A 72089-nucleotide genomic window follows, 5' to 3' on the forward strand; every position below is an offset into this window, starting at 1 on the left:
AAGGTAATGAAGAACTAATTAATCAACAAATAATTAATAATGTATTATTAATTCATTAATCGATTACAAATATGTAAATTGTGTAATATTTGTATTTTTTTATGTAATGCTTTAGGTGTGGGCTGCAGGGATTGTAGGGGTATAGGGTGGGAAGTTAACTGAGTAATAATTAATTAACAATGTATTATTAAATAACTAATTGATTATTAATTATGTATTTGTGTAATAATTGTATTTTTAAGTTAAATATTAGGTGCAGGCTGCTGGGTTTTTAGGGGTATGGGGTGGGAAGTTTATTATTTATTAACTATTAAATGATGAATTCATATTTAATTGCTTTTTAATTATGCAAATTGTGTTACATTTATTTATTGTAGTTATATTTTACGTGTGAGCTGTTAAGTTTGTGGGGGTATAGCATCGCAATATAATTAGGTAATATATGACACATGCTGTTACTGATAATTAATTATTAATGTAATTAATAATCATTTTAAATGTTTGATTCATATAAAACACAACAGTTTGGACAAAAAAAAAAAAATTATATATATATATTTTCTCCGGGGTACCGGAACCTACAGAGTCCACCACGCAGCAAAGAAAGAAGTACGACGGTGAGGATGACATGGTGCATCACGCCGGGCCAGTCGGATTTCCAGACTTGCCCCCGCCAGAAATGATTCCTGAGCTGCGGCGGTTAAAGCGGTATGGGGACTGGAGGAAGCGTAGCTGCACACATGTACTTTTGGACACACAGACTATGCAGAAATTGTTTTCCCTTCCACTTTACTCCTGCAATACCTACCCATGCATTGCTGAGGCATGCTGGACCTTGTAGGCGCCGAACATCAAGCGGACTACAAGAGGTGTATGCTATGTGAGGTCATCAAAGGGGGAGGAGCAGCGGTCTGTGGGTGAGAAGGCAGGACATATCATCTTTACTCACACTGATTCATTCAAGCACATGCACCTGGCGCTGAAGAGGCAAAGAACGCCGAAATGCATCCGCCATAGGATGAGATTGAACTCTCCGTTGTTTGTGCAGCACAATAAAGCGCTTCCCAATCCGTTCCTCAGCTGTGGCCTTACTCGTTCTTTGAAGGAGTGGAGTGGATATATATATATATATATATATATATATATATATATATATATATATATATCACCTCCTTATGGCTCTCTCCTTCCCCTGTTAAGGCGCTGCAATCGTGGTCGCGTCGCTCCCGCAGTTGAGCCCAACTGCTATTTATTTACACAATATCTCTCCCTCGTGGGGCGAGAAAACGGAGTCGCTTTGAAAAACAATTCCAGCACTTCACTGCGTTTAAAGTTCCATCTTGGTTTATTTATCCATGGGGTCAAAAAAACAACAAACACCAACGCGTTTCGACAACGTCCGTTGTCTTGCTCACCGACCGTGAGCAAGACAACGGACGTTGTCGAAACGCGTTGGTGTTTGTTGTTTTTTTGACCCCATGGATAAATAAACCAAGATGGAACTTTAAACGCAGTGAAGTGCTGGAATTGTTTTTCAAAGCGACTCCGTTTTCTCGCCCCACGAGGGAGAGATATTGTGTAAATATATATATATATATATATATATTCACCCCAACACCTTCCCAGGACAGGAAAGTAAGTAGCCGCACACCGTGATGGAGCCTGCATCAATTTTATTCCAAGGGCAGCCCCGTCTTACTAACATGTTTTGCTCGTTCTTCGTGAGCTTTATCAAAGTGTTCACGCCGCTGCCAATCAGAACCGGTATGGCGAGAAACTACATCACTTCTTTTTATTTGTTACATTGTCAATGGGCGTTATCCTTCCCTCGCTTGGTGTTGTGGTCAATGTAGTTTCTTATTTATTTTATTTTCATTCCCTCCAATGGGTATTGTGGCTCATACCTGACTGAATGCAAAGTCCATCGTGTCCCAAACGATTCATTTTCAAAATTGTCCGGGAACCAGTACCAGAGAAAGTCTCCGGCGGCACCCGCCTGACCTAGTTGCTCGCGCATTCCAAAAAACAAAGGTTCCATTTCGGTCAGGCCACGGCGCTCTTGTGGCGGTGCGTCGCATACGGCTGAACCACGCCGTTCCATATTCACCCCAACACCTTCCCAGGACAGGAAAGTAAGTAGCCGCACACCGTGATGGAGCCTGCATCAATTTTATTCCAAGGGCAGCCCCGTCTTACTAACATGTTTCGCTCGTTCTTCGTGAGCTTTATCAAAGTGTTCACGCCGCTGCCAATCAGAACCGGTATGGCGAGAAACTACATCACTTCTTTTTATTTGTTACATTGTTAATGGGCGTTATCCTTCCCTCGCTTGGTGTTGTGGTCAATGTAGTTTCTTATTTATTTTATTTTCATTCCCTCCAATGGGTATTGTGGCTCATACCTGACTGAATGCAAAGTCCATCGTGTCCCAAACGATTCATTTTCAAAATTGTCCGGGAACCAGTACCGGAGAAAGTCTCCGGCGGCACCCGCCTGACCTAGTTGCTCGCGCATTCCAAAAAACAAAGGTTCCATTTCGGTCAGGCCATGGCGCTCTTGTGGCGGTGCGTCGCATACGGCTGAACCACGCCGTTCCATATTCACCCCAACACCTTCCCAGGACAGGAAAGTAAGTAGCCGCACACCGTGATGGAGCCTGCATCAATTTTATTCCAAGGGCAGCCCCGTCTTACTAACATGTTTCGCTCGTTCTTCGTGAGCTTTATCAAAGTGTTCACGCCGCTGCCAATCAGAACCGGTATGGCGAGAAACTACATCACTTCTTTTTATTTGTTACATTGTCAATGGGCGTTATCCTTCCCTCGCTTGGTGTTGTGGTCAATGTAGTTTCTTATTTATTTTATTTTCATTCCCTCCAATGGGTATTGTGGCTCATACCTGACTGAATGCAAAGTCCATCGTGTCCCAAACGATTCATTTTCAAAATTGTCCGGGAACCAGTACCAGAGAAAGTCTCCGGCGGCACCCGCCTGACCTAGTTGCTCGCGCATTCCAAAAAACAAAGGTTCCATTTCGGTCAGGCCACGGCGCTCTTGTGGCGGTGCGTCGCATACGGCTGAACCACGCCGTTCCATATTCACCCCAACACCTTCCCAGGACAGGAAAGTAAGTAGCCGCACACCGTGATGGAGCCTGCATCAATTTTATTCCAAGGGCAGCCCCGTCTTACTAACATGTTTCGCTCGTTCTTCGTGAGCTTTATCAAAGTGTTCACGCCGCTGCCAATCAGAACCGGTATGGCGAGAAACTACATCACTTCTTTTTATTTGTTACATTGTCAATGGGCGTTATCCTTCCCTCGCTTGGTGTTGTGGTCAATGTAGTTTCTTATTTATTTTATTTTCATTCCCTCCAATGGGTATTGTGGCTCATACCTGACTGAATGCAAAGTCCATCGTGTCCCAAACGATTCATTTTCAAAATTGTCCGGGAACCAGTACCAGAGAAAGTCTCCGGCGGCACCCGCCTGACCTAGTTGCTCGCGCATTCCAAAAAACAAAGGTTCCATTTCGGTCAGGCCACGGCGCTCTTGTGGCGGTGCGTCGCATACGGCTGAACCACGCCGTTCTATATTCACCCCAACACCTTCCCAGGACAGGAAAGTAAGTAGCCGCACACCGTGATGGAGCCTGCATCAATTTTATTCCAAGGGCAGCCCCGTCTTACTAACATGTTTCGCTCGTTCTTCGTGAGCTTTATCAAAGTGTTCACGCCGCTGCCAATCAGAACCGGTATGGCGAGAAACTACATCACTTCTTTTTATTTGTTACATTGTCAATGGGCGTTATCCTTCCCTCGCTTGGTGTTGTGGTCAATGTAGTTTCTTATTTATTTTATTTTCATTCCCTCCAATGGGTATTGTGGCTCATACCTGACTGAATGCAAAGTCCATCGTGTCCCAAACGATTCATTTTCAAAATTGTCCGGGAACCAGTACCAGAGAAAGTCTCCGGCGGCACCCGCCTGACCTAGTTGCTCGCGCATTCCAAAAAACAAAGGTTCCATTTCGGTCAGGCCACGGCGCTCTTGTGGCGGTGCGTCGCATACGGCTGAACCACGCCGTTCCATATTCACCCCAACACCTTCCCAGGACAGGAAAGTAAGTAGCCGCACACCGTGATGGAGCCTGCATCAATTTTATTCCAAGGGCAGCCCCGTCTTACTAACATGTTTCGCTCGTTCTTCGTGAGCTTTATCAAAGTGTTCACGCCGCTGCCAATCAGAACCGGTACGGCGAGAAACTACATCACTTCTTTTTATTTGTTACATTGTCAATGGGCGTTATCCTTCCCTCGCTTGGTGTTGTGGTCAATGTAGTTTCTTATTTATTTTATTTTCATTCCCTCCAATGGGTATTGTGGCTCATACCTGACTGAATGCAAAGTCCATCGTGTCCCAAACGATTCATTTTCAAAATTGTCCGGGAACCAGTACCAGAGAAAGTCTCCGGCGGCACCCGCCTGACCTAGTTGCTCGCGCATTCCAAAAAACAAAGGTTCCATTTCGGTCAGGCCACGGCGCTCTTGTGGCGGTGCGTCGCATACGGCTGAACCACGCCGTTCCATATTCACCCCAACACCTTCCCAGGACAGGAAAGTAAGTAGCCGCACACCGTGATGGAGCCTGCATCAATTTTATTCCAAGGGCAGCCCCGTCTTACTAACATGTTTCGCTCGTTCTTCGTGAGCGTTATCAAAGTGTTCACGCCGCTGCCAATCAGAACCGGTATGGCGAGAAACTACATCACTTCTTTTTATTTGTTACATTGTCAATGGGCGTTATCCTTCCCTCGCTTGGTGTTGTGGTCAATGTAGTTTCTTATTTATTTTATTTTCATTCCCTCCAATGGGTATTGTGGCTCATACCTGACTGAATGCAAAGTCCATCGTGTCCCAAACGATTCATTTTCAAAATTGTCCGGGAACCAGTACCAGAGAAAGTCTCCGGCGGCACCCGCCTGACCTAGTTGCTCGCGCATTCTAAAAAACAAAGGTTCCATTTCGGTCAGGCCACGGCGCTCTTGTGGCGGTGCGTCGCATACGGCTGAACCACGCCGTTCCATATTCACCCCAACACCTTCCCAGGACAGGAAAGTAAGTAGCCACACACCGTGATGGAGCCTGCATCAATTTTATTCCAAGGGCAGCCCCGTCTTACTAACATGTTTCGCTCGTTCTTCGTGAGCTTTATCAAAGTGTTCACGCCGCTGCCAATCAGAACCGGTATGGCGAGAAACTACATCACTTCTTTTTATTTGTTACATTGTCAATGGGCGTTATCCTTCCCTCGCTTGGTGTTGTGGTCAATGTAGTTTCTTATTTATTTTATTTTCATTCCCTCCAATGGGTATTGTGGCTCATACCTGACTGAATGCAAAGTCCATCGTGTCCCAAACGATTCATTTTCAAAATTGTCCGTGAACCAGTACCAGAGAAAGTCTCCGGCGGCACCCGCCTGACCTAGTTGCTCGCGCATTCCAAAAAACAAAGGTTCCATTTCGGTCAGGCCACGGCGCTCTTGTGGCGGTGCGTCGCATACAGCTGAACCACGCCGTTCCATATTCACCCCAACACCTTCCCAGGACAGGAAAGTAAGTAGCCGCACACCGTGATGGAGCCTGCATCAATTTTATTCCAAGGGCAGCCCCGTCTTACTAACATGTTTCGCTCGTTCTTCGTGAGCTTTATCAAAGTGTTCACGCCGCTGCCAATCAGAACCGGTATGGCGAGAAACTACATCACTTCTTTTTATTTGTTACATTGTCAATGGGTGTTATCCTTCCCTCGCTTGGTGTTGTGGTCAATGTAGTTTCTTATTTATTTTATTTTCATTCCCTCCAATGGGTATTGCTTGCACTATCTGTGTTTCTGCTTGAACCATCTCACCCTTTCTCTGCACCATCTTTTCTGTGACTGCTCCATCTCTTCCTCTGCCTGTAGCCCTTCATCATCTATCCTCTGATTGTACCAGTTCACCAACCCTCTCCCACTGCCTGCACCCTTTCATGTGCATCTGCAGAGGCCTATTATGATATGGCTGCTGGTGTGTGTTAGACAGCGCTTACATGTTAAATCTTTTCCTTCTCTGCCTGTAGTCTCGCACCCTCTGTGTTTACCATTTTGTGTCTGTTTGTACTTTGTCTCCCTCTGTGTGTTAAATCACTTAAATCATGAACTGAGTCATGGTTTAGGTGATGTAGTTGTAGAAAGTCCTATGGAGTATGTGTTTCAGGCCTCTTAATTTTCAAATTGTGTTTAAGCTGTGCAATTTAGATGCTGGGTGTGCTGTTGAAATGCTAAAGCAACTGTGTCTGTAGCATGTAGTAATCATTTCAGTGAATTTGATGTGTACATTCTCAGTCCCACCTTAACTCACTACACTGGTTTAAGTTCACTTCATTGTCCTAAACCCTGAAACGCCATTCCTAGAAAAATATTCAAAACTCTTGCAACACAACTGCAGTGTTTTGATTAAATGCTGGTATAGAAATAGTGCTGTAAATTGGAAAAGATGGTGCAGAGAGAGGGTGAGATGGTTCAAGCACAGACACAGATAGTGCAAGCAGGCACAGATATGGTACACACAGAGGATAGATGGTGGAGGGCTGTAGGCAGATGGACAGATAGTGCAAGCAGACACAGACATGGTACATACAGAGGATAGATGGTGTCGGGCTGCAGGCAGAGGGACAGTTGGAGCAGTCACAGAAAAGATGGTGCAGAGAGAGGGTGAGATGGTTCAAGCAAAGATATAGATAGTGGAAGCAGACACAGACATGGTACACACAGAGGATAGATGGTGTAGGGCTGCAGGCAGAGGGACAGATGGTGCAGTCACAGAAAAGATGGTGCAGAGGGAGGGTGAGACGGTTCAAGCACAGACACAGACAGTGCAAGCAGACATAGATATGGTACACACAGAGGATAGATGGTGGAGGGCTGTAGGCAGAGGGACAGACAGTGCAAGCAGACATAGGCATGGTACATACAGAGGATAGATGGTGTAGGGCTGCAGGCAGAGGGACAGATGGTGCAGTCACAGAAAAGATGGTGCAGAGAGAGAGTGAGAGGGTTCAAGCAGAGACACAGATAGTGCAAACAGACACAGACATGGTACACACAGAGGATAGATGGTTTAGGGCTGCAGGCAGAGGGACAGATGGTGCAGTCACAGAAAAGATGGTGCAGAGAGAGGGTGAGATGGTTCAAGCAGAGACACAGATGATAGTGCAAGCAGACACAGACATGGTAGACACAGAGGATAGATGGTGGAGGGCTGTAGGCAGACACAGATAGTGCAAGCAGACACAGACATGGTACACACAGATGATAGATGGTGTAGGGCTGCAGGCAGAGGGACAGATGGTGCAGTCACAGAAAAGATGGTGCAGAGAGAGAGTGAGATGGTTCAAGCAGAGACACAGATAGTGCAAGCAGACACAGACATGGTACACACAGAGGATAGATGGTGTAGGGCTGCAGGCAGAGGGACAGATGGTGCAGTCACAGAAAAGATGGTGCAGAGAGAGGGTGAGATGGTTCAAGCACAGACACAGATAGTGCAAGCAGGCACAGATATGGTACACACAGAGGATAGATGGTGGAGGGCTGTAGGCAGATGGACAGATAGTGCAAGCAGACACAGACATGGTACATACAGAGGATAGATGGTGTCGGGCTGCAGGCAGAGGGACAGTTGGAGCAGTCACAGAAAAGATGGTGCAGAGAGAGGGTGAGATGGTTCAAGCAAAGATATAGATAGTGGAAGCAGACACAGACATGGTACACACAGAGGATAGATGGTGTAGGGCTGCCGGCAGAGGGACAGATGGTGCAGTCACAGAAAAGATGGTGCAGAGGGAGGGTGAGATGGTTCAAGCACAGACACAGACAGTGCAAGCAGACATAGATATGGTACACACAGAGGATAGATGGTGGAGGGCTGTAGGTAGAGGGACAGACAGTGCAAGCAGACATAGGCATGGTACATACAGAGGATAGATGGTGTAGGGCTGCAGGCAGAGGGACAGATGGTGCAGTCACAGAAAAGATGGCGCAGAGAGAGAGTGAGAGGGTTCAAGCAGAGACACAGATAGTGCAAACAGACACAGACATGGTACACACAGAGGATAGATGGTTTAGGGCTGCAGGCAGAGGGACAGATGGTGCAGTCACAGAAAAGATGGTGCAGAGAGAGGGTGAGATGGTTCAAGCAGAGACACAGATGATAGTGCAAGCTGACACAGACATGGTAGACACAGAGGATAGATGGTGGAGGGCTGTAGGCAGACACAGATAGTGCAAGCAGACACAGACATGGTACACACAGATGATAGATGGTGTAGGGCTGCAGGCAGAGGGACAGATGGTGCAGTCACAGAAAAGATGGTGCAGAGAGAGAGTGAGATGGTTCAAGCAGAGACACAGATAGTGCAAGCAGACACAGACATGGTACACACAGAGGATAGATGGTGTAGGGCTGCAGGCAGAGGGACAGATGGTGCAGTCACAGAAAAGATGGTGCAGAGACAGGGGGAGATGGTTCAAGCAGAGACACAGATAGTGGAAGCAGACACAGACATGGTAGACACAGAGGATAGATGGTGGAGGGTTGTAGGCAGAGGGACAGATAGTGCAAGCAGACCCTGACATGGTACACACAGAGGATAGATGGTGTAGTGCTGCAGGCAGAGGGACAGATGGTGCAGTCACAGAAAAGATGATGCAGAGAGAGGATGAGATGGTTCAAGCGGAGACACAGGTAGTGCAAGCAGACACAGATATGGTACACACAGAGGATAGATGGTGGAGGGCTGTAGGCAGAGGGACAATATACTGCTTTAAGTTGACTTCATTGTCCTAAACCCTGAAACTCCATTCCTAGAAAAATATTGAAAACTCTTGCAACACAACTGTAGTGTTGTAAAGCCTGAAAGAATATTCCCAGCAAGACTCCCTTTGATTATAGTAATCATTTTACTGAATTGGAAGGGATAGTGTTATGTGTGTAAGATCACAGTGTGAGTCTGTTTTCATTTAAGAGGAAGGTGGCAGAATAATTTGCGTAGTTAGTGTTTTTAAAAATATGGGAATATATGTACTTATAAAATTGATAAAGGTCGTTTTTTATTATCTATTAGAGAAAATGATATAATTAAGTGTTTATATTTTTTTGCAAGGTGCAACAACATTATCATATTGGTGCAATGGAAGAGCATCAGGAGAACTTTGCTTTACATTTTGACATGTCAGACAAACTAATAGAGGACCTAATAGATGGACCTTTTGCAGAGGAAATTAATAAAGAAAATGCAGATTTCTTTGATGAGACTTTGGACAGTGAATTACTGGAAGAGGTGGAAGATTTTGAATTTGAAGATCAAAATTTTGAATTTGAGGTAAATCAAAATGAAATACCGGACGAAGTGATGTTGGAGGTTTTATTGGAATACAAAATGTTTGATGAATACATTTATAATTTATAATAAAAAATTATTAGAGTGAGTCTTTTTGTAGTATTGTAATAATTTGGTTGGTTGATGTGTTTAAAAAATATGGGAATACATGTTCTGATGAAGTGTGTTAGGGTTTAGGCTATGTAGTACTAGTAACTGCTATGCAGTATGTTTGTCACGCCTCTTAATTTGGGAATAGTCTCCATGCTGTGTACTGAAGATCCTGGCTGTGCTGTAGAAATGCCATAGCAAGTCTCTCTGTAGCATGCAGTAATCATTTCTCTTCCTCGGTGTATGTGTTTTAAGACATGGGAATACATGTACTCATGGAGTGAGTTAGAGTTTAGGACATGCAGTGCTTTATACTCCTAGCCCTTGCATGATACTATACACTGTCCAAGCACAATTGTATTGCTCTGAAGTCAGAAATATGAATCTCACCATGACTTCCTACACAGTCTAAACACCACTGCACTTTTCAGAACCTTGAAACACCATTCTAAGGAAATTCCCCTATAATGGTGAAACACCACTGCACTGTCATAAACTGAGAAACAGCAGTGACTGTATGATTTCCTACTCTGCTCAGACACTGTTGCTGTACCTTCAACTTACTTATGAAGTGAATCAGTGTTTACATTATGTAGTTGTTGAAATTGCCATGTAGTATGTTAGTAGTGGTGTATAACATGTTTTTTTTCTTCACAATAGATTGTTATTATCTACAGAAAGAAAATCAAGATGCCTACTAAGGATTCTAAAAGAAGAAAATATAAACAGGCTTACTTTTCCAAAACAACACAATTACAAGATGTATCTAAACAACATTGTACAGAGAAAAAGAAGATTGCTTCTGGTAAGACAACAAAGGATTTTATAAGGAAATTAACTGAAAGAAAAAAAATATGGATAATGTGGAAAAGATCAAAAAATCATCTCTAAGAACAAAAAAAAGGTGTTAAAAAAAATCAAAAAGTGTGTGGCGATCAAATTATCTACAGTAATAGAAGAAAAAATATGTTTGTTGAAATTCGCAAGAGAATGATTTATAACAGAATTGTATTAAATTTGTTGAAAAGTGGAAAGACTTCTAAAAGGAAAACAGCTTTTTATAAGCAAAAAAATAAATTGAAGGTACTGTGGATGAAGCGTTTGAATTAAAAAAGAAATTATTTATTTTAGTAATCAATAGACTTCGTACACTAGACAAGGCAATTAATCTTTTGAAAGCGAAAAGTAAGTGGAAAATACTAATTAATAGAACTAATTTTTGTAATGTTTTTTCTGGAGAATGGAAACATTGTTCAAGTTCTGAGCCATTTATTAATGAAGAAACTTACTTTCAGACTAATGATTTGTTGCATGCAGTTGACACCAGTGGTCGAGCATATGAGGTGAAGGACGGTTGTGTGATTGAAAAAGAGAAAATTGTCCCAAGAAATGCAGAAGAGGTGTTATCTGATGAAGTTTTAGGGAGATGTTCTAAGACTCCAGTCTACACTTGGAATTGTAGTAGTATTTGTAGTGTACGGCAGGATTCAATTGATATTTTCCGTAATTTCTTACGTAAGTATTCTAAGAAAAGTATTAAACAGAAGATTAAGATGTTGCAAGAATTAGACCCCTGCCAAGTGAGAGAAAAAACTGGTTTGCAAGGTCAGTCTCTGGCTTGTCTTTCTAAAAAAGTATGCCAGAGTGTTTTTTACCATTTTAGGATGTTAGCAGTGCATCATACTGAAGTGAGGAAATTAGTGAGAAGGATGTAATATGCAAAAAGTCCAGCACTTAAGCTAAAACAGTTAAACAGTGCTCTTTTACATGGATCTGTATTAGATGTAAACAACATTTGTGAAGAAATTGAGGTTAGTTATTTTTGTGAAAAAGAGGGCAGTGCAGAAACTGATACAGTAATAGAAGGAAATGTGGAAGAAAATGTACAAAGTTTTAGTACAGAAAATTTTGACCAAGAAATTACAAGGTTTAAGGTCATTTCGGGAGAAAGGCCCACTTTTTGTTGTATTTGTTGTAGAAGAATTCATTATAAAAATCAGACCAGGTTAGTTGATCTATATTTAAAAAGTGAAAAGGAGAATAATAATGAGTGGAAGGAATTTGCAACTTATTTGTTGGTAGAGAATTGTTTTGATTTGGGTTCTGATCAACGTGTTTGTAAATATTGTTATAATAAATTAAATGAAAACAAAATGCCAGCTAGAGCTGTACATAATAATCTTGAGTTGTTAAATATTCCTTCTGAACTGATGGATTTAAATATTTATGAGTCTATTCTGATTCAATGTGTGCATTCATTTCAGGCTATTGTTCGTATGGAGCCTAAGACAGGAAAATTGCCTCCTTCTGATTTACAGAGAGGATTAAAGGGAAGAGTTGTATATTTGCCTCTAGATTTAAAGAAACATATTGAAACAATTGGTGTTGAAAATGTGGAAGAGGAACCTCTAGTTATTCTAGTTAATGGCGTACCTACGAAGAGCAAGAAAATCTGGCAAGAATTATGGATGTTAGGAAAGTGAGAAAGGCAACGTTGCATTTGGTAAAAAACAATCAATACTACAAAAATGTATATGTAGGAGAAGAGGAAACAACTGTAGAAGAGGACAGTGATTTGTCAGCTGGACAAATTGAAAAAGTGGATGTGTCCAGAAGTGAACAAATATATGAACATTACAGTGTTCATCCATTGCATTCCAAAGAAGTAACAGGGAATGCTATTGAGTTATTTCAAATGAAAGAAGCAAAATGAAGTCCCATTAGTGTATGGGAAGAAAGCTTGGAAGCTCGTTGTTTTCCTCAGTTATTTCCAACAGGTCAAGGTGGACGATATGATGAGCGACCTGTGCAGATACCAGCATCTGAATACCGGACATCAAGATTATATGCAGAAGATCCAAGGTTTTGTCAATGTATTCCATATTTGTTTCATCTTCTGTTTGAGAGTGACTTGTCTGGACTTTCTTATGCAGTGAACCACATACTAAAAAGTGGAGTACATCTGCAGAATGTTTCGGCAAGGGACTTGAATGAAACTGTTTTGGAATCTCAGCTAATTAATCTCATGGCATGTCAGCGTGGTACTAACGAGTATTGGTACTGTCGTCATGGGGAATTGAAATGTATGCTAAGAAACTTAGGAACTCCTACATGGTTCCTTCCTCTAAGCTGTGCTGAGTATGCGTGGGAAGATTTACTTCAATTTCTTTGAGAGTCAAATGCAAACATAGAAAATATAGAATACAAGACACCTGGAGAATTGTGCTCTTTGGATCCAGTTAATGTATGCAGGTATTTTAATCATAGATTTGAAGCTATGATGTCTTTTATCACAAACAAAAAAAATCCTCCTCTTGGAGAGGTTCTGGATTTCTTTTGGAGAAAGGAGTATCAAGCAAGAGGTGCTCCACACAAACATATGCTGCTATGGATCAAAGATGCCCCCAAATTTGGAACAGATTCGGATGACACAGTGATGAGTTTTATTGAACAGTATTTTACATGTGCTGTTCCTAAAAACACAGAACAAAAGAATTTAAAACATCAAGTCTTGCGGTTTCAAACCCATCGTTGTGGAAAATACTGTCGTCGAAAGTACAAATCAAAGGACAAGTTCTACACAAAATGTCATTTTGGATTTCCACGACCAATAACATCAAAAGGAAGAGTGAACAATTTTATGACGTCTTTGTGACATACTGTGACACGAAAATCACCGAAAAATACCTATAACTTAAGAAGAAATGAAGAGTCAAAATATATAAATTACTATAACCCAGTCATTTTGTCCTTGTGGAATGCAAACATGGATATTCAATATGTTGCAGACAACTCCATTGCTGTGGCTCGATATGTAACTTCTTACATTACGAAATCTGAAGAGACAGAACTAAAGGAAATGTGGAAAGAAATTTCTCATGAAAAGAGCCTAAGCAAGAAATTGTACAGCTACAGTTTGAAGATGTTTTGTCATCGAGAAATTGGAGCATATGAATGTTCAGATCGCTTATCATCTGCAAGCCTATATGCCAAATCTAGAACAATCATTTGGGTGAGTTTAGGTCTTGCAAGAACACGAAATCGAGTTTTGAAATCTGTACAAGAAATTGAGTATTTAGCAGAGAGAGAACGAAACAGTACAGATATTTTGAAGACAAATATGTTGGATACATACTATCCAAATAGAAGCAATCATCTTGAGAATGTTTGTCTCTATGAAGTACTGCAAAGCTATACTTTTAAGAAGAACATTACAGAAGATATCAATAAAGGAGTATATGCTGTGATTGGATCTGAAGGATGTCTGGTGAAACAAAGAAAAGGACATTTGATTAATCATGGAAAACTGAGTTGCGAAACTCCTGACAAAAGGGAATTTTACTATTTAGCTCTTTTGCAACTCTTTAAGCCATGGCGTACAGAAGAGGAACTACTTGGAGATTTTCTCAGTTATGAAGATTCATTCAATGCAATCAAAAATACTATAGAATGTCCTGTTTTTACTAATTATCTCCAAATGTTGAACGAGGAAATACAGCAAGAAGCTACAATTGCAGCAGAGATTGCTAGAGACAGTTCTCAAGACAGTCAAAGTTCTGCTTCGTTGAGTCAGGATCCACTAGGAGGACCAATTATCCAAAATGAAGCAGCCACTGCCATGGATGAGGTGGAAAGAGCAATGGAACAAGCTCAGGAGGATGTAATAAACTTAGAAGAATTAGAAAAACAACTAAATGTTGAGCAAAAACAAATATACGATGAAGTGACAGAGCAGATTGAGCATGGTTTATGTCATGATAAAAAATAGTGCTCATGTACGTTATTTAAACCTGTCCGACTGTACGTGAGTGGAGAAGCAGGAACTGGAAAAAGTTTTCTAATTAAAGTAATTACAACTTATCTACAGAAAAGAACTGAATCGTCACTGTCTTGTGTTGTTACCGCTCCAACTGGGTTGGCAGCACATAACATTAAAGGGATTACTTTACATCGTTTATTGATGCTGCCAGTAGAGCACAAAAATAAATTAGAATACCACAAGCTATCTGGAGAAGCTTGTTTTGAAGTTTCCAGAGTATTGAAAAAAATTAAACTTCTCATTATTGATGAGGTAAGCATGGTATCAAATTTAATTCTTGCCTTTGTGCATTTAAGAATGCAACAAATTCTTAAAACAGAGTATGATGTGTTATTTGGAGGCAAACATATCATCGTTTTTGGAGATCTACTACAGCTAACTCCTGTGAAAGGACAACCAGTGTTTAAAACCGTTACACATGAAGATACCAGAAAGTGCCTGGGAAGCATTGGAAAGGTTATATATGGTTATATTTCAAATATACAGAACTAACTCAAAATATGCGACAGGCAAAGGATGCTGATTATAAAAGTATTCTTGAAGATATAAGAATTGGAAAAGTGAGTGAACATGGCAAAGAAGCTTTACAGGCACGATTACTTTCAAATTTGTTTCCAAAGGAAAATGTTGGTGCAGAGAATATATATAGAAAAATTGCTGAAAATAAATCAGTGATATGCTTAATGCCAACTCTGCAAGAATGTGCAAACTTCAATGAAAAAATATTGAAGTTAGAAAATGAAGAAATTATAAAATTGGAAGCTATTGATAGAATAGAGCATGAAGGAGCTACTATTATTTTGTCAGAAAAGTTAAAGTCAAAATTGGATTCTTTAGACAAATCAATATTTAAAACAGCTGGTTTAGAAAAGAATCTATATGTATGTTTAAATTGTTGGATAATTTTACGACGTAATTTACAAGTGGAAAGAGGTTTAGTAAATGGAGCAATGGGACATGTTGTTGGTTTTGTGAATTACCCAAATAGAGATGATATTGAATTTTTGAAAATCAAGTTTGATGATATTGAAGAAGTACAACAATTGAGTCGTTGTTCGACTCGATTTTTGCTAGTAAAAGATTTATATGTCCGCCGAAAACAGTTTCCTGTTTGTTTGGCATATGAGGTGACTATTCATAAATCGCAAGGTTTGAGTGTAGATAGTGCTTTGGTGAATATTGGAAGCACTGTGTTCAAAGAGGGTATGGCATATGTTTCTTTATCTCGAGTCAGAACTTTATCTCTATTATACTTGATTGATTTTGATGAAACAAAGATTAGTGCAGATCAAAATTGTGTGAAAGAGTACAATAGGTTAAGAAGAGAATATGCTCCAAATTTACCTCAATATCCTTTATTTGAAAAGCCTGTGGTACGTCGAAAAAGAAGATATGAGAACATATGTTGTGAGGTTGTTGAGAAAAGAAGAAAACTAGATGAACCTGTAATTGTAAGCAAAAAGAAAATGGATACTATTGAAGAGGTTGTTGGATTTCAGTTTGAAAACAGTTCTGGTGTCAACTGCTATGCTAATGTAGTGGTTAATGTTGTTTTTTTTCTTGAAAGTTTACAAGAACAGATTGTTGAAAATCGGGACCAAAGATTTTGTTGTTTGTTGAATTCTGTATTTGAGAAATGTAGCAGTGATAAAAGTAAAATAGAAAGTGTCTCTGATATTCGAAATGTTTTAGACATTTGTTCTGGTGTAAATCAATTTTCACAGAATATTCAGCAAGATTGTCAGGAATTTTTAATGTATATACTTGTTATATTGCAAGATGAAGGTGTAGACATTGAAAATCTTTTTGGTCTTTCTTATAAATGGCAACATGACTGTGACAATTGTCCATTTTCAAGCAGTACAGAAATAGACACTGAAAGATTTATATATTTAACGTTACCAGACTGCAAATCAGTGTCTTTTAATAATTTAGTTAAAGAAGCAAATCAAAACATGGTCTGTACCCAATGTAACTCACAAATGTTATCAACATTATTTATACGAAGATATGGACAGTATGTAATTTTAATGCTCCAACGATGTAGACCTGATGGAACATAATTGACAACTATTATTAAAAATTTTGTGGCTTCTCAATTATCAATTTCAGGAAGAACTTTTGTAACTGTAGCTATTATTTTCCATGATGGTCCTTCTACAACATCAGGACATTAGATAGCTTATTTAAAATCTCCAAAAGGCTGGACACAATGTAATGATACTCAATTGACTTTTAAACAATGTTTGCCTTTTGACTTACCAAATTCTTACCTAGTGTTTTTAAAACCCAACTTTTAGAGGAAATAATTGATGTAGGCAGTTTAGTCCTGTTAAGAAAGGTTAATCTGCTGTTGAGAATAACTTTGTGAGTGAGGGTGATCAAGTTGAAAAAAAAACAGGGATAACCATTGTTGGATGGTACAAAAGATGTTGGTGCTTTTTATTCAGATAGTTGGGAAACGGATAGATAAGAGTACTATGAAGTATCTTCCAAACTAAGGATTTCACACATACTATTTGGCCATGTGGAAAGGTATTTGAAACAAAAAATGACTATCGCAGGTAAATGTTGTTAACCATTGTTGGATGGTACTAAAGATGTTGGTGCTTTTGATTTCGAAGGTTGGGAAATGGACTGAAAAGAGTACTATTAAGTAACTTCCAAACTAAGGATGTCACACATACTATTTGGCCATGAGGAAAGGTATTTGAAAGAAAAAGTGACTATTTTGGGTAAATGTTGTTAGCATATGTTTGTACATAACTTTATTTAGAGAGTATAAATAAGAAGTAATAATGTTGTTGTTGATATTGGGTACTTATGAAAGAAATTGCTGATTGAAAGTAAACATTTAAGATATGTTTTTTTCAAATATTTACATTATTTATTGAAATGTTGTATGGGTTTTTTAAACACAATCTTTTTGATTGTGTTTTTTTTTGTCCACTGTCAATTCAATTCAAAAACGTTATTCGATTGTAGGTTTTACAATCATAAAAGTACAATTTATAAGCGCACAATAAAAAATAACGTTACAAACAATTCACTTCAATTGGCAAATAGAGACACAGTATACAGTACAATATATTAGACAGTATGAGCATGGGCAACATATGATTAAAAATATAAATAACTGTAATATTAAAATCACCTTAAAAAAATTTTGCAGTGTAGTTAGCCATCCATGCTTTTCCTAAAGCAGATGGCTTTTTTAAGAAAATTACATACAAATAAAGTGCAATCGCTATTCAGTAGTTGTAAATAATAAAGTGCAGGTTTAATTTGTGTAAAACTCAGCTTTTTGAGGCACGGTTTGAGGTATAATTTCCGTGGGATAGAATAATAGGGGCAGATAAAAAGGAAGTGTGCCAAGTCTTGTGGAGACTTTCCGTCGCAGCCACAAGCTGGCAACACTTCGCCCCGTTGAACCCCGCTGGGGACTGCCAGTAGAAGATGGTAGAGGTCAAAGCGGAACCTTGTTAGCAAAAATCTTTCATAGCTAGACATAGGCCATGTCAGGTAAGGTTCCATTTGCAAGCAAGTTTTTAATAAAAGATGTTTCCTAACACTGACCTTCTGTATCTCAACCTCTTCTCTGTCGGTACCTCTTAACAGTAGTATAGCATTCTTAACCAAGCTCACATCAGATTTTGTAATTAAATTTGGGGCATAGAACAGATCCTGTCGATCGATTGCCGTTAGGCTGTCCTTTATGTACTTCACCCACGGTATTTTAAACCTCCCATCTAGCTGTAAGGCTTCTTTCATTATAGCATGTGTTAATGGGATGTCATTGTTCAGCCAGCAATTCAGCCAACATATAACAGGGCTTACTGCTATTCTGTCACCTAGGTGGGGGATCCCCAGCTCCTCGTGAACCGAGTAGTTCCCAATACCCCTGGGGAGTCTCAGAATCTTTTTTAGGAAGTTATTTTCTGTGACCTCTAGGTCTTTACTCTTACGATAGCCCCAGAGCTCACTCCCATAGCAGGCAACAGCCACGCTTTTTGCCTGGTACAGTTTAAGCAGTGCGGCCGTCGGGCAGTTGCCGATTTTTTTTGCAAAGCCGAGAATGGCCGCATTGACCCTTATTGTTTCTCCCTTCTTCTTGGAGACTGCAGGGCCCCATGACAATTTGTGATCAAGCAGGACCCCGAGGTAAGAAAAAGAGTTGGTTGATGGAATTTTCTCACCATTTATACTAAAATGGTCAGTTTTCAAGCCACCCTTGCCTACTTTCATGACGAAGGACTTGGTATTGTTTATGCTTAAACCACGTGACTCCATGAATTTGTGGAAGGAGTTTAAAAGTTTCTGGAGACCGATTGCTGTTCTAGAAATAAGAACAGCATCGTCTGCGTAGAGTAATACAGGTACCCCTTTGCGCTCAACTAAGGGGTAATCTGCTTCTACGTTAAGAAGAAATTCCTCCAGTTCATTAATGTACAGGTTAAATAAAAATGGGGCCAAGATGCAGCCCTGTCGAACACCTCGATTTATTTTAAATTCGTCCGTTACATTGAGGTCTTGGGAGTAACGGACGTTCGCTCTGGTGTCTGTATGCAGATCAGCGAGGAAGTAGACAAGGTTACTCTCTACACCCATTCTCAACAAAGCAGCCCAGAGTAGGCTTCTGTCTACACAGTCAAATGCGGACGACAAGTCCATAAATGCCATGTAGACAGTGCCTTGTCTCGCCAGTGTATACTTGCTTAGGATAAAGTATAGGTTCAGGCACTGCGTAATGGTCGAATGACCTGGTCTGAACCCATATTGTATGGGTGAAAGGATGTTATTATCTTTAGCCCAAGTGGATAACCTGTTGAGAATTACACCCCCCACCACTTTAACTACTGAATTTAATAAAGAAATTGGCCTGTAGCATAACGGGCTACTGCGATCGCCCTTCTTAAAAATGGGGACTATGGTGGAGAGACCCCAAATTCTAGGGCACCCAGTTGTCGCCGCTGCATTGATTACAGCGGTAAGAACCGGAGCCCAGAAAGGGATGCTGGACTTAAACAGGTCCGGCGGCAATCCGTCCGGACCTGGGGCCTTGTTGGTGGTTAGACCCTGTATTCCCCTAACAGTCTCTTGTACTGTGAAACACAGTGGAGTCACAGTTGAAGATAAAACATCATAGTCTACCCGATGCTCGTTGCTCTTAAAAATTGTACTGAAGTGGGACACCCACTCCCCCTCTGAAATGTTTGTTCCAAGGGCTGTGTCGTTTGGGTTGTCAAACAAGGGTTTATTAATTATTTGCCAAAACTTGCTGCTGTTCCCCAGCACTGAGGGGTCTAAAAGGGATTCAATAACGTTAGCCTTGATTTCCTTTTTTCTGATAGCTGTGGCTTTCCTATAGGCCATGCGGAGATTTCTTATCAAATCACAATCTCTGGGTTTGGATTTTAATGCCTGTTTCAGATCCCTACTTGCCTTTGAGCAGTTATGATCGAACCATTTGGAATTATTCTCACTGTGTCCCTTTGTAGGCGCTGTGAGCATGGAGCCAATTTTAGTAACCAGCCCCTCGAACCTGGACAAAATGTTCACGGGGCTTGATTCAGACGATAAGCAAACAGACAGCTCCTCTTCACATGCACTGGTTATTTTCGTGTACAGGGTATCTTGGTTAATCATTGACCATCTGATGCGACGCCTACCATTTACACACCTTAGCGTGCCATGGTCGGTGCGTGGCTGTCGTTTTGCTGATAATGGTCCACCCAACTTTAAAAGAAGGGGGTTATGATCACTGTAAACACTAGTGAGGATAGTAAAATGCGAGACCCAATAAACAACGTCTGGAGACATTAGTATATGATCAATAAAGGTTCCCTGCCCGTGTCCTTTAAAGGTTGGGGTCTCAAAAATTTTTGTATCGGGGACCAACGACATGGCTGCAGTCAAATTGTATTCGTTCACTAAGTCGTTTAAATTCTTACCGCCCCTACTATGAGAGAAGTGAAAACCTTCCTCAATATTACACCCTAAAGACCCCATTGGCGTCTTCGCTGGGTTTCCACATGGTTGGACATTAAAATCGCCTGCTAACAACAAGTACCGTGATACAGTGTAGACATTTTTGCTCAATATATCAAGTAGGGAGGCAATGTTACAAACTTCATTACTACTATTTGCATTATAAAAGTTGACCAATGTCAGCACATTCTTACCATTTTTTATATCAATCATCTGTGTATTCAAATTAACATTGTGGCAGTTGCTTATATTGCAGCGCAGACCTAGGTTAATAAAAATGGCCAAGCCGCCCTTAGCTCTGCCCTTAGCTCTGCCCCTAGTCGAAGCAACCGCTGGGTTGATAAAGCTTAGAAAACCCTCAATGTGGACATTTTTATTCTCCATCCAGGTTTCTTGAAGACACACAATGCTAAATTTACTAATGAATGTTAGCCATACTGGGTCTCGTAACTTATTTGCCAAACCTGCGATATTCCATGAAATTAAATTGACACATTCCTCAGGTACAGGGCAAATAACAGGCTCTCTAGTAAGTGGGGTAGATATTGGGGTAGGCAACACTGCGCCAGCTACCGCCAAACCCTTGGTGCTCGTTACAATTGACTCCCTATGCTCAAATATAGGGACAAATGCCCCATGCTGGGTGTGAGAGTTCACGATTTTAGATAAAGAATCCGTTGTTAGCAGTAGTGTATTGGGGTGGTTTTCGTGGTTACCTACTGTACTTTCTGTCTTATTGGCGCCACATTCAGAGACACCATTTACTGTCCTTGCATCATCCAGTAATGTTGAAGGCACCTCAATTTCCCCAAAGAACACTGGAGGGGACACTTTAGGGGAACTACTATTTTTATCAACAGTTATAGGAGCAGTGTACGTGTTTTTTCCGCTGCAACGACACCCCAGCTTCACAGGTGACCTTATGGGACATGAAGCTCTTTCCCCACCCCCCGTGGCTTCAGCACTCCTTAAACATCAGTCGCAATCCTCCAGGCCGCTAAAGGCCTCAAACCTGTTAGAGAGCTCTAAGGGCGTAAATGGTAACAAGCTTGACGTATTCCCGATTGAACCTGTTTTATGGTGAAAAGGTATAGTATTCCACCCATGTATAACTGGTAAGGGAGCCGGTTGGTACATGTATGCGGGGTTCAAAGCAGACTCAACATTATGGAATTGGGAAGTGGTGAAAAGATTGTTATTGAGATGTTGTTGGGGGAGGACCGTGGATCTGGGGTAGAAGTACGTCAGGGGGCGTGGTACTATACAATTCTTTTCATTGCCGTATGGCCAGTTCAAGATGTGATATACAGCTTTTCTGTCTCTGAAATTTATAACTACGACATCACCGCCAATGTCCTTCGCTCTACCCCCCAACCAGGACAGGCGCCGGACATGGACTATCTCTCCATTTATTGCGGTGGGTTTAGGTCTATAGAGGGAGAGCCAATGCGTTATTTTGTTTTTTAATTGTGAGTACCCCTCTCGTTTACCATTAGGCAGTTCCGGGACCCCAGTGAGTATCACCACATACGGTAATGCTTCTGGGGGGAGTTCTGTAGGTGGTATCCTAGGCTGGCCCCCACTGCCCCAATTATTCTCCTTCCCTTCAGGTCTGAGGAGTCCATCCGGGAGGATACTAGATTCCCTAGATGGAATGGTGATTGTGTTACTGGGTGGTATTGAAGTAGTAGGTCTACCCCGGCCAATAGATGGGGCTGTTGGTAAGGATTTGTTACTGGTATTGCCAGCATGAACTTTCGGGGCCACGTTTAGGGGGTTAGAGGCAGCTGGGATTACAACAGCTGCCTGGCTATTACTTGTACTGGGTTTAGATGATATAAGGCCCACAGTATTTTTTAGGAGGGATTGAGTAGTTGTAATGACTTGTTGGTGTTGTACTTTAGGTTGACCCTGTAAACGTACAAAATTCCCTAACACAGTCAGGTCCCCCTCAATTTTACCTAGTCTTAGCTCCATCCCCTTAAATCTTTCTGCCAATGCAAGCATATAGCTACGTATAATCAGTTCAATATTGTCCAGAAGTGACTTAGGAGTGGCGGATTGCGGGTCCACCTCCATCTGGATGTGGGAAGTGTCTAATTCTGTGATTACTTGAGCTGGAGATGTCGGAGGAGTAGAGCTGACAATTATGGCTTGATTGGTGTCTAGGGCTCCCGTTGATGTTGTAGTAGCAGTGTTCATCTTTTTACCAAACTCGGAGTGACTTATCTTGGGCTTATTCACAGTTGTTGTTTTCCTTCTTCTTTTAGGTGGAGGGGGCCCAAGCGTTTTTTGTGTCACTAGCCTCGAGTTTTTGCCTCTTACAACTTTACCCGGCCTTATAGTAGGAGATATCAGGGACTTAGGAGTTTTATTAGCAGCAATAGTCACTATTGGAGTAGTTAGTTGGGTTTGGGAGGGTGACACTGCCGGAGCTAAACAATCTTGAAGAAGCAAGGGTACACTGGGGGTCAATGAGGTGTTGACTGCTGAGGGGCTAATCAAATCGTCGACCAAGGAAACAGACATTATAGGTTCTGAGAGGGTTCTGTTTTTTATACGTTCAATAGACCGGCGACGGTCAGCCCTCCTCTCAGCTAACGTGAGCTCCTTGTTGCCTTCTACGGCTGGTTTAAAAAAGTAATCATCCAGTGTTCGGTTAGTAATGTTTTTATCCAACCCCACTGGAGCAGGGCTTGTAGCCGCAGTAGCCATTCAGTAAAGGGGAGTAATGGCAAGGTAAATACGAGACAAAACAGGGACTTACGTAATCCTTATGCCAGGACCTCTGGCCCAGCCCAGCCTCTTCTGGCCGATGAGGGCCGTAGAGGGCCCGCCCTTTGCCCGGGCTTCGCCCGGCGTCCCGCGAGACGGGGGTGATGCGCTATTTGAGCGCCTCCAGGCGCGCTGATGACGCTGGTGATGCGGCGTGCGCCGCTTGGCCTTCTGGGAAATGTAGTTCCCTCGACCGCACTCCTCTCGGCCACCTCGTACTCCCAGATGGCAGTGGAGTCGGGCAACGCGAGGCGGGAGGCGGGAGGGCAAAGCAGCAGCAGATGAAGGCACTCCACAGGTCTCCCACTTGACTGGGCAGCAACAGCAACAGCGTTTCGCCGGAAAAGGTTCCCCCCTCGACCGGGGTGATGCGCTATTTGAGCGCCTCCAGGCGCGCTGATGACGCTGGTGACGCGGCGTGCGCCGCTTGGCCTTCTGGGAAATGTAGTTCCCTCGACCGCACTCCTCTCGGCCACCTCGTACTCCCAGATGGCAGTGGAGTCGGGCAACGCGAGGCGGGAGGCGGGAGGGCAAAGCAGCAGCAGATGAAGGCACTCCACAGGTCTCCCACTTGACTGGGCAGCAACAGCAACAGCGTTTCGCCGTTTGTCCACTGTCATATGATGAGTAGTATTGGACTCACTGTTTTCAGTGAAATTCAATATATTCTGAGAACAGCAAAATAAAATATATAATATATTGTACAAATTATTTTGTATTATGAAATATAGATTATAACTCGATTCTTTCTTGTCTTTCACAGATATTATATTTATAAGGTAAGTACGACAAAGAAAAATACTTTTTCATCACTCTCTTACTTCTCTTTTTGTCTTTCTTTTTTTCACTCTCTGTTTTACTCCTTTACCTTTCGTCAACGTACTCCTCTTCTCTCATTCTCCTTATTCCCTCTTTCCTCTGTCTGTCCCTCACTTCTCTTTTCAATCTTCCTCGAACACTACCCTTGTCTTGCTGTATTGTCCTCTTACTTTCTTTCCTTCACATCATCCTTCAGTCACCTTCACTTATTCCACTCCTTTAATTTCCTCACTCCATTTTGCTAACTCCCTTTCTCCTTTTTTTCCTCCCTCATTTCTCTTTCCTCCATCCGTTTCTAAGTCTATTCCTCTGTCTAAGTCACTATAACTGTCTTAGTCCCTCACAGTCCTTCAATCTCCATCTGTTTGTCTCTTTTGCTCTCTCCCTCTTTCTCTACCAGTCTTCCTTTTATTTTTTCTCTCTTACCATAAATGCTTCTCTATCACTTACTTCTTTTTACTTTCTCTTAATATGCTTTTTTCTCTCCATCATATCTCTTCTCTCACCCTGTTATGTTATGTTATGTTATGTGACTTTTATATAGCGCACGGCTACTCGAGATGAGTGTCCCGGCGCTTTCCACCTGCAACTCAGAGTAAAAATAACACAACACAGCGAAAATGAGAAAAGAAACAAAAAAAAGAAAACAGTAAGAACAGTAAACTATAAAGGCAGACTAAAGATTAAAAAGCCAGGTCTTCAGGCTCTTCCTGAACTGGAACAAATTGGCAGTGCTGCGAAGCGAAAGAGGAAGCGAATTCCACAACTGGGGAGCTCTGCAGCTGAAAGAACGCCCTCCCACGCGGACCTTCCTCACCCGCGGGACCACCGCTTTATAGAGGGATTCCGAACGCAAAGAGCGGACTGGTCGATAGAAAGCCTTATATCGATCGATTAAACCCTTATATCCCTTCCCTCACTGACACTGTGCTTCATTCAATCTTAGTTCTTTTCCACCACTTCATGTTCTACTCTCTCTGCATCACTCTAATTCCTTTTGTCCTGCTCCCATTCCCTCACTCCCCCATAATCTCTTTTGCTCACTCCATTCGTCAATCCACTTCTCTTCTTTCCGTTTCCTCAATCTATTTTTCTTTACTCTAATTCCTTTAGTGTCTCACTCCTTTCACTCCATTTCTCTCTCCCTCACTCCCTTTGTCTCACTCAGTCTAACCTATTCATTTCCTGTCAGTCACTTGTTCTCCCTCTCTTTCTCTGTCACTCTCTCCCTCTCTCTCCCTCATCCTTCCTTTCTTTCACTTTCTGTTGCTTTCACTCCTATTTTCTGTTGTATTGTGAAATATATATTATAACTCCATTTTTTCTTGTCTTCCACACATACTATATAATTTGTCATTATTTATAAGGTAAGTATGACAGATAAAAAATATCTTTTCATTACTCTATTATTTATTTTTCTTTTATTTCCTTTCTTCACTCTCTCTCTTACTCACCTTCCTTTTCTTTATGTTAGTCCTCTTCCATCATTCTCTTTACTTCTCTACATTCACCTTTACATTCCTTTTCTTACCATCAGTACTCTTCCTTTACCCTGAAGTACCTTATCCAACTCCCTCCTTCCCCTCTCTGTCCCTCACTTCTCTTTCCTATCTTCCTCCATCACTACCCTTGCCTTGCTGTATTGATCAGTCTCTTCTCAATCTCCCCTTAGTCATCATCCCTCACTCTCTTTCACTCTCTGCACTTCTTTCAATCTCTGTCCCTCAATCCATCCGTCAGTCCCTGTCCCTTACTTCTCTTTCCTCATTTACTTTTGCTAACTCACATTCCTTTAGTCTCTCACTTCTTTCACTTCATTTCTCTCTCCCTCTCTCCCTTTGTCTCACTCAGTCTAATCACTTCATTTCCTGTAAGTCACTTGCTCTCCCTCTCTTTCTCTCTCACTCTCTCTCTCTCTTTCTCACTCCCTCACCCTTCCTCTCTTTCTCTTTCTGTTTCCTTCACTCCTATTTTCTTTTGTATTATGAAATATATATTAAAACTAAATTTTTTCTTTTCTTCCAAAGATAGTATATTTTTTTGAAAAATATATACTATAAAGTTGTCATTATTTATAAGGTACTTTTGACAAACAAAACATCCTTTTTCATCACTCTCTTACTTTTCTTTCTCTCTTTCACATTCTTTAATCTCTCTCTTACTAACCTTCCTTTACTTATCTTACTCACCTTTTCTCGTAGTGATTACTGCCCTTCATTCACCTCTACACTCCTTTTCTCATCAAAAGTACTCTTCCCTCACCATAACTGACCTTGTATAACTCTGTCTTTCCACTGTCTGTCTCTCACTTCTCTTTCCTATCTTCCTCAATCACTACCTTCTGTTGCTGTATCGCTCAATCTGTTGTCACTCCCCCCTTACTCTCTTTCTATTACATCATCCATCACTGACCTTCACTCACTCCACTTCTCTCACTCTTTCACTCCCTTTTGCTCACTCCCCTTCCTTTATCTCATCTCCACATCTCCAAAGAACAGTCCACTCCACCCACCTCCAAACCTAAACCGCCCTCCAACATCCTTAACACCTGGCACCCAATCACCACTGAAGACACCATCCGCCTAATGAACTCCATCCATTCAGGCTCGCCAACCGACCCCTGTCCCCACCACATCTTCAACAAAGCAAATTCCATCATCGCACCCTATCTCCGTAATGTCATCAACTGCTCCTTCAACTCCGCTACCTTCCCAGAAAGCTGGAAACACGCCGAACTCAACGCCCTCCTGAAGAAACCCACAGCGGACCCCTCTGAACTCAAGAACTACCCCCCATCTCCCTCCTCCCATTCCCTGCCAAAGTCATTGAGAAAGCCGTCAATAGACAGCTCGCCGCCTTCCTCGAATCCAACAACTACCTCGACTCCTCACAGTCCGGCTTTCGAGCCAAACACAGCACTGAAACCGCCCTTATTGCAGCGACAGACGACATCTGAACACTACTGGACAACGGAGAAACAGTTGCCCTCATCCTACTCGACCTCTCCGCCGCCTTCGACACGGTCTGTCATAGCACCCTCATACAACGCCTCAGCAACATCGGCATACAAGGAAAAGCCTTAGACTGGATCATCTCGTTCCTCGCTGGGAGAACCCAGAGAGTCCGACTTCCCCCATTCAAATCAGAGGCCACCGAAGTCATCTGCGGAGTACCACAAGGATCTTCACTCAGTCCCACCCTCTTCAACGTCTACATGAGTCCCCTCGTATCCATCGCGCGACAACACAACCTCAACATCATCTATTACGCTGACGACACCCAGCTGATCCTTTCCCTCACCAAAGACCCTAACACCGCCAAAACCAATCTTCATGAAGGCATGAAAGAAGTAGCTGAATGGATGAAAAACAGCCGCCTAAAACTTAACTCAAAACGGAAGTCCTCATCCTAGGATCATCCCCCTCTGCCTGGGACGACTCATGGTGGCCATCGGCCCTGGGCACGGCACCCATACCCACAGACCACGCACGTAACCTAGGCTTCATCCTAGACACCTCCCTCTCGATGACCAGACAAGTCAACGCCGTCTCATCCTCTTGCTTTAACGTACTTCGTTTGCTCAAAAAGATCTTTCGTTGGATCCCCACCGAAACAAGAAAGACTGTCACCCACGCTCTGGTCACTAGCCGTCTGGACTATGGAAACACCCTCTACGCCGGAACCACTTCCAAATTACAGAAAAAACTCCAACGCATTCAAAATGCATCAGCCAGACTCATATTGGACATCCCGCGGCAAGCTCACATTACCGGTCACCTGAAAGACCTCCACTGGCTTCCAGTCAACAAGAGAATAACGTTCTGTCTCCTCACCCACGCACACAAGGCACTCTACAAACTAGGACCCGAATGCCTCAACACACGACTGTCCTTCTACACACCGACCCGCCAACTTAGATCCTCCAATCAAGCCCTCGCTGCAGTTCCACGCATCCAAAGATCAACCATGGGAGGAAGATCCTTCTCCTACTTGGCGGCCAAAACCTGGAATTCTCTCCCCACTCACCTCCGCCTTACCCAGAACCACGTCTCCTTCAGGAAGGAACTTAAAACCTGGCTATTCGATAAATAATGCACCCCCTTCCCCCAAGCGCCTTGAGACCCTCTGGGTGAGTAGTGCGCTATACAAATTCCTGAACTTGAACTTTATTTTCTCCCTCATTCTCCTTCCCTTCATCCGTCTCTAAGTCTCTTCCTCTGTCTCAGTCAGTATAACTGATTTACTCCTTCACACTTCTTCACTCTCCCTCTGTTTGTCTCTCTCACTGTCTCCCTATCTCTCCACCACTCTTTCTTTTCTTTCCTCTCTCTTTCCATAAATCCTTCTCTCTTACTCACTACTGTTTCCTCTCTCTTAATATGCTTCTTTTTCCCTCCCTGTCACTGCCCTTCACTAACTCTCACTCATCTTCTCATACTTCATATTCTCATCTCTGTGCATCACTCCTATTCTCTTTCACCTGTTTCTATTCTCTCACTCCCCCTTACTCTCTTTCCCTCACTCCATCCGTCAATCCTCTTCCCTTACTTCACTTTCCTCATTCACTTTTGCTAACTCCCATTCATTTACTCCCCCGACTCCACTTCACTCCATTTTTCTCTCCCTCTCTTCTTCTGTGTCACTCAGTCTAACCGCCTCACTCCCTCTCACTCACTTGCTCTCCTTCTCTTTCTCCCTCATTTTCCTTCCCTCACCCTTATACCCTTTCTCTAACTGTCATTGCTGTTTACTCACTGTCACTCCCCTTCCCCCACTACATTTCTTCCTGTCTCTATCTCACCCCTCTTGTCTTTTCCACTCTTTCCCTCACTCTTCTTTACTCATTTAAATCCTCAGTCCCCTTCCCTCACTACACTTTCCTAAGTCCCTCCATTCCCTCACTCAATTTCTCTCTCCCTCACTCCCCACTTCTCACTTTCACTTACCTCCCTTTTATCATCCTCATACCCCTTCACTCACCATTACTCCACTTCTCCTACCATCACTCACCTTACCCTACTCTATTTCCTCCTCTCTGTCCTTTACTCCCCTTGCCTGTCTCCGCCCCTGCTCCACTTCTCTCACTCCGCCTCCCTCACTCTCCTTACCTTACTGCCCTTCCCTTACTTTTTCACTCCCCATAACTCACTCCCTTACCCTTACTCCCCTTCACTTATTCCTTCCGTAATTTTTTTCATCCATTTTTCTTTCCCTGTTTCTCTTTGTGTCACTCAGTCTCACTGGCTCACTCCTTCTCAGTTCTTTGCTCTCCCTCTCCCTGTCTCTCACTCTATCCTTCTCTCTCCTTTACCCTTAAAGTCCTATCCTCTCTCTTTCTATCACTCCTATTCTATTCCTCAGTCACTTTCCTGTCTCTTAATTTTGTACCTTCTCCCTCATTCATCTTTCCACTTACTACTTTCCTAACTATCACTGTTGTTTACTCACCATCATTAACTTTCTCTCTCTGCACTTCATCCTACCTGTGTTTTTCACCACTTTACTTTCCCACTCCTTTTTCCTTACTCCCCTCACTCTGCTTCTGTCACTCCCGTTCTCTCACTTTCCTTCCTTTACTCCTCTTTCATCACTCCATCTTCCTTACTCCCCTTCGTTTACTCCCTCACTCACTTTTTTTTCATTCATGTTTCTTTCCCTATCTCCCTCTGTCTCACTCACTCTTGGTCTTCTTACTACGTGGCTGCTCTTCAATAAACTGCACATCTGAGTCAGTTGATTACGTTTTTTTACTCTTCCACTATCCTCCACTCTATTTGTCTCTCCCTCTCTTCCTCTATCTTCCTCAGTCTAACCGCCTTACTCCCTCTCAGTCACTCACATTCCCTCTCTTTTTTTCTCACTCTCTCTTTCTCTTTGTCTCCTTCACTCTTCCTATCTCTCTCTTTCTTTTTCCTTCACTCCTACTTTATCCCTCAGTCCCCTTTTCTCTCTCTTAATCTCCTTCCTTCTCTCTTTTCCCCTTTCCTCACCCTCATACACCTTCCCCAAGTGTCACTGTCTTTCACTCACCATCACTACCCTTTTCCACTCCCCTTCCTCCTGTCTGTATTTTTCACCCTTTCACTTTCCCGTTCCCTTTTTCTCACACCCCCTCGCTCTCCTTCAGTCACTCCATTATTTACTCCCCTTTTCTCACTCCCCTTTTCTAAGTTCCTCCATCCCCTCACTCCACTTTTCTCTCCCTCACTCCCCATCTCTCACTTTCCATTACCCCCCTTCCCTCACTCTCATATCCCTTTTCTCTCCATCACTCTACTTCTCTTACTTTTACTCCCTTCACTCTGCTCTACTTCTCCCTTTCCATCCCTTACTTACCTTCTCTGTCTCTATTCCCTGCTCCCCTTTTCTCACTCCTCATCTCTCACTTTTGTTTTTCACAGGGGGTCCCTGAAGGACTCCTGAAGGCCCAAAAAATTGTTTTGTTTTAAAAAAACAAATTGCGGGTGCACGCATGGTGCGCGCACGCTGAAAAAATCAGAAAAAAAGGTAAATAACAACTATGACTGCTATTTGTTGTTTGAAGTTGTAGACTATACTGTTCAACTTTAAGCCATTCATAAAAAGTCGTTGCATATTACTGGATATAGTCAATCCATTATAATATACAAAGGCAGTTTGTGAAAAATAAATATATATGAAATAATAAAAATTGATACTATAATGACCATGTTAAAAACTTTTGAAATTCACTGAAAAAAAACATATGTTTCAGACCAGATATAGTTAGGAATTAGTGTTTAAAACACCGTGGGAAATTCACTGAAAAAACCATAGGTTTCACACACGTTATAGTTAGGAATTAACATTTAAAAAACCTTGCAAATTCACTGAAAAAACCATAGGTTTCACACACGTTATAGTTAGGAATTAACATTTAAAAAACCTTGCAAATTCACTGAAAGAAAACATAGGTTTCAGGCCTTATATAGTTAGGAATTAGCATTTAAAAAACCTTTGAAATTCACTGAAAAAACCATAGGTTTCAGACCTTATATAGTTAGGAATTAGCATTTAAAAAACCTTTGAAATTCAATCAAAAAACTGTAAGTTTTAGGGGTGTTATAGTTAGCTGGACATTTCACTCATACAAAACCATTGAAATTGCTTCTATATAGTTAGTTGTACTAACTATATTTCGCGCACCCGCAATCCACTGCTGATGATGTCACATATTACATCATTCATGACATGGTCAGTGACATCACTGATGACATCTCATACTTTCCCTACTGTTGTACAGGCTGGAGTAGGAGCAGTAAATTTGACCCCTCTGGAGTCCAACGATTTCCCTTCTGTTGTACTGACAGGAGTGGGAATAGTAAATGTTACCCCTTTGAGGTCCATCCCTTTCTCTACAGTTGCACAAACTGGAGTGGGAATAGTAGATCTAACACCTCCATAGTGTTGCACAGACTGGAGTGGGAATAGTAAATCTTACCTCTCTGACATCCAATGCTTTCCCTACTGTTGCACAGACTCGAGTGGGTATAGTGTATGTATAATTCACAAATTGTAATATATTTTAAATATATCTATAATTATTGTTTATTACATTTTATAATATTTGCATATATATAGATATGTATATTTTCATTTTTTAAGATTTATTTCTTTTTGTAATTTATTGAATCATTTAAATTTGATTGGTAAATATGCTTTTATGTAAATATATGTGTATATATATATATATATGTATGTATGTATATATATATATATATATGTATACATGCTTTTCATTGTAGTAACTTTTTAAATTTGTAAAATATGTTTTTAATAATAGTGTTATATTATATATATGTATATATAAATGTACAGACACACACATATATATTTATGTTCATATGTTTATTCAAGTATATATATAGTGTTAAATGTTACATACATTTGTTTAATTTACATTATATTAATGTTATATAATAAAAAATTAAAATGTACTATTTAAAATTGTGTATATATATATGTGTATATATATATATATATATATATATATATATATTCACTGAAAAAACCATAGGTTATAGACCATATATAGTTAGGAATTAGCATTTAAAAAACCTTATTTTACTCACACAAAACCATTGAAATTCCATATATAGTTAGTTGTACTAACTATATATCGCGCACCCGCAATCCACTGCTGATGATGTCACATATTACATCATTCATGACATGGTCAGTGACATCACTGATGACATCACTGATGACATCTCAAATGACATCACTGATGACATCACTGATGACATCTCAAATGACATCACTGATGACATCACTGATGACATCTCAAATGACATCACTGATGACATCACTGATGACATCTCAAATGACATCGCTGATGACATCACTGATGACATCTCATTTGACATTACTGATGACATCACTGATGACATCATTCATGTGATAATACGATGAAGCTCTTCAGACTCTAATATAACCTTAGATACAGTAAGTGTAAACAGACACTCACAGACTGTCACTCATCCATAGAGTTACGCACACACCTAGTCAGTCATGGAAAGAATCAATCACACATCCATTTTCTCAACTATACAGTTATACACACCTTACTTATTCAAAGATATACTAACACATATTTACTCTCTTATACAATCCCTGATACAAGTTCACAATGATCCATACAGCCACTCACACATTCACTGGCTCTTATGCACAGTTATTTATATATGTCAACTCTCACATGTACTGTGTTTTACATATGTACTTACTTTTACATGCAGCACTGAGATATCCATTCACTCACCCATACACTCATGCACACAGTCAACCGCCCATACAGCTGTTTCCACATGCACTTTTGAACCCATACATCTAGTGAATCAACTGCTCACACATCTATGCACAGAGTCATACACCTCCCAGCCACCCATACACACTCTCAGTCTCCCATACAAATACGTAGGCAACCAATCAATAACGCATATAGTTAATCATATAGCTAATGATCAACACATGCAGCAGTTTATAGAACAACAAAGATAATGATGCACAAATTGAGACAGTTTAGTCACTAACCCATGCACTCAGTGAGACACATTTAACCACTCACTCATACAGTCAGTCATGCACCTAATAAATCCTTCATCCAGACATTTATAAATCCACTAATTCTTAAATATGTAAGACATATTTTAACTTTACAGAATTATACAGTCACTGGATGACGTCATCAGTGATGTCATCAGTGATGTCATTTGAGATGTCATCAGTGATGTCATCAGTGATGTCACTGACCATGTCATGAATGATGTAATATGTGACATCATCAGCAGTGGATTGCGGGTGCGCGATATATAGTTAGTACAACTAACTATATATGGAATTTCAATGGTTTTGTGTGAGTAAAATAAGGTTTTTTAAATGCTAATTCCTAACTATATATGGTCTATAACCTATGGTTTTTTCAGTGAATTTTCAAGGTTTTGTAAATGCTAATTTCTAACTATATATGGTCTATAACCTATGGTTTTTTCAGTGAATTTCATTGGTTTTTTAAAAGCTAATATCTACAGAAGTAAAATGTATTCTTCTTTAAATCCAAAAATATATTTTATATGTTTATTAATAATTTTTTTTTAAATATTTTTTTTGTTTCGCTCCCGGTCCGCTAACCGGGAAGCTTCCAGTTAGCTCAATTCGATTCCGCGATCCCGTCCGCGAACCGGTAACAAATCAACATAGTGACGGTATTGCGTTGCCGCGTAATGCGTCTTATGACGTACTGCGTTAGCGCACCCGGAAGTGCCCCGGGGCGCGGACCGAGGCGCGAAACGCAACTCCCCGGAAGCGATCCGCGGCGCGAAAGCGCGACGTATCGCGTTGCCGCGAAATGCGTCTTGTGACGTACTGCGTTAGCGCACCCGGAAGTGTCCCGGGGCGCGGACCGAGGCGCGAAGCGCAGCGAACCGGAAGCTAACCGGGGAGCGTTCCGCAGCGCGTAACATGAAAGTTAGAGGTCATGTGACTTGTTAATAAAGCTTTTCATTGGTTCATTTCACTTTTAGTTTCATAATTATGGAAGGCTAGGTCAGGTGACCTAAAAATAACACTTTTCATTGGTTGAGAAGTATTGTTTTTTCCAAATGATGAAAACCACTCCTTCTTTCCTCACTCTGACTTTCATTATTGTGAGAGGAAGACCTATTTTGCTTCTTGGAAGACCTATTTTGATTCTATGAAAATGGCTTCACTGATTGCTTCAGCTGGTGCACCCCCACCACCACCTCCACCTCCTCATGGGAAGAGAGGACCACCTCCCCAGGTGGTTATCAACACTGAGGAGGAAGATGAAGAGATGGATGAGGAGGGAGAACAACCACAATTTCTTGAAGAGTTGCCCCGGGTTTCAAGAAAGAAACCCAGTTTCATCTGGCAGTTTTTTTCCATCCCTCGTGGCCAAAAAAAGGTCAATGCCAGGTATGCAACATGCCTCATATGCAAGGAACAATTGTCCAGAGGGACGGACAAAAAATACAGCTACGGTAATCATACCATGCATAGGCATATGACGAGGAAACATCCCTTAAATTACAGCCGGGCGGAATTAAGGGATATGATGGACAATCCTCGACCAACTCCTGTGACGAGACCAGCAACATCGGTTTCTTTATCACCAGAGGAGGCACGGGAAACTGTGCCAAATATCCAGCCCAATTTTGGGAACATGATACACTTATGTATGCGCTGTCGTGGATTATTAGCTTGTGGCAACATGAGCATCAATGCACTGAACCTGGCGTATGAACACCATGATTGCCCTAACTGCCCCCAGTAATTTTTTTTTGCTCCTGTTGAGCCCTTTTCAACGCCTGTTTTTTGTTGTTTCCCCCCCCCCAAAAAAACCAAAAAAAATATAAAATCGTTCAAAAAATACAAAAAAAACAAAAAATGTTCAAAAAATACAAAAAAAATATAAAACAACAAAAATATAAAAAAAAAAGTTCTTTTCAGAACTACCTTCCCTTTCCAAAAAAATTGCTAGAATGTTTAGCACTCTGGCAAGCTCTATTTCTTTTGGTTCGCTTCCGGTTTAGCTTCCCGGTACGCGTACCGGGAGCTGACCAAAAAAAAAATTTTTTTTTAAAAAAAGAGTAAGTATAAGGAAAGTAAACAGAGAGTGATGTTTCAAGAAAGACAGCTATAGGGAGTAAAGAAGAGATACTATTTAATAGATCTATTTACCAAAGAACAGACAGAAGAAGGAATAATTGTGAAAAACAAAATAGATAACGAAGTGAAAGAAAAACAAGCATTGGCATAGCCAATAGGTATCGACTTTGGGACCTTCTAAGTCTTTAGTTATGCAGCATAATATCCTTGGTGCAGCAACATCAACTGTTGCATGGCTAAACACGTATAAGGTCCCAAAGGCGAGACCTATTGTCTATGCCAATGCTTGTTTCTTAAGTAGAATTGCAATACGTATGGCTCTTCCATGTAAAAAAATCTTATCTTGTGCTCTAAAGATTGCTAAAGTCTCGACAGAGAACAGGCTAGATTGTAAGTAGGGTAAATTGCGCTTGGTGATCTGTTTGAGGGAGCGTCTGCTTTGCCTGGTGTCTTTGGAGAGCAATTTTGATTGTTATACTGGACAATATAGCCCTAATGTAAATAACATAGGGGCATATTATCAACATAGGCAATAAAAGTTTTGCAGCTTTTATCGGCAGAAATGTGTCGCTAAAGCTGCTTTTGCGGCAGAAAACTGCCGCTAAAGCCGCTTTTGCACCAGTTTTCTGCTAATAAAAAGAGCAATAATTTTATTGGCTGCATTCATAATATGCCCCTTAGTGTGCTTCAACTACACAGAGAAAGCATTATGAACAAATAGTGATACAGTGATCAGTCAAAGACACTAAGAGTAATAGAGACGGAGTGAGTGAACAAGAGTGAGGAACTATGAGAAGAGAGGGACTGAGAAAAAGAGTGGAAGGAGTTGAGTAAGTAGGTAATAGAGAAAGGAATGAGGGAAGTAGCAAAGGCAGGAAACTGAGGATTAAAGAAATGAAGCAGTGGAACTAATAGTAGTTCAATGTGATAGAAATGTAACGAAAAGAGTACAAAATACTTACCTTATAATTGTCGTTAAATTCCTCACTTTTTATTTTTATACTTTCAATCTGTGAAAGAGAGAACAAACATTTGAAAAATATAAAAACATGTATTAAAAAATTACAAAAGACAAGGGCAAAGATTGAAGGACAAACAGTTTTTCAATAACTTTGACACTTATAGAAGCTACACAGTCCTAAAGATATACATTTTAAACTAACACTATCTTGATGCAGATGAAGTGAGGCCTATCTTAAAACATGGTGCATCTTTTGCATTGCTGTTGTCTCAGAAAAGTGTCGCAAGACACTAAAATTTAAAATAATTGCTTCAGGATGCCAATAAGATGTCTACTATCCAGAGTTTTGTTTCAGGTGAGGCCTACTCAGGGTTGCAGATGAAATTTCGAGTTGTTGAAGAGAATAGAGGACATAATACATGTGAAGGTCTACCAATGAAGTGAGTCATGTCCACTGCAATCTTCAACAAAGTCCAAACCTCCTATGTTTCCCTGGACAGACCTAAACTTGATCTGCACAATGTGATTCGTAATGATAGGAAACACACATGATGTAATTGAAATACATGCAATTTATTTTGCTCATTTCACAATCACATCACTTGTGTTTCCTTTGCTTATTTATCTCATTGTGCAGATGTAGTCTAGCATATCAAAGAATACGCAGAAGTGCAGCACTGCATGCAACAACTTTGACACTTACAGAAGCCTCACCTTCTCCATGCCTCCTACACAGTTCTACATATACATCATAAATGCAAACAGTACAGAATTAATTATACATGTTAAATGGTTTATTTTTGCTGTTCTCAGAATGTATCAAAATTCACTAAAAACAGTGACTTGAAGGTATTCATCATGTAACAGCGGGGAAAAAAAACACAATCAAAATGATTGTGTTTAAAAAACCCATACAACATCAGAAATCAAAAATCAGAACTCCTTAAAGTTAACTTACTTTCCATGACGTCCAAGGATGTCCTATGAATAGCTTACACTCTTTTGTGCTGTTATTACTTTCAGCCCGCCACTTTCTGAAAGAAAATCTCCATCGTTTTTAAAAACATGTTACATACAATAAATGACTTCTTGCTCTCTACCACAAGATTCCACAAGGCCAAATCTTGTCAGAGCCATGTATAATTCTTGGATTTCTTGTTAGCCAATCCCATCATTTGGCATTCCCGCAACTTTCAGAATTAAAATGTTGAAGATCATTTTCACAATCCTGGAATAGTAATATCTTCCCCTTCTTGCTCAGTCATGTTCTACATTTCCTATGACACTGATACTGCTTAATATGAAGCAGACTTACACTACCTCTATGACTACAACAATTATTTAATTCTCTACATCACTTTTAATCACAAAGCAATGTAAAACAGTAGACAGCATTGCAGACTTACATTCCCTCTACTCCATGTTTTGATTGGCTGCTTCAATTAGCTTATAAAAAGAAACAGTTTTTCTGAACTCATTCAAAGTGCACATATATCTCCATGATGTCCAGTCCTATGATTAGAAGTTATGTCTCTGAACTACACTTATCCTCAAGGCCAAATTGTGTAGGAGCCATTAGAACTTCTTGAAATTCCACAGAGCACATCCCGAGATTATTTCCCTAAAATGTTGGTTTTAAAAACACCAGGTAAGAGTTTTTAAGGTCATACGGCAATTTTTTTTTGAAAATTAAAACAGAATCATTGCAGAATGACCAGCCATTTCTAGACTTTAAATAAGCTGTGTAATGTCCTGATGATATTGAAGGGCCGTCATGATATATAATTGCTGTAGTTACAAAAGTCCTTCCTGATATTGACAACTGCGAAGCTACACATTTTTTTATTAAAGTTGTCAATTTTGTTCCATCAGGCCTACATCGTTGGAACATTAAAATGACGTACTGGCCATATGTTCGTATAAATAATGTGGACATCATTTCAGATTTACATTGGCTACACTCCATGTTGTGATTAGCAGCTTTTACTAGCTTATTAAAGGAGACTGATTTACTGTCTGGCAAAGTTAAATATATAAATCTTTCTGAGTCTACACTAGTAGTACTTGATATCATACAGTTCTCGCAGTCATGCTGCCATTGATAAGAAAGCCCAAACAGCTGATCTACATCTACACCTTCAGCATGTAATACATCAAGCATATACATTAAAAACTCCTGACAATCTTGCTGAATATTTTGAGAGAATTGTGTTTGGCCTGAACATCTGTCTAACAGATTTCGAATTTCAGACACACTTTCTATGTTTCTTCTATCAGTGGTACATTTCTCTAACACAGAATTTAACAAACCGCAAAATCTTTGATCAGAATTGACCACAATCTCTTCTTTTACATTTTTTAGAGAAAACAAAACATTAATTACTACATTAGCATAGCAGTTGACACCAGAACTGTTTTCAAACTGAAAACCAACAACATCTTCAACAGAATCCTTTTTGTTTCTGCTTGTAATTTTAGGTTCATTCACTTTTTGTCTTTTTGCTATAACCTCCCCAGTATTGTTCTCATTTCTTCGTTTCCGGCCTACCAGACGTTTCTCAAACAAAGGAAACTGAGGCAAATGTGGCACATACTCTCTTCTTAACCTATTGTATTCCTTAACACAATCTAGATCTGCACAAATGTTTGTGACATCACACTCAATCAAGTACAATCCCGATAAAGTTCTAACTCGTGACAATGCCACATATGCCATACCCTCCTTGAACACAGAACTGCCAATATTCACCAATGCACTGTCTACACTTAAACCTTGCGATTTATGGATTGTCACCGCATATGCCAAGCAAACAGGAAACTGCTTACGGCGAACATATAAGTCTTTTACAAGCAAAAATCTAGCAGAACAACGAGCAATTAGCTGTACTTCCTCAATGCCATCAAATTTAATTTTTAAAAATTCAATTCCATCTCTATTTCTGTATTTCACAAAATCAACAACATTACCCATTGATCCATTTACCAGACCTCTTTCAACATGTAAATTCCTTCTTAAAATTATACGGCAGTTCAAGCACACATTCAGAGTCTTTTCAAAACCTGCAGTTTTAGATATACTCTTCTCTAATGAATCCAATTTTGTTTTCAGATTCTCAGACAAAATAATTGTTGATCCCATATGCTCTACTCTATCAATAGCTTCCAGTTTCACAATCTCTTGCTTTTCTAAATGCAACATTTTGTTGGTAAATTTGGCACATTCTGCAAGAGTTGGCATCAAACATATTCCAGATTTCTTTTCAGTAATTTTCTGAAAAATATTCTCAGGCACAACATCTTGTTCTGGATATAAATTTGACAGTAATCGTGCATGTAAAGCTTCTTTCCCATGCTCGGTCACTTTTCCAATTCTAACATCTTGTAGAATAGTCTTGTAAACTTCATCCTTCGCCTGACGCATATTTTCATGCAGTTCAGCATAATTGAAGTTTAACCATATATTGACGTTGCCAATGCTGCCTAGGCACTTCCTGGTATCTTCATGCGTGAGCATTTTGAACACAGGTTGCCCTTTCACTGGTGTCAGCTGCAAAAGATCTCCGAAAACAATGATGTGTTTGCCACCAAATAACACATCATACTCTGTTTTGAGAACTTCTTGCATCCTCAAATGCACAAAGGCAAGCATGACATTGGAAACCATGCTTACTTCGTCAATGATAAGAAGTTTCATTTTCCTCAAGATTCTTGAAACTTCAAAACAAGCATCTCCAGATAGCTTGTGATATTCTAATTTGTTGTCATGCTCCACTGGCAGCATCAGTAAACGATGTAAAGTAATCCCTTTAATATTATGTGCTGCCAGTCCAGTTGGAGCAGTGACAACACAAGACAGCGATGACTCTGTCTTTTCCTGCAAATAGCATGAAATTGCTTTAATGAGGAAACTTTTTCCAGTTCCCGCTTCTCCACTCACGTACAGTCGGACAGGCTTCAACGACGTACATGAGCACTCTTTCTTATCATGACTTAATCCATGATCAATTTGCATGGTAACTTCGTCATATATTTTCCTCTGCTCAACGTTGAGTTGCCTTTCCAACTCTTCTAAGTTAACCGCATCCTCTTGAGCATGTGCCATGGCTCTTTCCACTTCATTCATAGCAGTGGCAGCTTCATTTTCGATTAGAGGTCCTCCTAGTGGATCCTGACTCAATGAAGCAGAACTCTGACTGTCCTGAGAACTGTCTCTGGCAATCTCGGCTGCAATTGTTGCTTCCTGCTCAATTTCCGCATTCAACATTTCTACATATTTGGGAAAAGCAGGACATTCTATGGTCTCCTTGGCGGCATTGAAAGAGTCTTCGTAACAGAGGAAATCTCCAAGCAGTTCCTCTTCTGCACGCCAAGGCTTGAAAAGTTGCAAAAGTGCTAAATAGAAAAACTCCTTTTTTTCAGGAGATTCGCCACTCAATTTTCGATGGTTTATCAAGTGGCATTTTCTTTGCTTGACCAGACATCCCTCACTTCCTATTACAGCATACACTCCTTTCTCAGTATCTTCTTTGATGTTCCTCTTGAATATGTAATTTTGCAGAACCTCATACAGACAAACATTCTCGAGGTGACTGCTTCGATTTGGATAATATGTATCCAACATGTTTGTCTTCAAAATGTCGGTACTGTTTGGCTCCTTTTCCGCCAAATACTCAATTTCCCGCACAGGTTTCAGAACTCTATTACGCGTTGCAGCAAGACCAAGACTCGCCCAAACGATACTCCTGGACTTGGCATAGAGACTTGCTGAAGACAACCGGTCAGAACATTCGTACGCTCCGATTTCTCGATGCGACAACATCTTCAGACTGAAACTGTACAACTTCTTGCTGAGGCTCTTTTCATGGGAAATGTCCTCCCACATATCCTTTAATTCTGTCTTCTCTTTTTTGGTGATGTAAGACGTCACATACCGAGCCACAGCCATACAGTTATCAGCCACAAACTGTATATCCATGTTAGCATTCCACATGGACAAAATCACCGGGTTGTAGTCGTTGATGTACTTGGACTCTTCGTTCCTCTTCAAATTGTATGTGTTTTTAGGTGATTTCTTCATCACATTGTGTCGCAGCGAAGACATCAAACTGTTTACTCTTCCTTTAGAAATCACCGGTCGTGGAAAGCCGAAACGACATTTGGTGTAGAACTTGTCTTTGTTTCGGAATTTACGTCGGCAGTACTTTCCACATCGATGGCTTTGGAAACGCAGAACTTTTTCTCTTAGGCTTTTCTTCTCCTTTGCGTTTGGAACAGCACACGTAGAATACTGTTGGATGAAACTCATCACTGAGTCTTCTGGATCCGTTCCAAATTTAGGTGCATCCTTGATCCACAGCAACATATGTATATGAGGAGCACCTCTTGCTTGGTACTCCTTTCTCCAGAAGAAATCCAACACCTCTCCAAGAGGTGGATTCTTCTTATTCATGATGAAAGACATCATAGCTTCAAATCTATGATTGAAGTACCTACATACATTGACTGGATCCAAAGAGCACAGTTCTCCGGGTGTCTTGAATTCGATGTTATCTACGTTAGCATTTGCCTCTCGTAGAAATTCAAGTAAGTCTTCCCAGCCATACTCGGCACAGCTCAGAGTGAGGAACCATGTGGGAGTACCTAAGTTCCTCAGCATACATTTTAAATCACCATGACGACGGTACCAGTACTCATTAGTACCACGCTGACACGCCATGAGATTAATCAGGTGAGAATCCAAAATACTATCTTGGACATTCACTTTATCCATAAAGTCACTTGCAGAGATGTTTTGCATGTGTATACCACTTTTCAAGATGTGGTTCACTGCATATGACAGTCCAGACAGATCGCTTTCAAACAGGAGATGAAACAAATAGGGAATGCATTGTCGAAACCTAGCATCTCCTGCATACAATCGCAAAGTCCGGTATTCAGAAGCAGGAATTTGATGAGGTCGCTCATCATATCTTCCTCCCTGACCTGTTGGAAAAAGCTGTGGGAAACACCGAGCTTCCAAACTTTCCTCCCAAACACTAATGGGACTCCCTTTGGCTTGTTTCATTTGAAACAACTCAATAGCATTCCCCATGACTTCCTTGGAATGCAAAGGATGAACACTATAATGTTCATATATTTCTTCACTAGTAGAGGTTTCTACTTTCTCAATTTGACCAGCACACAAATCGCTATCCTCTTCCTCACTTACTTCCTCTTCTGCAACATATACATTCTTATAGTATTTATTATTTTTTTTCAAATACAATGTTGCCTTTTTAACCTTCCTAACATCTACTAAATCTTGCCATATTTTCTTATTCTTTGTCGGAACCCCATTAACTAAGATAACCAGAGGTTCCTCTTCCACTTTTTCTACTCCAATTGTGTTAATGTTTTTCTTGAAATCTAGAGGCAAATAAACAACTCTTCCCTTTAATCCTCTCTGTAAATCTGATGGAGGCAATTTCCCTGTCTTTGGCTCCATTCTTACAATAGCCTGAAAGGGATGGATACTTTGAATCAAAATAGATTCATAAGTATTTAAGTCCTTCAATTCAGAAGGAATCTCAACCAATTCCAGATTATTATGAACTGCTCTAGCAGGCATCTGGTTTTGTTTTAATTTGTTACAACAATAAGTACACACACGTTGATCCAATCCCAAATCAAAACAATTTTCTACCATCAAGTATGTTGCAAAATCCTTCCATTCACTATTATTTTCCCTTTCACTTTTTGCATATAAATCCACTAACTTAGTCTGATTCTTATAATAAGTGCGTCGACAACACACACAAGTGAAATTAGGCCTCTCACTTGATTTCACCTCAAACGTCGCAATTTCCCTCTGGAAATTATCTGTACTGGAAACCTGTACACTATCTTCCACATGACCCTCTACTTCTTGCTCAATTTCAACATTCTCCTCTTTACTTCCAAAGTAACAAAACTCAATTTCTTCACACATATTCTTCACATCTATTTCAGAACCATGCAAAAGAGCAGCGCATAATTGTTTCAGCATAATTGCTGGACTCTTAGCATAATACAACATTCTAACTAATTTCCTCACTTTGTTATGATGCACTGCTAGCATCCTGAAATGATGAAAAACACTCTGGCATACTCTCCTGGAAAGACAAGCCAGTGAATGACCATGCAAACCTGTCACTTCTCTTACTCTGCAAGGATCTAATTCTTGCAACAACATCATTTTCTGCTTCAAACTTTTTTTGTTAAATGACCGTACAAAATCACAAAGCAAATTGATGGAATCCTGTCGCACACTGCAAATACTACTACACTTCCAGGTGTACACAGGACCCTTAGCACGTCTTCCTAAAACCTCATTACCTAACACCTCTTCTGCCTCTGTTGTCACAAGTTTTTCTTTTTCAACTGGACAACCATCTTTCACTTCATAAGCACGACCACTGGTGTCAACTGCATGCACCAAATCATTATCCTGGAAATAACTCTCCTCATTAAAAAATGCCTCAGAGCTTGAACTATGCATCCATTCTCCAGAAAAAACTTCACAAAAATTACTACGATTAACTATTCTCTTCCATCTACTATTTCTTTTGAAATCAAAAATTGCCTTGTTTAGCTTCCTAATTCTATTGATTGTCAAAATAAATAACTTACGTTTAATTTCAAATGCCTGATCAATAACTTTCTCAACTATTTTTTTTCTCTTATAAAAAACTAGTTTCTGTTGACCTTTCTTAATATTTTTTAACAAATTGGCAATTATCCTGTTGCGGAACATTCGTTTACGAATCTCCCTAAACTGTTGTTTCCTTCTACTATCATGCACAGATTTATCTCTTGCTCTAGCAGTAACATTTTTCATTGTCCTTTTCTTTCCATTTGATTTCCTTGTCGTGTTATGGACAGAAACATTTTCTGTAGTAAAATTTTTTTTATTACAAATATTTCTTATGAAATATTTAGAGCTCTTACCCGGTGCTTTCTTCGTGGCTTGAGAAATCTTTTTGTTAGAGGACTGCTGGGTTTTTGTTTTCACCTGCTGTCTTTGACGTTTTGCAGCCTTAATCTGTCTTTGTATTGTAGGCATGGTAAAATCTTGAAATGATCTGCAGTTGAATCTGAGGAAAAATATAATAAAAAATGTTAATAAACATTATTACCAAACAGTAAATCAGTAACAGTGATCAAAAACTTAACACACTACTTGACATTTTAATTTGAAGATTTTTTAGTCATTGGCAATCTTACAATACAAAAATACCAGAAAAGAATCTATGCTATTTTATATGTGAATCTGATCTAATTTTATGAACATATTTTAATATTTTATTGAAGACACTACACATAACCTGTTTTTGAAGGTGTCTTTATTTTTAAATTAAACGGTTTACCTTTTTACTTTTTATTAATTATAAATTTTAAAAATAAATGTTTATATTTCCAAAGGCTCAAGCAGGTCAGCTTCCCATCCTATATCATATAGTTCGGACAAATCTGCATCCTCATCACGCTCTTCTTCATCCTCAGGATTTAAATCATCCAAAGGATCAACATCCACTGATGTTTCAATTACAAGTTCAATGATGAGGTCAAAATCAACTGATTGCAGATTGTCGCTCATGTTGAGGTTGTCTTTATCTTTAAAGAAAGATAACAACAATGAGATGTTGCAGAGTAAGAGACAAATCTCAGAGATTATATTAGTAAAATTGTTTAACAAGATTAACATTTAGCAGCTATTATTTAGCCATGTCCAGCAATGCTGAGCAGGTGAAGCCTATGTCTAATTATTCACTGAACAGGACTCATCTCTTCTTAACCTTGGATAAGCCTCACCGACTCTGTGTCCCCTGCACATACTTAAATGTAAAGGGGCAGATTTATATTAAATGGCACATCCCCAGGCATGCACCAGTTAACGTGCACCACTGCTCTGCCACCCATGGTGTGCCGCATTTACAATCAGATAGGAGAAAGCTGCGTCAAAACCCTGCGCCTGCTTGAAGCTGGCATAGGTCTTGACGCAGCATTGTGGAGATGCGGCACCCCTGAGCCTTGCTGGAGCTGCATCGCACTTGCAATACAACTCCAGCAATGCGCCACCTTTACGGCACATATGCGTCACACATCTGTGCCATTTTTGCCCACATGCTGCGCCGCATTGTAAATGCAGCACACCATGGGTGGCGGAACAGCGGCGCAGGATGACTGTCACATCCCTGGTGATGCGCCAGTCATCATAAATGTATCCCTAAGCTTCTTATCTTGTTAGAGATGAACTGCCATATGTATCATCAAAATATTTTACATTTCCTAAATAGCGAATTTTAAGGAATAAATAGCGATTCTTTACCATTTCTAATTTGCGATGAGCAAATTGCTAATTGCAAGTTACCCATTCATTTCCATGGGCTAGGAGGCTCATAGGAATGAAGGTTTAATTTGCGATTACCATTTTGCTCATCACAAATTAGGAATTTTTCCAAGGGTGAAGGGGTGTCTCAAGAACACCCTGCTGCACCCCTGAAAAAGAAAATTGGGGGCATATGGCACACATACATGCCCTAAGGGCATGTGTTGGCGTCATATAGCACCTTTTGTTTTTTTGAAAAAAAGCTTTTTGAAAAGATTTCACAAATTACCACCAATTTACCACAATAGTTTCCAAATCCTTAATGTCATTTTTTACATATTTTTTGTTTGATACATTGCATTTAAGGAATCACAAAATTTGCAAATCCTTCAGTGCAATTGCAAAATAAGGAATAGCAAATTTTGCTACTCCTTATTTTGCATCAAACTTGTTTGATACATACCATTTGTCTAATTAACATTAACAAAGGCTGAAATTCGTAGAATTTTGATCTTTGCAAATGCTAATTACCTTCATACATATGGCCCCAAGTGAGGCCTGTCTTGCGGCATGGTGCATCTTTTGCATCACTGCTGCTTGGGTTTTATGTGGTACGTTTTTTTTACACCATGACATATCTGCCTAAATGCATCAATTTGTAATGTTGTCGCCTCATAGCAAATCTTTTGCACCACCGCTGCATCATAAAAGTGACGCACAGTGGCACAAAAGAGGCATACACCTATCATAAATCTGTCCCTACCATTTTAAATGATTAATCCAGGATGACAATAAAGTGTGTCCTATCCAGAGGTTTGTTTAAGGTGAGGCCTACTCAGGATTGCAGATTAAAGTTACGCTTGATGAAGAATACAGAGGAGATAATACATGTAAAGGCCTACCAATGAAGTAAGTAATGTGCACTTTATTGCGCTAGTCATCATAAATGTATCCCTAAGCTTCTTATCTTGTTACAGATGAACCACCATATGTACCATCAAACTATTTTGCATTTCCTAAATAGCAAATTTTAAGGAATAAATAGCAATTCTTTACTATTCCTAATTTGCAATGAGCAAATTGCTAATTGCAAATTAACCATTCATTTCCATGGGCTAGGAGGCTCATAGGAATGAAGGTTGCAATTTGTGATTAGCAATTAGCTCATCACAAAATAGGATTTTTTTCAAGCGTGCAGGGGTATCTCAAGAACACCCTGCTGCACCCCTGAAAAAGAAATTTGGGAGCATATGGCACACCTACATGCCCTAATGGCATGTATGGGCGTCATATGGGACCTTTTTTTTTTGTTGAAAAAAATGCTTTTTGAAAAGAATTCGCAAATTACCACAAACTAGAAGTTGGTGGTAGTTTCCAAATCCTTAATATCATTTTTTACATATTTTTTTTTTGATACATTGCATTTAAGGAATCGCAAATTTTGAATTATTGACATTTTAAGTCATTTCCACATGTGCAGTGTTTTCAAAATATAATTTGAAAATCGTTTTTGGGGAAAAGTAATGGTTTGCAAATTTATGACAAGGACATAATGGTGTATGCTTCTCTATAAGGCATTTCAGTGTCTCTGATGTCATTTTTCCCATATTACATTATAAGACCTTTCCCCATGAAGCACATTCCTTGTAAATATGCTCCCACCTGTGCATTGCGAATTTAGATTTTGACTGTTTCAGTCACATAGCCATGTTGAAAGTGACCCAAAAAAATTGCAAACGTTTTAAAATAACACATTCATGTGTCTTAAGGACATTTTAAGTCATTTCCCCATGGACAATGTTTTCTAAGTGGCGCAAAAGAGGTATACACCTATCATAAATCTGTCCCTAGCATTTTAAATGATTAATACAGGATAACAATAAGTTAACAAAAAAAACTCCAGCAATCACTACCTTTACAGCACAGATACGTCACGCATCTGTGCCATTTTTGCCCCATGATGCCCCGCATTCTAAATGCAGCACACCATGGGTGGCGGAACAGCGGCGCAGGATGACTGTCACATCCCTGGTGATGCGCCAGTCATCATAAATGTATCCCTAAGCTTCTTATCTTGTTAGAGATGAACTGCCATATGTATCATCAAAATATTTTACATTTCCTAAATAGCGAATTTTAAGGAATAAATAGCGATTCTTTACCATTTCTAATTTGCGATGAGCAAATTGCTAATTGCAAGTTACCCATTCATTTCCATGGGCTAGGAGGCTCATAGGAATGAAGGTTTAATTTGCGATTACCATTTTGCTCATCACAAATTAGGAATTTTTTCAAGCGTGCAGGGGTATCTCAAGAACACCCTGCTGCACCCCTGAAAAAGAAATTTGGGGTCATATGGCGCACATAAATTTTAAAAACAATTCCTTTTCCCCAAAAACGATTTTCAAATCATAATTTCTAAACACTGCACATGGGAAAATGACTTAAAATGTCAATAAAACACATGAAAGCATTTTTTGATTGCCTTTCCTGCATGGTAGGGTCACTTTTAACATGGCTATGTAACACAAACATTCAAAATCTAAATTTTCCATGCACATGTGGGAGCATATTTACAAGCAATTTGCGCCACAGAGAAAGGTCTTACACTAAAATGAGAAAAATAACATCAGGGACAGTCAATTGCCTTATAAAGAAGCATACACCATTATGTCCTTGTCATGATTTTAAAAACAATTCCTTTTCCCCAAAAACGTTTTTCAAATCATAATTTCTAAACACTGCACATGGGAAAATGACTTAAAATGTCATTAAAACACATGAAAGCGTTTTTTGATTGCCTTTCGAGCACGGTTGGGTCACTTTTAACATGGCTATGTAACACAAAAATTCAAAATCAAAATTTTCCATGCACACGTGGAAGCATATTTACAAGCAATTTGCGCCACAGAGAAAGGTCTTACACTAAAATGAGAAAAATAACATCAGGGACAGTCAATTGCCTTATAAAGAAGCATACACCATTATGTCCTTGTCATGATTTTAAAAACAATTCCTTTTCCCCAAAAACGATTTTCAAATCATAATTTCTAAAAACTGCACATGGGAAAATGACTTAAAATGTCCTTAAGACACATAAATGCGTTTTTTGATTGGCTTCCCTGCATGGTAGGGTCACTTTTAACATGGCTATGTAACACAAACATTCAAACTCTAAATTTTCCATGCACATGTGGGAGCATATTTACAAGCAATTTGCGCCACAGAGAAAGGTCTTACACTAAAATGAGAAAAATAACATCAAGGACAGTCAATAGCCTTATAAAGAAGTATACACCATTATCTCCTTGTCATGATTTTAAAAACAATTCCTTTTCCCCAAAAACGATTTTCAAATCATAATTTCTAAACACTGCACATGGGAAAATGACTTAAAATGTCCTTAAGACACATAAATGCGTTTTTTGATTGGCTTCCCTGCATGGTAGGGTCACTTTTAACATGGCTATGTAACACAAACATTCAAACTCTAAATTTTCCATGCACATGTGGGAGCATATTTACAAGCAATTTGCGCCACATAAATCATAATTTTCTCCTTAAAACACACTATTCTCTATCTAAAGTAAAGAAATATTTTCTCACCTTAGCAAATACTTTGAGTTTGAAAACAGTCTCAGAAACACACCAATTTGTCTGCAGCAGAGCAAAAGGTATGCACTCCAGAGTCTGCAGCTATGAAAAGCACAGAAATGCTGTAATTCTTCACACATATCTCTCATGTCACCCAATCAAAAGTCTTCCCTCACTTTTTTCAAATGAAAACCCATCCCCCCTCTGCCCTTTCTGCTTTATCTGCATGGCAACCACCTCCTGGAAGAACTCTGTTGTTTGCAAGTTCACACAACAATGTTGCAATTGAACTCTGAACTCTCAGTGCACCTGCATATCCAGTGCATTCTTTCATTTAATGACTTTTTATTGACCACTCAAAATACATCTTTCAAAGAACACATCCATGCACCCTAACTTTTTGTTTTCAGCAATCAAAATCCACCAATCACTGTTACTGCTTCATGAACACAGAAACTCCACAGTTTTTTTCATTTCAAACTCTCATTTTTTCAACTGCCATTTCATTGCCACACTTCATCTGACTGCAGGAGAACCTTCTCTCACCATGTTTTCTGTCTGGATTGTTGGTCATAGTTATATTCACTGGGCTCAAAGGTACGTTGAAAGCAGGAATTTACCTAACCTCAATTTACAAGATGTGGAAATTAAGTGGTTTGGCCACAGAGGATTAAAATGTCACCAATTGATACCATTGGTGAAAACCTTTATGCATTTGCCCAAACCTGACCTGTTAATTGTGCACTGTGGAGGTAATGACTTGGGCACTTTGACTGGGGTAGGTCTGGAAATGCTTTTAAAGGACACCTTTGAGCAATTGATGGCACTTTTTCCTCAGACTGCCTTGGTATATTCAAATATATGCCAAAGACAGAAATGGAGGTGGTCCAACCAATTTTGTCCACAAATTGAGAAATCGAGGAAGCATGTAAACAAATCTGTTTCAGCTTACATGAGAGACCATGGAATGGGCTCCCTGTACAACAATAACTTGCGTTACTACATGCAAGATATCTACAGAGGAGATGGAGTTCACTTCTCAGATGAGGGCAACAGAATTTTCACTCTGAATTTAAGAATGTGCATTGGTACCTACTTATAAGTACCTAAATGTACCATAAACCCAAAAGCTCTTCTCAGAGCTACCCTACATCTGATCACTCACAATTATTATTTAACTCTAACATTTTTCACTAATTTTCAACAAAATACGCTACCGGGGCCGCTACGCGAACCGGGAGCTAACCTCGCGAAATTTTTTTTGAAAATGTTTTTTTTTCGCACATATAAGCCTCCTCAGCCACCCTCAGAAAACCTAGGGGGTCAAGATAACTCTACCGTGCCCCCTTCTACCCATTCTGAACATTATTTGCCCTCCATCTTGTATCTTAATTCGACCGAAACACAAAATGGTGGACTCCTGGAACGCTTAAGGTCCGCGAACCGGGGCGCTCAACGGTTCGCGTACCGGGTCGCTCCCTGGGAAGCGCACCATCAAAAAAGGTGGGAAAGTAGTTCACACAAAAGCCACTTGAGACAATTTCACCAAATATAGATTAGCTCATACTACATACCAATCCCTACCATTTTCACAAATTTGATTGGAATTCCATTTAGCCATTTAGCCTGTAGACCTCTCTAAATACCGTGAGGTAAATTACTTCACAAAACACATCTGAAGTGTTGGAATTCACAACCAATTAAAATGTTACTTTCATTTTCTACTTTTTTTACCTGACATTTGATTGGTTATGTACCCGAATATATATAAAGGAAGAGAAGGAAACACAGCCATTTTGACTACTACTTCCTGGTGTACATTTCAATAGCATTTTCATTAATAACTTCAACTTCTTTTTAAAGGTAAGTTGTTATTTTTAAAACTGAAGTATATTGTGCACTTTAAGTTAATATGGCAAACTTTTTCTGTTAGTTATATACTATCCCTCTGTAGTACTTATAAATTTAGATACAATCACTCTGATACTATACACTGCCCAAAGATAAATTCACTGTTAAAAACTGCCTATCTAAAATTAATCCCAACAGTGCCCTACCTCTACTAATATATATTTTTTTTATGCAAATTTCAGGGAAAATGGAAAGCGAACAAAAAATTTCATTTGAAATTGTCCTTCCAGAGTCCAACACAGAAATCATTGATCCAAATGAGATTGAATTTATGGATGAAACTTGGGACCAAGAACTACTGCAATGTGTACAAGCAGTAGATAACCTCCTTGCAAATGAGGACATTTTACAACCTCAGAGACTACAATGTATATTCCATGATAATTTTGAAATTTCTGACAATGAAATGTTAGAAAGTTTAATAAATTATGAAACACAATAAAAAATGCTTAAAAAAAAAAAAAAAAAAATAATAATCAACAAAACCAACAATCAATTAACATACAGCATTTGAAAAGTCTATCATTCATTTTTCATTGCAGTACGCTGCCCAGAACGCTTCCCGGTTCGCGTACCGGGCGCTACCCACGCAAAAAAACAAAAAAAAATTTATTTATTTTTGCCCCGCGGGGCCCTTTTAAAGCCTCCACATTAAACCTAAGGGGTCAGGGAGGATCTACTATGCCCCCTTATGGTTATTTCCCCCTTTGTTTTGGCCTCCTCTTGTCTCTCAATCCTACCGAGAGACAAGATGGCGGCCGCTCCGGACTGTTTGGAATGTTTACAGACACCGGATAACCAATCAGCTTCGCTACGCGAAGTTTTGGTACGCTCCCCGGTCCGCGAACCGGGAGCTGCCCAGTCCGCTGTTACAGATATATATCTTTTTTTAAATGTTAATTTCTCAAAATCCACTGGAGCACATATATTGAGACCTACAAAAGGCACATCGGGCTACCAGTCTCTACAATTTTGCCAAGTTTCGTGCAAATCCATTCAGCCGTTCGGGCTAAAAGTGCGAAAGACCGCCCTATGGAAAACTCAATGTTAAAAACACGTTTTGGGACCCCCCTTTTTTCTCGGCCCCCCCTGGACGAACCCCCCCCCAAATTTCCAGGGGCTGCTCAGAAACAAAATGTTCCATTTTCCAGAAAATTTCAGCCAATTCCGTCCACAAACGCCAAAGTTATTAGACATAGAATTTTCAAAAAACCCATAGGGAAAAAATCCTAACTATATATACCTACTGGCGACCGCCAGTAGGTAATATATATATATATATATATATATATATATATATATATATATATATCCGCATCCGCCCTCCAGCGAAGTGAAAGGAAGGAGCTACAAACAGGGAATTTCAGGTGAGGCTGTTTAATGGCAAATGGACAGCGCAGGTATGATGCATTTCGGATTTACTCCTTCTTCAGACACCTCTTGCTGTCGCGCCTCATATTCGTATTGCCCAAATTAGATGTCTGTAACTTTTAAAGCGGTATGCTACCACAACGTCACCCCAACCATGTGATCATCCGCCCGGTTGCAGGTAATGTCAAACTCCAACACCCAGAATGCTGTTTGTCTGGAATGGCGTGATGTGGTAAACCAAAGTAATTTCTTATAGTTTGTTGGCGTTATGGAGCTGGGCAAACTTGCTGAGGTCGCTTGTATAATGTCCTGGCCCCTCGAGTCCCTGCATATATATGTATGCTCCACTTCCCAAGTGCTTCACTGCACTAAATATATATGTGCTTTTTTTTGGACATAGAAACATCTGAGGGGGAGCAGGTTGCCAACATGGATGAAAGTAGAGGGAATCAAGACACTCCTTATTTTCAGAAATACCAGCTGATGAGGAAAACACATCAAAGACCAATGCAGAGGACCCATCCTCCACAAAAAAGACAACGTAAAAACGTAAAACTAGGAGAGGAAGGAAAAGAAGGGGAAGAAGGACCATCACCGTGAATAACACGCAGGGAAGAGGGTGAAACGATAGATAATGAAGATCTACGAACAGTGATTAATCTTTCGGACAGACAACTCACTGAAGATGAGGTTAAGGTCCTCCAATTAGGACTAACTTCCTGCCCAACATCTGATTATAATTTTGTACAAACAAGGATAGACCTGTTTAAATACATAAGAAAACTGAAACTACAAAAAATCTTTATTCTGCATCCTAAACAAGATAGACCCACTGGCGAACAAATTCATGAAGATAATAATTCTAATCAACTAAATGGCCAAGATTTAGAGAACCTTCTGGTACTACAAAATCTAGACACAGGTTACTCAGAAGAGGTAATTATAACAAAAGGTCTTGAAGAAACAACCATAGAACAATCAAGTGGAAAAAGTAACACCAAGCGGGAGCGGGCACTCTGATAACTGGGCCGCTACCTTGCACGAGAGAAACTGCTCATGTTGCATCTTGTGTTTTAACTGTGTTTTAAAGTCACTTTGCTGCATAGAGATTGTGTTTAGAAAATTGTAAAAATCGTTAATGTGAACTGTACCTCGAATTAGGAGAACGGTCACGAACATAGCCTGCATTGACTCCCTATCGAGCCACAGGGTTCCTGCCAGCCAATCACTGAGGGCGGGGGCAGAGAACTAGGCGGGGAATCAGTATTTTAATCCTTAATGGCAAGGGAGCGAAGCGGACGCGCGCAGCGGGCGTGCCGGCGGCACGCCAAAAGCGAGCCCGTCTGCGCCCGTTCGCGCCAGCTGGGGGCAAGGGGCAAGTCACTCTGCCCAACCTCTTAGCTACACACCAGCAGATCTTTGTGGCCTACATCGGGCGCGGCTCCCTTTAGAGACCGCCATAATAAACCGTCTCGAAAGGTATGAAATCCATCAGCAACGGGAAAGCTTCCCAGAGATGTCGCGCACTGAGGTAAAGGAAGGCAAAATTGCCCCCTCTAAAGTACTCCGGGTGTACTACTTAAACACACGCTCCCTAGTTAAACATAAGCTAGAGATTTTCACACTACTGTCTACTGATCAACCTGACATCTTGTTTGTCACCGAAACCTGGCTGACCCCTGACTCCACACCAGATATACTGGCCGCACTCCCCACCGATTATTACATTCTCCACATCGATCGTCCCCCTGGGAAATCGGGGGGGGGGAGTGGCTGCGATCATTCACTGCAATCACAAATTCACGTCTATTGCACCCTTGAACCTGGTAGCCAGGGACAACTTAGTCATTAAATTGGAATCTGACTCCACCTCATTGATCTGTGTTGTAATTTATAGGCCCCCTCAGCACATGCCTTTATTCCCTCTTTCCCTGAGTGAGCAAATAGCAAACTTAGCGATTAAATATTCTAACATTATGCTTATCGGCTATTTTAATTACTGGTTTGGTGATACATTAAGTGGCCCCCACTCACAGGAATTCACTGACCTACTAACCAATTTTAACCTTACACAGCATCTATCGATACCAACACATAACAAGGGTCACATACTGGACCAGGTCTGGACAACTAATCTGATTATCTCTGCCCTCAGGGTACTTCCATGCTTATGGTCAGACCACCATCTTATTACTTTTTGGCTGACCCTGCCTCCCAGAACTAAGTCTCTTCTGGACGAGGGGGCCTGACAAGATGTTGGGGTACTCTTGATAGACTGGAAGTTATGAACCTTTTAGCCACATCAATCCCAACGCCCACTGAGGACTTGGACCTCCACGACACACAAACCACACAATGGCTCAAAACTGCGAGCGATCACTCTGCACCACTTAAAAAGATTAAGGTCAATCGCAAGGCCGATGCTCATAAGTGGTTTTCTAGCGAACTAAGGGCAATGAAACTGTCACTCCGTCAGAAGGAGAGAAAGTGGAGAGCACACTACGCTCCGGGAGACAAGCTCCTCTACAAAAAAGAGCAGGAAAATTACAATAAAGCTATTAAGGCAGCAAAAGTAGAGTATTTTTCCTTGAGGATTCTGAACTCCACAAACAGATCGAGAGAGATTTTCTCGATTGTGAACGAGCTGTCCAATGCTGACAGAGTCTCGCCTAAACCTACTCCTACCCAGGAGCTATGTGACGAGCTGAACACTTTTTTCCTGGAGAAAATAGCGACAATCAAATCCAGTATTTTGTGCTCCCCATTAACTGAACCCCCATTAGATTCATTTATGAACACTTCATTGCTAGAACAGTTTCCTATAATTAGTCCCCAGACACGTCTTCTTCTGCTGGCCAAAGTAAAATCAGGATCTCCACGGGACTGCTGTCCTCCGTACATTCTGAGGGAAATTTTTTCCACCTTCCCTCAGTCTGCCCTGTCTCTTCTGAATGCCTCACTGTCACAGGGCTGTGTCCCTAAATTATTTAAAGACGCAATAGTGGTCCCCTTGGTAAAAAAACCTGGTGCAGATCCATCAAATCCCGCCAACTACCGGCCAATTTCCTTACTCCCGTACTTGGCCAAGGCACTGGAGGCACATGTGGCCAAATGTATGTCTGACTTTTTAGAACAGTCTGGACATCTGGACTCCCACCAAGCGGGCTTCTGCCCGGGCAATTCTACGGAAGCAGTCATCTTGGCAGTACTAGATGACCTATGTAGGAAGGCGGACTCTGGAATCCCCCAGGCACTGGTCCTTTTGGATTTGTCGGCCGCGTTCGACACGATGGACCATAGATACTGATGGACTGTGTCGGGCGTGGTGGCATCCAGGGCCGGGCCTTGGAGTGGATTACGTCCTTCTTGGAGGGCCGGACACAGGCAGTGCGCCTGGCAAATTTTACAGCACCCAGGCTGAATATTACTTGTGGGGTACCTCAGGGCTCCTCCCTGTCCCCCCACCTATTCAACCTGTACCTTCTCCCCCTAATTAAAGCACTAAAAAAGAGAAATGTGACCACATTCAATTATGCGGATGACTTACAACTATCTTTTACCATAGACAACTCTCCTGATTCCATCACTAACTTTCAGGAAACTATGTTGTACATCCGTCATTGGATGGATCACAATCACTTGAAGCTCAATCCTGGGAAGACGGAGGTGCTGCTGATAGGTGGCAGACACGTCTTCTGGGGCCCTCATTACTGGCCAGCTGAGCTGGGGCCATACCCTAAACCCTCCACCTCTGTGAAAAGCTTGGGGGTAACTATAGACATCGATCTTTCCCTGAATACCCAAATAGGGACAGTGGTCTCAAAATGCTTCATTCAATTACGAAAGATCCAGAAGATACACCATCTGCTTACTCATGCAGCATTGATACAGGTGGTGATAGAGTTGGTATTGTCTAACCTAGACTATGCCAACTCCATCTACCTAGGGCTCCCTTCCTGCCAGATAAAGAGGCTCCAACTTGTACAGAATAAGGCCGCAAGACTGATTTATCAGCAGCCCAAGTGGCATTCTGCCAGATCTCTTATAAAAAAGCTACACTGGCTCCCACTGCTTCAACAATCCACTTTCAAGACAGCGTGTCTAACATTTAAATCCTTAAACTGTCACAGTCCTATATTCATTAATAACCTGATATCCAGATACACTCCTACTCGGGACCTACGCTCCCAATACCAAAACCTGTTAGTCAGCCTGAAGTTCAACCGGAAATGACATGGTGGTTGCCGTTTCGCATTCTTTTTTTTTCACAACTGTGTTTATTAGAAGTTTAAGCAGATCATATGTACAGTTCTCCAGAATCAGGAGGACACTGTCAGTGGTCAACATACAACAGAATGCATGAATAGCCTAAACTTTCAACTTTCCCCCCTCCCGCACCCCTACCCCGGCCCAACAACCCCAAAATCCCCCACTACCCACCCCTTATCCCACCCTAGCCCGGTGCACGTGATCACTATCAGCTGCAGTATACAGATTAGAGCAAAACAGGCGTCCTGGAGCCACCTAGGCCCCGAGATCTCTACCGGTAGGCAGTCCATCATCCATGTCAACGGGAGGCTCCAAGGTCAGTTCCCTGTAGTCTGCCCACCGCTTCCAGATCTTATAATGTTTGCGGGGGCAGCCCCTGGCCTCAAACACTGGCAATTCCAACCCCATGAGGAAATCCAAGCCCGCCCTCCAGGCGCCAAGCGGGGGGGCACGGTCACTCTTCCACGCCCTTGCCAAATCCCGCTTGGCCACAACGAGGCCTAGCAGAAGGAGATGACGCTTATAGATGTTACCACCTACTTGATCCAGGATATGTAGAAGACCCAGTCTGGGCGTACGAGGAAGATCCCACCCCAGCACTTCCGACAAGCAGTTCCACACTCCATCCCAGAACCGGGTCAAGCCCACACACGACCACACAGTATGCATCAGCGTGCCTCTCTCAGTCCCGCAGCGCAGGCATTCTGGGGTAGCAATAAGGCCAGCCTTCCACAGTCTCTCTCTGGTGTAATAGGCCCTATGCAGGTACTTGTACTGTATAAACCGGAGTCTCACAGCTATTGCCGCTCCACGGGGGGACTCCAGCGCCTCCCTCCAGTCATCCTCATCCAAAGGACCAACATCTATCTCCCAGGAGGCCTTCAACGACAGAAGGGAAGAGGAGCAATGAGTGACTAGCGTTTGGTAAATTTTGGAGACTTTTTTATCTCCCAGGTCTCCCATGAAAAGCTTAGCTTCCACGGGGCTAAATTCAGGAAGTCGGTCCAGTCCCACCAGACTCGGTGCAAGAGCATGACGAAGCTGTAGGTATTTAAAAAATTGGGTCTTGGGCATGTCAAATTCGGCGCTAAGAGCTTGAAAGGATTTGAGGGTAGTCCCGGTAAGAACATGGCCAAGTGACGAGATCCCTATGGAGTCCCAACCACCAAACCCCCACAACGAGGCCAGCGCAGGGAGCTGTCCGTTGTTCCAAAGTGGAGTTTCGGCCGTCAGCCGACCCCACCAGCCCATGCGGCGCAGCGCCTGTCTCCAAGTCAAGAAAACTACCTGAGTAGCCTGCGGCAGTTTTTTCCGCTGCCCGGCCGAATACAATAGTGTATGGAGCGTGGCGTCCCCCATCAGAAGATGTTCTAGGGCGTATGCCGGATCGCCATGCCCACCGTACCACCACTCATTTAGAACCAACAAATGGGAGGCTTGGTAGTAGGATAGAATGTCCGACGCTGCGAGACCTCCACAGTATGTGGACAAGAAACAAGTCCGCAGCGCCACTCTGGAAGCACCCCCAGCCCATAAAAACCGACCCAGCAGTGAATTCACACGACGGAACCACTGCGGGTCGACTCTGTGTGGATGGTTTTGCAGTTGGTACAAGAGTCTAGGAAGTGCGACCATCTTGAAAATTGCAGACCTGCCATAAATATTAAGAGGCATGCGCGACCAAGTTTTGATATCTGATTGAACCCTGTCCCATACCGGCTGTATGTTACGCTCCCTTGCAATTGCAGCAGACTCCGACAGGAAAACTCCCAGATATTTTAGTCCGCCGATCGCCTCTTGTAGAGCCGAGGCCCAAGGGAATGCCTCGGACTTTTCCCCCAGTACCCAAAGGGTCGATTTGCGCGGGTTGAGGAAGAGTCCCGACACGTCTCCAAAAATGAGCATCATTTCCAAGATTCGAGGGCCCGAGCGATTAAGATCGGTCAAAAAGAAAAGGACATCATCCGCGTACAGCGCGATCCTGTCCGAAAGTCCCGCTCCCCACACAAAGCCACGAAGCTGCGCATCAATGCGCACCCACGCAGCCAGTGGTTCCATGACCAACGCAAAGAGGTAAGGGGACAGGGGGCACCCCTGTCGGGTCCCCCTAGCAACCGGAAATCTCTCCGATACGGCTCCTGAAATACGCACCGAGGCGGTGATGTCCGTGTATAACAGCCTGACGTACGAGACAAAAACCGGACCCAGATTGAGGCGCGGCAAAAGAGCGAAGAGGTAAGTCCAGCTGACAGAGTCGAATGCCCTGTCAATGTCCGCTAGCAGGAGCGCCGCCTGTTCCCCAGTCGCCCCCATCGCGTCCACCGCCACCTGCGCACGTCTGATATTGTGTCTTGTCGCTCTACCCGGCATAAAGCCCGCTTGATCCGGGTGGACCAAGTCCACTATATACGGGAGGAGACGATTCGCCAACGCTTTGGCCAACAATTTGGCTTCAAAGTTGATTAGGGATATTGGGCGATACGACTCGTGTCTGTCGGGAGGCCTGCCCGGTTTCTGGAAGACTACGATTTCAGCCTGTCGCCAGTCCGCCGGTAAGCTACCACATTCCCGCGCTGCTTCTAAGGCCCGCCGATAGTGCAGTCCCAGCTGCAAGTGGAATTTCTTGTAGAATTCGCTGGGAAATCCGCTCGGTCCGGGTTCCTTTCCAGTGTTGAGTTGTCCCAGTGCGTCACCCAGTTCCTCCGCCGTCAAGGGAAGGTCTAGGGCCGTTCTGGCTTCATCCGATATCGCACGGGGGGGAAGGTCAGCTATGAACTTGTCAATCGCCTCCGGTGGGAGACTGTCCCTAGGGGCGTATTGTACCGCATAGTAGCCCGCAAAGCTCGCCGCAAGGGCAGCCGGATCTGTCATGGCAATCCCATCTCCGTCCGTGAGGCCCGGTAGAGTAAGCGGCTGTAGAGTTTGTTGACACAGCCGATGGAGCATGGTGCATGACTTGTCGCCCCATTGGTAAACCCTGCTCCGTGTGGCCAGCCAGGCTTGTCGAGCCTCGTCTAGTAGGACCGAGGCGTAGGATTGCTGCGCCTGCAGGAGCAGTCTTAGCGCTACATCGCCACCATCTTCCCGACACCGATTCTCCAAAACTCCCACCTTAGCCGCAGCTGCCACTGTGGCCTCCTGGCGACTTCGACGGGCAGCAGCACACCAGGCTATATCCACGCCCCTCAATGTGGGCTTCATGGCCTCCCAGACCGTCATACCATCCACTCCCTCTGTCAGGTTCTCCTGCCAGTATTGGGCAATCGCTCCGCGCATGTGCGTCGTATAATCTGCCTGCTGGAGATGCCACGAGGACATCCGCCACCGGAATGGCTGGTGCGACTTGTGCAGTCCGATCCGTACTACGACCGGGGAGTGGTCAGACAGCCCCCGTGGCTGAATCTCGGCCTGCTTCACTCTGTCGAGAAAGGCCCCTGGTACAAACACACAGTCCAGCCGGGAGAAGGAGCCATGCACAGCAGAAACATACGTGTACTCACGCGTTCTGACATGCAAATGTCTCCAGGCGTCCACCCAGCCCAACCCATCAATCATTGCCTTCAGACGTGTAGGGGAGGTTGTCACCGCGGCCCCTTGCAGCCTCTGTCTGTCCAGGCACACATCCACCACATCGTTCCAGTCGCCACCTATCACAGCCAAGGAATCTGGGATCTCGGCCCACAATTCAAATAGGCGCTCTGCCAGGGACCACTGCAGAGGAGGGGGAGCATACACACTGCCAAACACCACGGGCTCCGCACCAATCATACCCTTAACAAACACATATCGACCTTGGGGATCGAGCCAATGACGCTCGTGGGTATAGGACAGTCGTCGATGAATGAGGATGGCCACCCCCCTCGAGCCCCTGGAAAAACCTGCATGAAACACCTGGGTATATCCAAAACGTTGTAAACTCAGTACCTTCGTTCCCAACATATGTGTCTCCTGTAACAGCATGACATCCGCTGAGTCCCTCTTACCCCAGCGCAGCACTGCCCCACGCTTAATTTTGTCCAGCATCCCCCTGACATTCCAACTTAGGATTCGCATAGAGCCACTAGCGAGCGCCTTCTCCGGGAAATCACCCATAGTCTCGATGGGAATGTCTCTGAAAACCCCAGGATCCAGCCCAGGCGCCTGGTACCATGTATATCACTGCAGCGAAAATCACGTGCATCCCCGTCAAAACACCCCTTGCCCCCCCATTCCTGCCCACTAACACAACCCCCCCAACTACCCAACACCCGACTATCCCCCCTCCCCCACCCCTATACCTCATGAAACACTGAAGTATCTGTCGCGGCATGGGGAGCTTCAGGCCCAAAACAGAGCGCCCAAAGCCACCCATACCAATGGATCCCACTACTCCCCCCTACTAACAGTACCTCCCCTTAGGGCCACCCCCCGAACGTGAGGGGACTAGGCCGCCCATGGGTCAGTACCCCGAGCCCCATTGAACCACAATTGTCCCACAGCTCGAATGGAGCGAGGCAGTCCGTCAACGCCTATATCGCCCCTCCTGTGTCAAGCCATGCTCCAGATCTCACCACACCAGGTGCTAGACACTTAATCGACGCGGCAACCACTCAGGGCCTCCTGCAAGGTCCAGTGACGAAGAGTTGCTAGGGAAGCAAGAAAGAGGTCCCACGGCCTTCAATTCCCAGTCCCGGATTGAGCAGTGTCAGACTGTGCACCATCCAGAGGGCCACCCCCGGATCGGGAGCGCCGCCGTGATCGAGATTTCCTGTGTCTTTTACCCCTGAGGGAGGATTCGCCCCTCTCCTGCGACGACCCACGCGATGATCCGGGGTTCAAGCCCGGCTGGGCGTTCGGTCGGAGCCTGGTCGTCTCATCAGTCCAGCCAAACACTGCCTCCGGGGTATCAAAAAAGTGGGTCTTGGATTGAAAGACAACTCGAAGACGAGCCGGGTACAGCAGCGAATATTGGATCTTCAGACCACGCAGTTTGGCCTTCGCATCCTGGAAGGAACGGCGTTGCTGCTGCACCAGCTTAGTATAGTCTGGGAAAATCATAATCCTGTGATTGTCAAACAGCAAAGTCTCCTTGGCCCTCGCTTCGCGGAGTATAGTGTCTCCGTCGTGGAAGTTAAGGATTTTAGCGATGACCGGACGTGGCCGTTCTCCCACCGGCGGTTTCTGCATCAGGGCTCTATGGGCGCGCTCCACCACAAAGCAGCGCGACAGGACGTCCGGGGGAAGCCAGCTCTCCAGCCAGCGCGTCAGGAACGCATCCATGGGCCCCTTCTCGCAGTCCTCTGGAAAGCCCACGAAACGCAGATTATTCCTGCGCGCTCGCCCTTCTGCATCCTCGACGCGGAGTGCCAACCCCTTTTGGATCCTGTCCATTTCCGCCACTTTCTTTTTCAGGGTATCCACATCATCCTCCACCCCTGTGATCCGGGTTTCGGTTTCTGTGATGCGAGCAACAGCATTGCGGAGGTCCTGACGTAGTAGCATGACATCGGCTCCAACCGCACCAATCTTGGCATCAAGCATGTCCCTGGATTGTGTAATGGCGGCCATCAGGGCCGCGTTATCAGGACCCGTGCCCTGGCCGCCCCCGGAGGCCCCGGATCCCCCACTGGGTCCGGTGAATTTGTCGATCGGTCCTTGTTTGGCGTATCCAGAGCCGCCCCGCCTCTCGTCATGGTTAGTAGGAATCGGGCGGACCGCTCCGCGCCCACGGTAGGCCCTACACCCACTGCAATCCAACAATAGAGTCCACTCGGGGGGCCCAAGGTAACCACAGTCAGGGCCTGGAGGCCGTCCCCAACGAGCACCCCCAGAGACCAGGCACCACTGCAAAGTTCCGGGCGGCAGGCCTCTGGCAGAATACGTCCGCCCCAACCAGGAGTGCAAATATAGGTCTCCTCACCTGCTCAGGGTCTCGAAGGCTCAGGTCCAGACCCCCGCCAAGATCTGTGTACCAGGACGTGCACAGTAGGGCCCCGAATCACTGGGAGACCAAGCCACACCGGTCCTCCAGGCTCCCCCGGGCCCCGCTCGGATCCCAGTGCAGCATATGCGAGGCAGGTTCCAGGCTCCTCCAGTTGAATGGCGCAGACACCACACCACCCCCTGGGCCACAAGTCTCTTCGCCACGTTTCACAAGCAGGCACACTAGAGTGAGGGGGGAGGGGGGGTAACCACAATCCGTCGTGTGCTATCGTCGGGTCAGCTCCTGGTCAACACCTGGGCAGCTGGTGCGTCGCCGTTTCGCATTCTTGGCCCCACAGTTGTGGAACTCACTCCCACCGGAGTTCCGGTCTTGCTCTGACTTACTTCGGTTTAGGAAGCACCTTAAGACATGGTTATTCACACAGGCTCATGAATAAGTCCTTCCTCGGTATGCGACCAGCTTAGAATAGCGCCATGAAACCTTGGTCTACGTGCGCTTTATAAATTTGTCATAACATTAACATTAACATTAACATAACAAGTGAAAATCAAGAGTGATGCCACAGGCTCCTTTCGATACAATTGACGACTTCAGCGAAGCAGTTCTCAAGGATCTTAAACAGTTAGCCAAGACAAAGCAAAGCACAATAAATGATTTTAATATACAGAGAAAACAATGGGAAGCGATCAAGACACTGAAAATGGATTTAACTGTGGAAAACAAGTCCTCCGATAATGGAGGCAATATCGTTATTTTCAATAAAGAGCATTACTTGAAAGAGGCTTTAAGACAACTTGAAGATATCGAATGTTACGCATCTATAAACAGAACTGACTATCTAGATTGCATAAAGAAATACCACACATTTTTAACAGGGTGGAGGGATGAAGGGATGTTAAATCAGGATGAATTTCTCTTTTTATACTGTAAATCACCAGTTCTCCCAACATTCTACCATTTACCTAAAATTCATAAGGACCCTGTTAACCCTCCAGGTAGGCCCATTGTGGCCTCAATTAACATCCTTTTGGAAAATACTTCGTTATGTATTGATTTGTTCCTGAATCCCTTAGTGAAAGACCTTGCATCTTATGTCAGGGATACCCATTTTTTTTTTTAAGATTAACGGAGGGCATTGTGTGGGAATCTGATATGCTTTTAATAATGTTTGATATTACCAGTCTTTATACCTGTATTTGCCACCAAGATGGGATGGCAGCGGTCAAGTGGTTTCTAAATAATAGACCTTCTAAATTTTACAAGTCCAATACAATGCTTCTGGAAATAATCAGTTTCTGTTTAAATAGCAATATTCTCCTATTTGCAGGCAAACTGTACCAACAACAACGCGGTACCGCCATGGGCACGTGCTTCGCCCCCAGCTACGTGAATCTTTTCATGGGCTGGTGGGAGAAGCACGTAACCTGGGGGTGACAATGGAACTTTGGCTGGACAGCATTATTCTAGGGGCAAGATATATAGACAACCTTTTTATAGTTTGGAGGGGAAGTCGCTCCTCGCTGAGGTGTATATTGCCTCTCTAAACAATAATGGGTTGAATCTTAAATTCACAGGTCACATTATTGACAGCGCAGTTAACTATCTAGACCTGGAAGTCTTCATTGAAAATAATACACTACAAACCAGACTCTACAGAAAGCCAACAGCTGGAAATGCAGTGCTGCATGCAGCTAGCTACCATCCCAAAAGCCTTATAAGAAATATTCCATTTGGAGAACTATTGCGTATTAAACGCAATTGTTTTAACCAACGAGATTTTAAGATAGCTAAAAAGGAAGCCATAGGAAGATTCAAAAGGCAGGTATACAGCAATGCCACCCTACAACAAGCAGAAGCACAGGCAGGGGAAATAGATGGGGCTCTAGTGGTAGCAAAAACTAAAACATTTAATGCACAAGAAAGTAGTGTAAGAATGATCACAACGTACAACAATAAATCTAGTGAGGTTGTACATATCTTCCAGAAAAACTGGCACATTTTACAGATGGACAACATTTTAAAACATCATCTCCCATCTCGCCCTTTAATTGCCTATAAACGCTGCCAATCAATTAGTGACCACTTAATACACAGTCACTTTGATCCCGCTATGAAGACAAGAAACAGAATTAGTGTTTTGGGATTTTATCCGTGTTCTCGTTGTAAGACCTGCAAAAACAGTAAGAAAACCACCACCTACAGGGGGATCCAAGGCCCATCAGAACCATCAAAAAGTTTCTCAACTGCAATTCAGATTTTGCAGTATATTGTTTAGAATGTCCCTGTTCCAAACGCTATATAGGAAGCACCATTCACCCCGACAAAAATGCGTATCCTCGAGCACATGCGCGCAATAACAAATAAAGATGCTACCTATGCAGTTGCGTGCCACTTTGAGCAACATCATCAGAGCAATCGAGATCTCCTGAAATTTTATTGCATTGATCAGGCAGATAGAGGGGAGAGAGGAGGGGACAGGACAAAAAAGCTGCGGGTGTTAGAGACCAGATATATTATAGACCTACAAACAGAGGCCCCTATTGGGCTGAACAACAATGTAGAGTTGTGGGTTCATTTGGACTAACAGGAAATATGAACTAATGAAGGAAACAGAAAACTGATAGGTGGGGCAAACCTTAGAGATCTGTATATAGTGTATATATTGTATATAATATATAGGATGAATGACAATAATTGCCCGTTTGGGCTGAATAAGAACGTAGCCGTTATGAATTAAACCACTCACATTACTGCATAAATGCCCATTCAGGGCTCAATTCTGATTCAAATGGAATTAATTATGAAACAATAACATCTTTTGGAAATTACCGTATGGCAGTTTCTTTCCCCTTTGAGTAGCATATGAATACGTATGTTAATGAAATTGTAATGGATATTTATATACTGTAAGGGCAAAGACTGTGTAAAAATCAATTCCATTATGCATGATTTTAAATCTATTCATTTTACTTATTGCACATTTTTCAAACTCGGTAGTATGACAATTGTGGGATGTAAACTATGCTACAAGATGGCCGCCATCCTTTGACATAGCAGCGCAGTGTAAGTTCATCATTTATGTCAGTCATTGATCATGTGACACTCTGTGAATTGAAATACTGCCGGTTTAGCACAGGGCAACTGACATCGAAAAGCTGCAAGGCGAAACGCATCTGTCAGTAAGCAGGGGGTCTGCACGAATAAAGTATTTTATACTTTGAAACTGTTCTTGTGAGTGCTTTCTGTTGGGTACTAATGTTGGGTAAAAATGTACCTTGTTGCAGCATATATATATATATATATATATATATATATATATATATATATTACCTACTGGCGGTCGCCAGTAGGTATATATAGTTAGGATTTTTTCTCTATGGGATTTTTGAAAATTCTATGTCGAATAACTTTAGCGTTTGAGGACGGAATTGGCTGAAATTTTCAGGAAAATGGAACATTTTTTTTCTGAGTAGCCCCTGAAAATTTGGGGGGGTTTCGTCAAGGGGGGGCCGAGAAAAAAGGGGGGTCCCAAAACGCGTTTTTCCCATGCAATTTTCCATAGGGCGGTTGGCCTCACTTTTAGCTCGAACGGCTGAATGGATTTCCACGAAACTTGGCAAAATTGTAGGGACTGGTAGCCCGATGTGCCTTTGCTAGGTCTCAATATATGTGTTCCAGTGGATTTTGAGAAATTAACGTTCAAAAAAATATATATATCTGTAAGCGCGCTCCGGGCAGCGCCCCGGTTCGCGTACCTGACGCGTAACGGAACTTCGCGAAGCAAAGCTGATTGGCTCTCCGGTGTCTGTCAACATTCTAAACAGTCCGGAGCGGCCGCCATCTTGTCTCTCGGTAGGATCGAGAGACAAGAGGAGGCCAAAATAAAGGGGTAAATGACTATAAAGGGGCATAGCAGATTCTCCCTGACCCCCTAGGTTTGATGTGAAGGCTTTAAAAGGGCCCCGTGGGGGAAAAGATAAAAAAAAATCGTTTTTTTTGCATGGGGAGCAGCCGGTACGCGCACCGGGAAGCGGTCCGGGGAGCGTATTATAAGGAAAAAAGAATGATATACTTTTTAAATATTGTATGTTTATTGATTGTTCGTTTTGTTGTTTTTTTTTTCGTTTTTTTTATTTAAGTAGCAATATGTAGGTACCAATGCAGAGTCAAAAAATTAATATACACCGTCTCCTTTGTAGATATCTTGCATGTTGTTTCAGAAGTTATTGTGGAATATGGAATTCACACCATAGTGTGTCAGGAAAGCAGAAACAATATGGAGGCAGGAGATGATAAAGAGATGTTAAATACACATTGGAGATAATATAAAGTTGCACAGTATACTATAAGTCTGACTTTACATTATAATCAATTTGGTACTAGTTTATGAATTAGATATAAAAATGATTAAAGACTTGAACAAGTTTTGATTATTAAATATAAATGTATTTTTCTGATTCTTTTTCAAAATTTAATAGACGTCTAACATTTGACTGTCTGATATGTCTTCTTTTTGACTGAACATAACTTCCCACATTTGACCGTCCTGATAATGAAGTAAGAAATCCACAGATTCTACACATTGTAGAAGTTCATGGTCCCGTGATTCATCCATGAATTCCAAGTCAATGGGTTCAATGATTTCCTCATTGTTCATCTCTAGGACAATTTCAAAGGAAACGTTCTGTTCTCCTTCCATTTTTGTGCTGAAATTTGCATAAAAAATAAATATATCAGTAGAGATAGGGCACTGTTGGGTTTAAGTTCAGACAGGTACTTGTGAGTTTATAACAGAGAAGTTATCTATGGGCACTGTATGGTTTCAGGCGTGAAGTAGTACTATTAAAAAGTGCCTGTGAAAAAGCCTAAGTAAATTCATAATTATACCACAGAAACCTAAATCAATCCATAATTATAATAAACAAGCCTTTCTCAATGTCTAACTCTTACAGAGGGATAGTATATAACTATCTGAGAATGTTTTCCCAAATTAATTTAAAGTGCATAACATAGTTCTCCTGTCAAATTTATAAAATAACATCTTACCTTTTAAAAACAAGTTTAAGTTGACAGTGAAAATGCTCTTGCAATGTACTTCAGGAAGTAGTAGTCAAAATGGCTGTGTTTCTCTCTCTTTTTTTTATATATATTGAGGTACATAACCAATCAAATGTCAGGTAAAAAAAGTAGAAAATGAAAGTAACATTTTAATTGGTTGTCAATTCCAACACTTCAGATGTGTTTTGTGAAGTAATTTACCTCAGGGTATTTAGAGAGGTCTACAGGCTAAATGGCTAAATGGAATTCCAACCAAATTTGTGAAAATGGTAGGGATTGGTATGTAGTATGAGCTAATCTATATTTGGTGAAAGTGTCTCCAGTGGTTTTTCTGTATATTACTTTCCCACCTTTTTTGAGCGAGTGCTTCCCGGTGCGCGCCCCGGTACGCGAACCGGCAGCATTACGGGAGTCCTCCATTTCGTGTTTCGGTAGATTTGAGCTACAAGATGGAGGGCAAATAATGTTGAGAATGGGTAGAAGGGGGCACGGTAGACGTATCCTGACCCCCTAGGTTTTCTGAGGGTGGCTGAGGAGGCCCATATGTGCGAAAAAAAACCATTTTTTTTCAAATTTTCGCGCGGTAAGCGTCCGGTGCGCGTACCGGGTAGCGCTCCGGGGAGCGTACTTTGGTGAAAATTAGTGAAAAAAGTTAGAGTAAAATAATAATTGTGAGTGATCAGATGTAGGGTAGCTCTGAAAAGAACTTTTGGGTCCTGTGGCTGATGTAGGTACCTACAAGTAGGTACCAATGCACAGTCTTAAATTGAGGATGAAAACTCTGTTCCCCTCATCTGAGAAGTGAACTCCATCTCCTCTGTAGATATCTTGCATGTAGTAACGCAAGTTATTGTTGTAGATGGAGCCCATTCCATGGTCTCTCATGTAAGCTGAAACAGACTTATTTACATGCTTCCTCGATTTCTCAATTTGTGGACAAAATTGGTTTGACCACCTCCATTTCTGTCTTTGGCATATATTTGAATATACCAAGGCAGTTTGAGGAAATAGTGCCATCAATTGCTCAAAGGTGTCCTTTAAAAGCATTTCCAGACCTACCCCAGTCAAAGTGCCCAAGTCATTTCCTCCACAGTGCACAATTAACAGGTCAGGTTTTGGCAAATGCAAAAAGGTTTTCACCAATGGTATCAATTGGTGACATCTTAATCCTCTGTGGCCAATCCAGTTGATTTCCACATTTTGTAAATTGGTTGTGTAAATTTCTGTTATCAGCATACCTTTGAGCCCAGTGGATATAACTATGTCCAACAATCCAGACAGAAAACATGGTGAGAGGAGGTTCTGCTGCAGTCAGGTGAAGTGTGGTAATGGAATGGCAGTTGAAACAGTAGGAGTATGTAATGAAAAAAACTGTGGAGTTTCTGTGGTAATTAATCAGTAGCAGTGATTGGTGGATTTTGATTGCTGAAAACAGAAAGTTAGGGTGCATGGATGAGTTATTTGAAAGATGTAATTTGAATGGTCAAGAAAAAATCATTTTATGAAAGATTGCACTGGATACGCAGGTGTACTGAGAGTTCAGAGTTCAGTTGAAACATTGTTGTGTGAACTTGCAAACATGAGAGGTCTTTCAGGAGGTGGTTGCTATGGAAAAAAGGCAGAAAGGGCAGAGGGGGGAAGGGTGTTGATTTGAAAAAAGTGAGGGAAGAGTTTTGATTGGGTGACATGAGAGATATGTGTGATGAATTACAGCATTTCTGTGCCATTGTTGGTTGCAGCCTCTGGAGTGCATACCTTTTGCTCTGCTGAAGACAAATTGGTGTGTGTCTGAGACTGTTTTGAGACTCAAAAAGTATTTGCTAAGGTGAGAAAAAATTCATTTAATTTAGATAGAGAATAGTATGCTTTAAGTAGAAAATTATGAAGAAAGTTGTGTATTTAAAATGTTGCTAGAGTTTCATAGGTTGCTTGGGGCATATTTACAAGGTCTTTGAGTCCCTTTGATGTTATTTTCCCCATTTTAATTTAAGTCATTTCCCCGTGGTGCAAGGTCCTTGTAAATACGTCCCCATGTGTGCTTGGCAAATTTAGATTTTGTTTCTTTGAGTTACATAGCCATGTTAAAAGTGATGGAAAAATGGTGCAAGGGCCTTCAAAATACGCTTTCATGTGCGTTAGGGCATTTTAAGTAACTGCTCCTTGAATGTAGTTGAATAACTGCTTTAGTTGATGTGTTTAAAAACATTTATTGAAGTCATTTAAGTTTCTTAATATGTACTGCTAAAGTTTCATAGGCTGCTTGGGGCATATTTACAAGGCCTTTGAGTCCCTTTGATGTTATTTTCCCCTTTTTAATTTAAGTCATTTCCCCGTGGTGCAAGGTCCTTGTAAATACGCCCCCATGTGTGCTTGGCAAATTTAGATTTTGTTTCTTTGAGTTACATAGCCATGTTAAAAGTGATGGAAAAATGGTTTAAGGGCCTTCAAAATACGCTTTCATGTGTGTTAGGGCATTTTAAGTCACTTCCCCATGAATGTAGTTGAATAACTGCTTTACTTGATGTGTTTAAAAACGTTTATTGAACTCATTTAAGTTTCTTGATATGTACTGCTAGAGTTTCATAGGTTGCTTGGGGCATATTTACAAGGTCTTTGAGTCCCTTTGATTTTATTTTTCCCATTTTAATTTAAGACATTTCCCCGTGGTGACAGGTCCTTGTAAATACGCCCCCATGTGTGCTTGGCAAATTTAGATTTTGTTTCTTTGAGTTACATAGCCATGTTAAAAGTGATGCAAAAATGGTTTAAGGGCCTTCAAAATACGCTTTCATGTGTGTTAGGGCATTTTAAGTCACTTCCCCATGAATGTAGTTGAATAACTGCTTTACTTGATGTGTTTAAAAACGTTTATTGAAGTCATTTAAGTTTCTTGATATGTACTGCTAGAGTTTCATAGGCTGCTTGCGGCATATTTAAAAGGCCTTTGAGTCCCTTTGATGTTATTTTCCCCATTTTAATTTAAGTTATTTCCCTGTGGTGTAAGGTCCTTGTAAATACGCCCCCATGTGTGCTTGGCTAATTTAAGTACTGATAGGATGTGCTTGTACATAGGACCTGTGTTGTTTTTTCAAATTATGACCAGAAAATCGTTTTTTTTTTTTTAAAAACGCTTTTCACATTTATGAGAAGGTCATATTTTGTGTGCTTCTTTAAATAAATATTGAACTGAGAAATATTAAACTGAGGCTTCTGTAAGTGTCAAAGGAGGTGAGTAATGTACATTGCTCTGTTGGATACAGTCCTCATCCTCTGCGTACTCTTGGATATGCTAGACTAAATCTGCTCAATGAGATAACTAAGCTGAGGAAACACAGGTTATGTGATTCTGAAATGAGGAAAAGAAATCCCACATTTTTCAATTGCATCACCTGTGTTTCCTATCTTTACGAATCACATTGTGCAGATGAGGTTTAGGCCTGTCCACGGACACAGAAGAGGTCTGGCCTTTGTTCAAGAGTGAAGTGGACATGACTCACTTCATTGGTAGGCCTGCACAAGCCTAAATTTCATCTGCAACCCTGAGTAGGCCTCACCTCAAACAAACCTCTGGATAGGGAACACCTTATCGTCATCCTGAATCAATCATTTAAAATGTTAGGGGCAGATTTATGATGGCCGTGTGCCTCTTTTGCGCCACTGTGCGTCACTTTTGTGATGCAGCGGCGGTGCAAAAGATTTGCTATGTTGCGACATATTTACAACTTGATGCATCTAGGCAGATGTGTCATGCTGTAAAGTCCTGTGCCACATGAAACCGATGCAGCAGTGATGCAAAAGATGCACCATGTTGCAAGACAGGCCTCACTTCATCTCCAACAAGATACCGTCAGTTTAAACTGTAAACAATTAGGACTGTGTAGGGGGCATGGAGAAGCTGAATCTTCTGTAAATGTCAAAATTGTTGTATACAGTGCTCAACTTCTGTGTACTCTTTGATATGCTAGACTCCATCTGCACAATGAGATACCTAAGCAAAGGAAACCCAGGTGATGTGATTGTGAAATGAGGAAAAGAAATTCCACATTTTTCAATTACATCACCTGTGTTTCCTAACTTTACGAATCACATTGTGCAGATGAGGTTTAGGCCTGTCCACGGACACAGAAGAGGTCTGGCCTTTGTTCAAGAGTGAAGTGGACATGACTCACTGCATTGGTAGGCCTTCACATGTATTATCTCCTCTATACTCTTCAACAAGCCTAAATTTCATCTGCAACCCTGAGTAGGCCTCACCTCAAACAAACCTCTGGATAGGCCACACCTTATCGTCATCCTGAATCAGTCATTTAAAATGTTAGGGACAGATTTATGATAGCCGTGTGCCTCTTTTGCGCCGCTGTGCGTCACTTTTGTGACGCAGCGGCGGTGCAAAAGATTTGCTATGTTGCGACATATTTACAACTTGATGCATCTAGGCAGATGTGTCATGCTGTAAAGTCCTGTGCCACATGAAACCTGCGTCAGATTTCATGTGAGCGTTTTGTTGTAGGGTGGCCAGTCATTTGCATGAAAGCCCTGTAAAACTAACACAGTAAAGTTAAGAAGATTTTACTGAGTCACATT

This window comes from Lissotriton helveticus, chromosome 5_1, assembly GCF_964261635.1.
Source record: "Lissotriton helveticus chromosome 5_1, aLisHel1.1, whole genome shotgun sequence".
Lineage (NCBI taxonomy): Eukaryota > Metazoa > Chordata > Amphibia > Caudata > Salamandridae > Lissotriton > Lissotriton helveticus.